Source organism: Chelon labrosus (assembly GCF_963514085.1).
Source record: "Chelon labrosus genome assembly, chromosome: 4".
Classification (NCBI taxonomy): domain Eukaryota; kingdom Metazoa; phylum Chordata; class Actinopteri; order Mugiliformes; family Mugilidae; genus Chelon; species Chelon labrosus.
In genome coordinates this window covers 21,879,908-21,951,169 of record NC_140340.1, presented here as the reverse complement: position 1 = coordinate 21,951,169, position 71,262 = coordinate 21,879,908, and the positions used below count along the sequence as shown (strand labels likewise).

The 71,262-nt window shown below is 40.9% G+C and overlaps 5 protein-coding genes across 5 annotated transcripts; 4 read left to right on the top strand and 1 right to left on the bottom strand.

The window, feature by feature from the left end:
* The first annotated feature begins 502 nt into the window (after window positions 1-502).
* Window positions 503-7,452, top strand: LOC311486929 (uncharacterized protein). Its single transcript, XM_084542950.1, has 3 exons — window positions 503-2,440; window positions 4,771-4,827; window positions 4,927-7,452. The coding sequence occupies exons 1-3, from the start codon at window positions 1,039-1,041 to the stop codon at window positions 6,312-6,314; spliced, it is 2,847 nt and encodes a 948-aa protein (XP_084399076.1). The 5' UTR covers window positions 503-1,038; the 3' UTR covers window positions 6,315-7,452.
* Window positions 7,453-19,043: 11,591 nt separating this feature from the next.
* Window positions 19,044-25,437, top strand: cyc1 (cytochrome c-1). The gene is made up of 7 exons (XM_084542493.1): window positions 19,044-19,203; window positions 20,959-21,149; window positions 22,054-22,180; window positions 22,704-22,861; window positions 22,954-23,114; window positions 23,999-24,099; window positions 24,520-25,437. Exons 1-7 carry the CDS (start codon window positions 19,123-19,125, stop codon window positions 24,622-24,624), a joined length of 924 nt encoding a protein of 307 aa, XP_084398619.1. The 5' UTR covers window positions 19,044-19,122; the 3' UTR covers window positions 24,625-25,437.
* A 2,831-nt stretch (window positions 25,438-28,268) lies between these two features.
* On the top strand, window positions 28,269-30,981 carry LOC311486595 (homeobox expressed in ES cells 1-A-like). Its single transcript, XM_084542499.1, has 4 exons — window positions 28,269-29,002; window positions 29,724-29,884; window positions 30,017-30,118; window positions 30,584-30,981. The coding sequence occupies exons 1-4, from the start codon at window positions 28,882-28,884 to the stop codon at window positions 30,782-30,784; spliced, it is 585 nt and encodes a 194-aa protein (XP_084398625.1). The 5' UTR covers window positions 28,269-28,881; the 3' UTR covers window positions 30,785-30,981.
* Window positions 30,982-31,784: 803 nt separating this feature from the next.
* Window positions 31,785-49,137, top strand: ergic3 (ERGIC and golgi 3). The gene is made up of 13 exons (XM_084542484.1): window positions 31,785-32,093; window positions 33,781-33,851; window positions 34,785-34,872; window positions 34,997-35,116; window positions 36,145-36,241; window positions 36,328-36,493; window positions 36,800-36,857; window positions 40,000-40,031; window positions 40,310-40,406; window positions 43,164-43,228; window positions 43,500-43,636; window positions 43,964-44,019; window positions 44,138-49,137. The coding sequence occupies exons 1-13, from the start codon at window positions 32,006-32,008 to the stop codon at window positions 44,215-44,217; spliced, it is 1,155 nt and encodes a 384-aa protein (XP_084398610.1). The 5' UTR covers window positions 31,785-32,005; the 3' UTR covers window positions 44,218-49,137.
* On the bottom strand, window positions 41,483-42,832 carry romo1 (reactive oxygen species modulator 1). Its single transcript, XM_084542503.1, has 3 exons — window positions 42,686-42,832; window positions 41,852-41,982; window positions 41,483-41,731 (listed from the first exon to the last, which is right to left on the bottom strand). Exons 2-3 carry the CDS (start codon window positions 41,980-41,982, stop codon window positions 41,623-41,625), a joined length of 240 nt encoding a protein of 79 aa, XP_084398629.1. The 5' UTR covers window positions 42,686-42,832; the 3' UTR covers window positions 41,483-41,622.
* Window positions 49,138-71,262: the final 22,125 nt, after the last annotated feature.

The window sequence follows — 71,262 nt, the reverse complement described above, 5'->3', positions numbered from 1 at the left end:
TTGGCAGTGCCTGACTCAACCTAACTTGTCAATAATTTAAAGTGAAAGGTGGAGTGGAAGTAGAGCTGAGGCAGATAGCTAGCAACATGTGGGGATGTTTATTTCTGCTATAATGTTGGACATTTTAACATGAAGGTTGATGAGAAGTGACTTGATATTGAAAACAGCTCCAAGCATCAGTCTTTTTAACCCTGGACATAGATTCTTCAGCACATTCTTCCGCATATCAGAGTTCTGTTCAGGCCCAAACTAAGCTTGTGCTTTATGGTATTTTACAGCACCAGCAATCGATGTGCCAGGAACACACAAACGCTCTCGTTAAATTAAAACACACAAATACGCATGCATTGTCATGACTGCCATCACCCCTCTGTTGATCTCACCTTGTTGACCTCACAGACAATCATACTTCCCACCCATCACAGTAATCGATGCTTTTTGCTGCTTGATAACATCATTAGATTCAGTGATCAATAACCACCACCATCTTATCAAATTATAGTTCTTTGTTATCAATACCCACGGGTGTGTGTATTCATTTAGAGAGAAGGGAGGATCAATAGGTGGCAGGGACTGCAGCCGAACCTGAAGCCTTATCAATGCCAGGCGCTACGCTGACAGATGATAACACACATTGATCAATAGATCGTACTGATGATAACGTCGCCTCGCTTAGGTGTTACCCCTTGATCAACAGACAGAAGCACAGAGACAGAAATAATAGAGTAAAATTGGTAGTTTTCATCTCTACAATAAATTCTAAACCACAGCCTGCTGGATCCTGGTCACCTCGATTATGTACATGGGTTCATATTAGGCCTATTGTCCAACTGTTGCCATCTAAAATACACTGGAATGATAAAGTTCCACCCCTAACCTGCCTCGCCCAAGGCGGAACAAGAAGTACTGGTTATTTTTAAATGAGGCATCACAGGACATAACACGTTTCGTCTCGTATCATTTGCAGACTTGCTTTAAAGAGAAGCTGCAGAGAAAGGACAACTGACAGGATCACTGTTTCTTCCACACAGAGAAAAAATGGCTTCACAGTCACAAGAGGATCTCTCCTGTCCTATCTGCCACGACATCTTTAAAGATCCTGTTATTCTGTCATGCAGCCACAGCCTCTGTAAAGACTGTCTGAAGACGTGGTCTGGAGAGAAACCATTAAAGGAGTGTCCAGTTTGTAAGAGAAGTATTTTACCGAGTGATCCACCTTGTAACCTGGCGTTAAAGAACCTGTGTGAGGCCTTCTTACTGAACGGAGAACAGAGAGAAAAGGCTCTCTGCAGTCTGCACTCTGAGAAACTCAAACTTTTCTGTCTGGATGATCAGCAGGCAGTGTGTGTTGTCTGTAGAGATTCAAAAGCACACAGCAGCCACAAAGTCAGGCCCGCTGATGAAACTGCACAGGATCACAAAGAGGAGCTCCAGAAACATCTGAAGCCTGTGCAGGACAAACTGAAAATCTTTCAGCAAGTTAAAGAAAACTGTGATGAAACAGCGGAACACATCAAGGTCCAGGCTCAACAAACAGAGAGGCAGATTAAGGAGCAGTTTAAGAAGCTTCACCAGTTTCTACAAGAGGAAGAGGAGGCCAGGATCACTGCTCTGAGGAAGGAAGAGGAACACAAGAGCCAGATGATGAAGGAAAAGATTGATGCTCTGAGCAGAGAGATAGCAGCTCTTTCAGACACAATCAGAGTCACAGAGAAGGAGCTGAGAGCTGAAGACGTCTCATTCCTGCTGAGTTACAAGGCTGCAGTGGAAAGAGTCCAGCAGCGCCCCCTGATGGATGACCCAGAGCTGGTCTCAGGATCTCTCATAGATGTGGCCAAACATCTGGGAAACCTGACCTTCAACATCTGGAGCAAGATAAAGGAGAAGGTCTCCTTCACTCCTGTGATTCTGGATCCAAACACTGCTCATCCAGGTCTAATCCTGTCTGAAGATCTGACCAGTGTGAGATATGCACAGAGGCAGAAGCTTCCTAAAAACCCAGAGAGGTTTGATTCTTTCAGCTCAGCCCTTGGCTCCGAGGGCTTTGACTCTGGGACTCACAGCTGGGATGTTGAGGTAGGAGACAGTGTAGCCTGGGTGCTTGGTGTGGTAGCAGAGTCTCTCCAGAAGAAGGGCGACACAGCCCTACAGTCTGGAATATGGAGATTAATGTTCTATAAAGGTGAATACAGAGCATGGTCAAGGCAAAGTGCGGACACAGTTCTCTCACTGAAGAAGAAATTCCAAAAGATCAGAGTTCATCTGGACTGGAACCGGGGAAAGCTGTCGTTCTCTGATCCTGACACTAACACACACATACACACCATCACACACACTTTCACTGAGAAGCTGTTTCCATACTTTAACACAGACAAAGAACTGCCACTGAAGATATTACCAGTGAAGGAGACAGAGACCAAGGCATATAGGTGGTGGCCTTTTTTTTAATATGACTTCAGTATGCAAGTAATCAGTTTGTCTTCTGGAGTATCAGGATCTGATTAATGGTAATGAAAATCTGGACTAAATGTAATAAATGAAGACATAAGTGTCTTTATCTGTCATCTTGAATTTAAGTTAAATCTAACTTGTGGGAAGATGTGGGCTGTGAATCATGCGTGTACTGTTTCTGTAATTAAACCACATAGAAAGACCTAACAGGGTATTTTAGAACTGTGTATTGAGAATCAAGTGTGATTTAGGACATGATTTATCCTGCATGTAGATGTAATAAGCTCTAATTTTATGTCCAGTTTTCTATTTATATCACTGAACAAGCTTCTATTAACTTCTATTAACTTGCAAATGTGGTTTGAGTTCAGTGTCTACTACTGTCACTGTGCCACCGCTGATTCATTAGTTGTGATTCCAGTCTAAAAAAAATGTTGAGCTGGCAGTTGGTCCTGAGCAACCAGTCACCAAACCCAAGCTGACATATTTAAGTAAAGCCTTGCAGTCGGGCATCGTTCTTAGCTGTTTGGATTATATGTGCAAATAAAAATTCAGTGCATTTTTTTGTATTGTAGTATATTGTGCATTGTAGTTTTAAGTTGGAATTGTCATTTTTGTTGTGTATTTTATTTTGGAATCTTGGGTCAAGATTTACAGTATATGTATAGTGTACTCTATGTGAACTGTTAAGGTCACAACATACCAATGTTCCTTCTATATCAGTCTAAAATACTCAGTAAATACCAGTTGTTATGTCAGACCTCCACCCATTACCTGCATCACCTAAAGGCCAATCAGGAAATACAGGTTATGGTTAACTGAAGCAACAAAGACATTAAGAGACAACACATTTCAATATTATTTGCTACCTTGTCCAAAATGGTGGGAGAGGAGTGACACATCAGACATGCAGCTAACAGGCTCACTGCTAATGTGACTGCTCAGTTTTTCATCATTACACAGAAAACCTCGGCATTTATGTCTCAGCAACTACCTGCTGGAATAAATATATTTACCATGGGCCCATTCATACCTCGCACTTATATTCATCCCAGATGATCTCACCCCAAGCTGTCAGCTTAAAATGCAGTGTGAGCACACTCAGGATGCATTTCAGTGATCTGATTTTAGGCGACATTTGGAGGTGGTGTGGGACACATTTGACCAATTTTTTTTTTTGGTTTTGTGAACACACAATGAGTCCTAGGTCACATTAAACACTTCCTACTCAACAGATAGATCTGTAGAAGAGGGGTCCGTCTAATTCGTAGATTCAGAAAAAAAACCTACAAAACCACAGTTATAAATGATCACCTGAAAAGAAAAAAGGAATGCAAGTGATGTCTGTTTGAGAGGATATCAAAATAATTTGTCATGGTAGGTGTCAACTAATGAAAAACTAAATAAATCTAAGCAAGAATTAACTAATGACATGTAAATACGAGAACACTGGTCGTAGTTCCATCATCAAAAACGTATCAGTAAATTACTGCTTGTATGGAAGTTATAATCTGAGTTTTGTGCAGCTCTCACAATTAAGTAACACCAGGGTGGAGATGAATAAATGAATAACCTTACATGTGTGCTTTCAGTGAGAGAGATGCAGCTTGATGTATCACCTCCTCAAATCTTCATATCATGAAGCACACACAACAAACAGCCTGTTCGTGGCTCTGATACAGGTAGAGATCTATTATCTGTTATAATATTCGACTGAGCTCCAATTAGGGTTGGTGTTTATTTGCATACAGATAGCGAAACAGGGATCTGATCTCGAGTGCTGGCTGGGGACGCATGTGGGGACTCATTTTAATGCCAGGTGGGACCACAGGCACTTAAGGCTAGTCAGTTGTGATCTGATCTCCCAGGTCGGATGTTAATTCAAGGCCTGAATAGAGCGGATTTATTTCCCTAAAGGATTAAACCATTAAACCATAAAACATACATTTCCTTAAACATGCCATCCTAAGGACAGTCATCCTTTGTTTCCATAAAAAAAAACTGAGTGGAGAGATTGTCAAAGGATTTATGGACCATGCTCTCCAGAGGATTAACCATTTAGACGGTGGGCCCTCAAAGACATGTCCTCCTACTCTCAGGTCAAAATGTCAACTACTCACACAAACAATCATGATCAAATTGACCAGGTTTTCTGCTCACCTACTGAGCAACAGAAACAAGTCAGTGCTGAAAACAAAAGTGGGAACAAAGCTCCACCCCTTGCCTGACACACCTCAGACAAACATAGAAATTCAGATTCAGGTTTTTCCACTAACAAGACATACAGACGTTGAGACACGACTGCATTCACCATCAAAGCAAAGCCAGGAAGTCTGCTGGGGGAAACGAGCTACGGTGAAGAACACTGGGAATACAGTGAGTACTGGAGTATATGGAAAAAATCCAGAATACTTTCAAGTAGTCCTGAAGTCGAGGAAGTGAACTGACTAAAGTTTTTTCTTCATCTTCACTCAGAGAAAATGAGTTCACAGTCGAAGGATGATCTCACCTGTCCGGTCTGCCACGACATCTTTAGTAATCCTGTCATCCTGGTTTGCAGCCACAGCTTCTGTAAGGGCTGCCTGCAGAGCTGGTGGTCTACTACTCCAATAAAGAAATGCCCGGTTTGTAATACAACAAATCATCAGGGTGATCCACCACGTAACTTGGCTTTGAAGAACCTGTGTGAGGCCTTCTTGAAGGAAAGAGATCAGGCAAAGTCTGCTAAGGCTGAGCCTCTCTGCAGTCTCCACTCTGAGAAACTAAAGCTGTTCTGTCTTAATCATCTGCAGCCAGTGTGTGTCGTCTGTAGAGATTCAAAAACACACAGCAACCATAACTTCAAACCCTTTGATGAAGCTGCGCAAGTTCACAGAAAGGAGCTCCAGAAAACCTTGAACCCTGTACAGGAAAAACTGAAGATCTTTCAACAAGTTAAAGAAAACTGTGTTGAAACAGCAGAACACATCAAGGTCCAGGCTCAACACACAGAGAGGCAGATTAAGGAGCAGTTTAAGAAGTTTCACCAGTTTCTACAAGAGGAAGAGGAGGCCAGGATCACTGCTCTGAAGAAGGAAGAGGAGCAGAAGAGTCGGATGATGAAGGAGAAGATTGATGCTCTGAGCAGAGAGATAGCAGCTCTTTCAGACACAATCAGAGTCACAGAGAAGGAGCTGAGAGCTGAAGACGTCCCATTCCTGCAGAACTACAAGGCTGCAGTGGAAAGAGTCCAGCAGCGCCCCCTGATGGAGGATCCACAGCTGGTCTCAGGAGCTCTCATAGATGTGGCCAAACATCTGGGAAACCTGTCCTACAACATCTGGAACAAAATGAAGGAGAAGGTCTCCTACAGTCCTGTGATTCTGGATCCAAACACTGCTCACCCAGAACTCATCCTGTCTGACGATCTGACCAGTGTGAGACGTGAAAAGAAGCAAAAACTTCCCCAAAACCCAGAAAGGATTTATTTCTATCCCTCTGTTCTGGGCTCCGAGGGCTTTAACTCAGAGTCTCTCAGCTGGGACGTCGAAGTTGGGAACAGTCCAGTCTGGGCGTTGGGAGTGCTAGCAGAGTCTGTATGGAGCAGGTTAGCCAAGCCATCTAAGTTATTAAAAATCGTCTTCTGTGATGGTGAGTACACAGCAGACTCCGGCCGAGGTCCCCCCACTGTGCTCCCAATAAAGAAGAGATTCGAGAGGATCAGAGTTCGTCTGGACTGTGACAACCGAAAGCTGTCATTCTCTGATCCCGATACTGACACACACATACACACATTCACTCACACTTTCACAGAGAGACTTTTTCCTTACTTCAACACTGTGACCGCATACCCGCTGAAGATATCACCGATTCTCCAGTTCTAATGCAACGTTACAGTCCGGCAGTACAGTCCACATAGTGGCACTGACCATAATTTCCCATTATTTCTGTTTTTGTTGCAAAACTACAATTTCTCTGTGGACATGACATCAGTTTACTGTGTCTCATTCACAGTACTGTAGTGTCTTTCTTTCTACCTGAATATGGTGAATAAGCACATGATGATTTGTTATTGTTGTTTGTGTTTGTTTGTATTGTGGATCTTATTTCCATGGCTGTCATCAAGAATACTATCACTATGATTGAATTTTTAGTCCAAAGAGAACGAGAGGTTCAAGTTTTAAACCATCTTCAGGTTTAGCCATGTCACCTAAACTAGAACCGGTAGTTATGATCCCACTATTGCATGGAAAACTGTGTACATATGTATTTTTAGCAAAGCAGAAAACATTTGAACCAGGAAGTCTAACAAACATTCACAATGAACGGGGTAATAACTGTATTATTTCCTTGTTGTTTCTTTTACTATTGTTGAACTAAAGCCACTGTCTGCATATGAGGTACTATAATGGTGACTAAGTCTATGGCCTGCTGATGAAGATATTGCAATATCTCTATATTTTTTATTATTGAACTGGGTGTCAGTGGTTACTTTTAATATAATATTTGTAGACATGTGAATGAATGCTAATCCGCTATCAGCCGATAGCCGGCGCATACTGTTGCTGCTTCACATTACAAGCCTTTAATGTTACTTTTATTGTAAAACAGTTGTCAGGGTATTAACTTTTTAATTTTCTTTACGGTTCCTGTTTCTCTTTTGAAAGTTTCTTCCTTGGCATTTTGTTTTTTCCCCCCTTTGATTGTTTGATTAGTTTCCCCTGTGTCTTGGCAACCCATCAGCCCTTGTGCAGTGTGTGTGTGTGTGTGTGTGTGTCCTATGTCAAGTTGTCTTTTTGTTTATTGGATTACCCTGCCTCACTCTGCAGTGCTTTTTCTTTTTTTTTCTTTTTTTCTTACCTCAATCATATGTCTCAATAAACTAAAAATTATACTTCCATCCAATTGTTTTTTTTTTGTGCGTCCTGCTTTTGTGTCCTACCTACTCGCTACACACTGTGACAGATGTCACAGTAAATATAATGTGTTTGTTGGTAAACTTGGAGCTAACCACTATTGTAAATCAAAAATTCTACAGTCTAAAAAATAAAAGTTATTGTTGGCTTTTTTTGATAGTAGATCAGTTTCAGGAAGTGGGCGAGCCACAGTGAGCTGTTAGATGAAGAGCTGCAGGTGAAATTTTTATTCCTCCTTTGGTTTAACTGATCAATTTCAAAAATTGGGTTTAATATAGTAAAAATGGTAAATGGCAAATAAATAAAAAACAATCTGCAGCTACTGTCTGAACGTGGCACTTAAGTCCCTTATTCTCTTAGCGGTGTAGAGTAGTAGCGACCGAACCAAGGCAGGTGCATGGTAAAGCTTTGTCTTCCTCTCCGTGGTAGCTCGTACCTGTCAGATTGCATTACAGGCAGCAGGTCGCCTGTGAAAGGCATCAACGGCCTGCAGAGAGCTTCAGGTTCAATCGGTGCGCTGCTCAGGAGATTTAACCTGCACCTGTAATCACTATCGACATCAGCAGCAGCTTCCTTCTTCCTGCTGTGTGCCTCTGTGTGAAAGGCACAGTTTCTGCCAATTACAGTACTTATTCTCCCTGAGTGCTCAATGATGATACAGCACCAACAAATCAAGTTTTTTCTCTTTTTCTGTTATTGTAGCTTTTATGAGTCCCCTTAGAAATGTAGGCTGATGTCTGTGCTGTCTGCTTTTAGGACTTAGGGTTAGGGTTAGAAGGTTAGCCAATGTCTTGAATCATTAAATCATTTTTATGCAAACATGTAGAAATTTCTGAGGGGCGCAAATGCTTTTAGGCAGCACTGTAGATGTTTGTAAGAGCCTAGAAGAAGCTAAATGAAGAGCTAAACTAAAACACTGGAAACACATTTTTGAATAAGTTGCCACAGTGAGAATGTTAAAATATTCCATGAGCCGATCTTACAGGTTTAAATCTGAGTGTGTAACACAACTGAGAGATGGACACTCACAGCCTGGTCGTTTTGGAAAACAGATGTTTCTGATGTGCACCCAACACGTCTAAGATACAAGTGTAGTCGAACAGCATTGCAGGCTGTCTCTGAAAGGAAAAAAACAAACCAAACGCGGGGCAAATGTGTTGATATCAAATTTTAATGTGACGTAAAGCTCATCTCTTGCAAGTATAATTTCACACGCATAGCAACAAGTGTGGTGCTTCAGAAAGGACAAACAGAGCCAGCCTGAAGTTTTAAATCCTATGGGCTACAACAAGGAGCAGCAGCAAGAGTTTGAACATTATAAAAGATGAGTGAGGGAAGAATAAGAAGAAACTGTGAAATCACCGCTCTGTCTCTGTAGCCATGAGCTCAACTGGGCAGAATTTACTTTAGGACAGGGAGATGTGTTAAATACTGTGAGGGTGGTCAGTGCTTCTCTAAGTTTTTTTGTCCCATTCAACTAAAACACAATCGGGCAAGCTTATTACAACACATAGTAACGTTATACTGTGACAAAGAGTGTATAATGCAGTTATAAATGCCTATTAAAAACCAATTTCTTAACCAATTTTAACCAATATTTTTGTGGCTCCTGAACTTTTACCATGGATGGACTGAGTATAGCATGGGGTGCTGAAGTTTGTTTTGTAACCTTGACCCAGTGTTACCGTTCTGAAGCTTCCTGCTTCGTGACGTCTTAACTGGGTAACACTGGGTTCCCTCTTCATTCAAGATTCAACTGTGGTTCACAGATCATTAAATTTATTGTGATGTTTCCTTATGTCTCATTACTTATGTTAAAAAAGCAGCATATGTAAATTTGCCTCATTCATTCGATAAAATTGGGCCTGAGGCCACACCTCCAGTACATATCTGGCTCCAACCGGCTATCTACAGGCACAACAAATGGATTTAGCTACAGTTGCTCCGATTCTACCCTGGGACTCACATTGTCACATATTTGTAATGCATCTGAAGCCTTTTTGCAGTTACAACTGGGTTTAACGTAGCATGACTGTAGACTGTACACGGAGAAGAAATACAGCATTTTTTTTAACCTGGTTACCCTCACATCTTACAGCACGCTGTGGAGTACTATTAAATGCTACTGATGGTGCTGAGCTGCAGCCTGTTTTTATACAGGCTATACATATCTGCAGAGCACAGTTTGTAGCACATGAGCTGTCTGTCAAGTATTCAGGTCAAACATATAGATTTCATTGCTGCAAAGCATTACTTTCTACTGTGTTTTTATTAATGATGTCATCAGCAACTACTCGGTGTTGACTTGATTTTCATCACATAACAGTCGACTTCAGAAAATCATGCAACCCCTACTTCCTAGCTAAAACACCATAATGATGTCACAATAACAAAGTGCTTCCTCTCTATGTAGTTTGTGTCACCCCATCCTGCCTCTTTATCTGCAATTGCCATGTGTGACCTTGCTCTTTATCAGTAAAGAACTATGGCCTACAAGGCAGCATCTGTATGATTGTGCTTGTGAGCAGGCGAGGTAAACAGATCCTGACAGCAATAACGCTCTGTGTGGTGAGAACAACCATCACGGCACAGCAGTGGCTGAGAGTGCAAACGATGACCCTTTCATTTGCTCTGCACTCGGCTTCAGTTTACTCTGTGAGTGCTACATTTAAAACTCACCTGTTTGAGTCAAACATTTTAGTTCAGAGGCCAAATACAGCCTAATTTGATTTTAAGCGGGCTGAGCCAGTAACATAATAGCATAATAACAAATAAGTAACGACAATACCAAAATGTTCCCTTTGTTTTATTTAATTATTTATTATTTCCTTATTGACCCCACATGGAGAAATTTAGTGCACAGAAGTGCATTATGAAAATGTTTACATTTAATGGACTATCCTTTTATAAAACATTTTAAGAACAACCTGAAGTTTCTTAAAAAAATAAATGGAATTTCCGCACTGTTCTGGGTGTTGTGTTCTGTCCGCTACTTTTACTAAAATGGTGGACAAATACTTTCTGTCAGCAGTTACTTTTATTGAAAATTTGCAGTAAAAGTTGTTGCAGACAAGTGATTCCTGCTGCACAGTGTGGTGAGAGAGAGAGAGGGTGTATTTTGTATGGTTGGATTTTTATTTCCTTTAGGCCTTAAATATATTTTCTCTACCCTGAGATTTTAAATCATAGACTTAATTGCCTGTCTGGCGCCCAGTTAAATTGAAATATTATACATGTAATTATAATACAATGTAATTTTCACCCTTTGCAAATTCATTGGGCTGACCAGATTAGACACCCCTGGTCTAATGGGTCCAGCCGTGCAACATGAAAATTTGAAAAAGACTTCACATTCACTCTTCAAGAGACAAAGCGCTGCACTGTGTCTTTTGTTGCTGGGCAGATCTCAGCACACGTCAGCTCAGAGCCTTGACTGTCCGGGCTCCACCTTCCCCCATCTGAATAAAACATGCTACTCAGACAATTACATGTAAAATCAAAGTCAAATAAAAGAATAGATCCGGGCTGAATCCTCAGTGTTGCTCATTTGTAGTATCCGTCCAACAAACCACTGATATGTTGCACTACTTTGCAGAGTGTTTCGTCAGTTTTAGAGCGGAAATGGTGGGAAAACAAAAACTGCAATATGTCAGTGGGTTTGCCTCGCTACAGGGAGAATGAGCAAAAATTAGGAATAGCACAAATGTTGACAGACGATGCAAAGATCCAGAAAGACACTGAGCTGTGAGTTTTTAAGACAATGAGCAAAATGTGCAGCAATACGAAGACAAGAAGGACAAAAACAGAAGCATGAAGGGTTCTCAGAACATTTTGAGATCTTTACAGCACCTGACCTGAAACCCCCAGAGCAAGCACGAAAGCAACGATGGAAAGGAAAACACCCTTTTAACAGGAAGGAGCCCATGGGGAGGACTCCCTCCTCACCTTCCCCACCAGCTCCTTCTTCTTCTCCCCTCCATCTTTGCTCCACCTTTCCTCTCTCCAATGCGCATCTCTGAAAGCCGGGTTTAATTATTCATTGACGTTTTGGGAGGTGGGGGCAACGGTTTGATGCTCAGTCTACTTGTCTCAATTAAAAATCCATCGAGGTCACGAATACACAATGGCCTGCTTATGAGTTTCAAGGATGCTGCCTTGCGAACAGACCACAGTCATCAGCGCTCATTAATAAATGTACTGATCTGGCGTGCTGTGCCACTTCGAAGGACTTTGCAGAGAGTCATGCAAGGTCACTGAGGAAGGGTTTGTGTGTAGGAGTGTGCAGTTGAGCGTCTGTTGTGTTGCCTGGCACACCATTTCTTCACATTGTGTGGTCAACAAAGAGGATTTGATCTTCAAGTATGTAAATGCAAACAGATATAATTTCATTATGTAGTGTAACTTTACATTCAGTCATCTTCTGCAGGACTAAAACTCTCCAGCTGGTGGCCCGGCAGTGTTGGCCAGCTTACTGCCTTTCTCCTCCTGGCCTCCAGCTTTCCTCCTCTCACTTACTCCAACCCCCAACCTCAGAGCTTCTTGTTTCTTGCTCCGTTCGTCCAGGCCAAGAGCTGACAGCAAATGCTATGCTGACCTGGCTGGGAAGCCCCTGCAACCAGTCTCCATGGGAAACAGCCACACTTGCCACCCCTTGTTTCTACACTCCTGGACCAAAGACTGGTACTTCAAGGGCTTTTTCTCATAGGCCTCTCCGCAGCCTTCCTCCCATGGCGCTGTTACCTCAACCAGCATTATCTTCCGGTCTTTGGTTGACCACAGCACAATGTCTGGCCGGAGGACTGTGTGTGGAAGAAGACCAGAATATAGCCAACATGGCAGCCCACATGGACACACTGTCCGACTTAACAAGTTTGATTCAGTAGTGTGGACTCTGGAGCATTCTGGTAGTAGTACCGTGTCCACAACAGTTCCCCCCAATACATCCTTGGGATGGGACAAAAACACATCCAGGTATTTGAACCGAACTTGGTCGGATGTGTACTTTGAATTGAAAGTGCTTTCTCTGTCCTGCTCTATGGACTATGGCTACACGTCTTCAGCTCCTCCCTGTACTGTGTTGTCTTTTATATATTGTACTTTTTTTTTTTTTTTAAGAATGGAAAAAGAAAATGACAGTGTGATGTGTCAGGCTAATGATGAGCCAATGCTGCCTGGCAATCTTGGACTTCAATCCAAATCACTGGGTCTGCGCACAAAAAACCAGCGCAGCTTCAAACAAAGGACACCACTGAGCGTTCACTGGCAGCGACTTCCACGGCCTCGGAGGAATACGGTACATTTAGTGCTCATAATGTGCATCGCATGTATCGGGTTATTTTGAAGTTCCTTTTATGCTTGTGCATCAGGGGCCAGAGGGAGACATTTCAGTCCAGATGAAAAGTCACTCTGACATTTACAACGTTTATCAATTTCTGCAGAAGCAAACAAGAAGCAGTACGTACATAAATATTCTTTGGAGATGCATGATAAAATCTCAAAGTAGCATTTAGAATGTGGTCAATTGATTAAAATATTACTACGCCAGGAAACTCTTCTGATGTATTTTATAAACTTTGCAGTCATTGGTTCGGTTACTGGTGCTCGTGAGGGAAGACGTGTACACCGGTTAAATTACACCTCCCCTTGCCATGTGTGTTCGTTTGCACTCACCAGTGTAATTAATGCATCAGATGTCATGGACTTGGAACGCGGAGACATTTGGCTGTCAGAGAGCCTCTCACTGTGATTTAAGTGTCTGACACGACCAAAGTGACGCGTGCAGATAGACACGCGAGCACAGACCCAAACTGAATGAACAAATGCCTGCAAGTCTCTCGGCGCACAGCCCATAATCTTCATGACAGCTAGCAGGTCCATGATTACACAGCGTGTATCCGTGGCCGCTATTAAAACCATCTGAGACAATTACGTCAGCTGTCGGCTCTGTGATTATTGTTCAACTCCACATTAAAACTAAAAGCTTTCCTTTATGACTCCATCATAATAGATTAGTTTAGTTACGCTCTGGGACAAACACGAAAGAATACAGTTGTGCATTAACACTTAAAGAAAAAGATTTTATAGGCTGATTAAAAAGCCAAATTTGCATCCCTGGACTCACACCATAACACCATAAAATATGCAAGTAGGCAGTGTCAATTACTTCAGCTGTCAGAGTGCAGATGTTAATCCAGTTTCTTCTCGTTTTAATTACTTGGATCTCATCTTTTAGCGCATCTGCACAAAAACAGTCTTTTGAACACTGATTGAATTTAGCCTCTCTGGACCAAAGCTGTACAGAATACATGAGTGCAGCAGCTCCGAACGTCAATTTTGATTTGGGCTCAATTGTTTTTAACAACCCACTGCCGTCTCTTCACACTAGAGAGAGACAGATGCATACAGAGAAACGAATTCATAAATATGAAAATGGAATTGTACATGCCACTATCTGAATGCTAATTGAAAGCTATGTTTAATGAATGTCTCTTGACACTTGAGTGCAACATATAAATATATGAATATATAAACGCATAAAGGAAGCAATTATAGAAAGCGCAGTTCCGCTTTCTGCTAATGCCAGCCGAATCAGTGTTCATTTATGAGACATTTCCAAGGGAAGTGGGTGTTGATCCGTGCACTTCTGCTTTCAGCAGCTCTGCTCATTTCAGCCACTTTCCCCAAAAGCAATACTTTCGCTCTTTCTGTAGAAGCTTGCATGTTTGTGTTTTTCACTTCTCCCCGGAGTATGCACGGATAATCATCTTAAATCTTTGCTGACTTTTTCCTCCACCTCCTGTCAATTTGCAATACCCATTTCACCCTGTCACTTTGTCAGCTAAGCATGGTAGTGTGCTGAAAACCCTGCTCTACCTCAGTGACACACAGGGCATATTTACTGGCAATTTGCACCCATTCTTTCAGCTGTGTTTGTTTGTGTTAGTTCTTCTTTATGCTGAAGATAGTTCTTAAAGACGTTGACTGTATGTTTGGGGTTGTAGTCCTGCTGCAGAAAAAAAATGGTCCCAATCATACATTTCCCTCATGGTATTGCATGATGGTTAAGTATCTGCATTGAGGACGCCATTAATCCTGACCAACTCTCTAATTCCATAAACAGAAATGCAGCCTCGAACTTGCAAGAAACCTCCACCATGCTTCACTATTGCCTGCAGACACTCATTATTGTAAGGCTCTCCAGCCCTTTGGAGAACAAACTGCTTCTGCTACGGAAAATATTTAAAATTTTCACTCGTCAGTCCAGAGCACCTTCTGCCATTTCCTGTGTTTTTGTGCATAGTTGTTTCCCTGTCTGAGGTATGACATTTTGGCTGCAACTCATGACTACCACTTCTGGCCAGGCTCCTCCAGACAGTAGATGGGCGTACCTGGTTCCCACTGGTTTCTGACGGTTCTGAGCTGATGGCACTGCTGGATACCTTCCAATATCGAAGGGAAATAAGCTTGATGTGTTTTTTAAGTTTCCTTGGCTGACCACTGTGTTTACGATCCTACAAAATCCTTTTGAACAAGTGTAACTCTGAGAATCAATGCTGGTTTGAAGGCAAAGGGTATAAACACCAAATATTGATTTTATTTAGATTTTTCTTTTGTTCGCTCACTTTGCATTTTGTAAAGACAAAAATAAACAATTATTATTTATAGTTTTTTAAGCATTCTTAGTTTGCTGCATTTTTCACACCTGACTAAAACTTTTTCACTGTACTGTATGTCTCATTTCGTTTCCTCTCTATACTAGTACCTGCCTATGTACTTTATGTCTGTGCTACTAATCAAATCATTTGAAAGGCAGTAATGTCACTGAGCTTGCTACACAATAGCCCCAGACTCCGAACATCATATTAACACATTACTAGAGTCTCCTTCTTATCTACGACCAATACCATCCTGCACATTAACTCACTATGCACATTAACTCACATCCTGCACATTAACTTATTGAACAAGAAACCAAACAAGCGTTGGCGTTGCACTGCTAACATCAACTTAGGCTATATAACTAATAAGCTGACATGTGCTTCTGTCTAAATTAATGTGCTTTGTATGTATTCTATGTGACTCCGACCTGCCAGGGACTGCAGATGAAAATCAGCCTATAATCTGCCACTTTTACACAATGGACATGAGCACTTGTGTTCATTAAAGTGCCTTATCTTTTTTGAATAAAATATTCAACAAACATAAAAGGTTTTTGTGGTATGCATTGAGACGTCTTCCTGTGTTGAAAGGCCACATTCACTGAAGCTCTTGGACGTTGCAGTTGTTTTTTTCTGATTCATTGTTGCTCTAAAAGTAAGGTGCAATTCACCTCACAGTCAGGAGCAAATGACCGATGCCCCTCTGAATTCGTTCAAATGCAATAAAAAATGAAAGTGTCATATTTTACCCTCAACCTGAAACACATCCTTTGACTTGAAAAACGGCTCTTGTCAGACAAGTAAAAATAAAAGATACAGCCGTGATGGATCCTCCCGATCCGATAGCAGTGTTTAACGACAGCATCGCGTTCTCATCAGTCAGATCCCATAATGCATCAGGGTCAGCTGCCGTGCGTAGTAAGTAACCCACCTGAAAGCTGAGTCATTCAACATAAACGCAATAGAAGATGAATTCAAGTTTATTATACTTACTAAAAAATGACAAATGAACATGTATAGTTAGTTATAACATCTTTAATGTGATATTTTTGAAGAAGTTATACAGCGCTGTTATTAATATAAAAACCTTCCATCATACACCGATCAGCCACAAGATTAAAACCACGTAGGCTACTGGATAACACAGATGATCCCATTACGATGAAATGTTCCTCTGGGAAACCTACGCCCTGGCTTTTAAGTGGATCTTACTTTAATGCATATCATACACCATCACAGACCATGTTCCCAAGACACAATTAATAAATGGTTTATAAACATGTATTCTTACTGTAATTCATAATTAATTCAGGTAGTTATGAAACATTTAGTGGCTGTTAGTCCAAATGGAAATGTCCTAAACCTTCACATATATCTTACACATTCTATCATAATTATATACAATTTAAATATATCACATGTGCAGAAAACACCAAAAACCACTGGGTTTAAGTCAACCCAGTTCGAGTCCGATATGCCACTGACACAATAATTAGCTTCATCCAGTAGACATTGGTGAAAATTCACTTAAGACATGACGCTCAAGAAGCTGAAGCAGAACCAACTTTAAAATAACACCCCACTGGTACTGGGTAAAGCCTTTCACGTACTGACCCCATGTTCGGTCAATTAAATGCTATTGAATTTGAAAAGGCTTGAAAGGTCTGAATAATGAACAGCAGCTATTCAGGGCAGTAGAGTTCTACCCACTGAACAAACCCCCACCAGGATTTATATACTATACTTTTAGTATAGTGTACTAAATTACCAGTCGGTTATTTTTGCAGGATTTAGGCAAGCAAACACAGTCTGGCTCCTACATGACTCCGGATGAGTTTGGTTTGAATTTTCACTCTAAACTGAAGCTGTGGCATTTGTCATTGAACTGTACACCACCGAGGAGGCCTCCCGTCAAGCCTACATGACAGGCGATGACAGTGACTGCTGAGGCTGATGAATACTTTATTACCTACCTGCTGTTAAACAGCAGACATCCATCTGCAGTTACACACAGAACCAACTTCAATTCATTCAAATCTTTGGGTTGTTTTTATGTATCTGACTATTTCAAGCCGGATGTTTGTTTTTTTTATTATTTAGATTGTGTCTGCCTTCGCTGATGGATATTGACTGATTGAAAAGTTTTGGGCTCTGATTTCCTCCCATTGTTACCAACCAGAGGTACCAACAGTAATACACACAACACCATTTTTCCTTTCTTGCGTTGTCCCTTGTGTATCCTTCCTCTACAAAATCTTAGGGATGATAGTATCCTAAATTCCAAGCTTTGCCCTTGATGAATGTTTTATTTTACATCTGGACTCCTCCTCAGATGCAGAATGACTGTTTGATAATGGCTCAAGAAAATTCTCTGTGTTTGTCTTTTATCTACAATGGTGGCATGTTCAAGACTTCAGGATATTACTGTATGTATGAACATGAATGAATATATAAAAGTATATAAACATGTATATTTTTATCTGTTACTTCTCCTTCGTATGAACATCACTGAGTGAGGTCTAATGCCCCAGCAGGTTTGATGACCCTGTTATTTAATTTTTATTTTATTTTTTTTAAACTTTGCTTCCACCTTCTGGAAGCTACAGGCAGCTACAACACTTTCAGGTTCAGGTTCAGTCTGTATTATCTTCTGCAATAAAGAGAAAGTGATGCTGAGAAAACGATTAACTTCATCACAGGTTTTTAAATCCCTTAAAACAATGGCCAGGTAGTCTTGTGCACATTACAATAAAATTTGCTTGTTGAAATCATTCATCCTGTTCTTACTAACCATTAAAAGATTCTTTCCAATAAAGCTGCAGGGTAAATAATGTTACTCTGTGTTATTTATAATAGAGTTTTATAGTATTAAAACCAGTTTATTAAATGAAGAGGGTATGTTAAAAAACAACATTCAGTTAATTCACTCAATAACACTGTTTGAGACGCTTGCAGAAAAACGTCTACTTACTTTTGGAGGATTCCCATTTTATTCGGTTAATATTGACACAAGGAAAAAAATGAACGAGTTGTATTACAGTTACAATTAATTAGTTGTTAGAAATTAAAACTGTTAAATAACAGTAATCCACGTTAACATCATACCATTCCAGTCTATTTGGACTAGTTAAAACAAGACACACATACATGTCTAAGAACATGTGACAATATTTTACAATTTAATGACATTTAATATGATCAGATATTGGGAATTAAACTGATGAACTGGAAAACAACAGACAGCCCTATGATGGCACCTGTTATTGTTCAGTGGTTCAATAAAGTTTTCTTCAAAAGTTATTTGCGTTCAAGGTGTGATCCATTTACCAAAGAAGTGCTTTTGGCATTCAGTGGCTATAAATTGCAAGCGGTTTCTAAAAATGTGTTTACCTTAAGGTGTTACTGTTGATCTGCAGTCTGACACCAACATTGAAATCCAGGTCAAATGTGATTAAGCAGTCGAAATCTAGACTTTCACCTTTACATTATTACAAACAGATCGGTTGTGAAAAATAACTGGAGTTGCTAAAAATCACATATGTATTAATATTTTATTTAAAAGCAGGTTACCAAACAATAAAAAAAAAAAAGAAAAAAAAAGGTTGTGTAAATTCAGGTTGTGTAAGGATTGATTCAAGTTAGCCAGGATTACTGTGTACTTCCGGTGATTTGGTGAGGTTTCAAAATAAAAGAAGGAGCCCGTCAGATAAAGCAGTAAAAGTTGAAATAATTTTAGCCTCCTTGTGAAGTTGTGCAAGTTTAAGTTAACTTGAATAAGAAATTCTTGTGAGAGGGGTGTCTTCCCAGCCATTCGGAAGGCTCTCTGGAGATTAATTAAGTACTGATCTTAATTTTAAGTGGACGCTTCCAACTATACATGCAGATAATGCCAAAGCAAAACAGCAAGCTAGATGTGTGTTGTTAAATTTATGAACTGAGTGTCAATGGTTTTATTTTGGCAGTTAGAGTCGGAGGGCAGAGTTCCTATAAAAACAACCTAAAGCGACTTCACGCAGGCTATTTTTTTATTTTGGAGGTTCAGGCCGGAAAAGCGCTGTGTCGGTCCCCACTGACTCTGGTCCAGGCTGCTCTTTCCAGCTCAGAGAATCGCAGAGAAGATGGCGGCGTTACGAGTCGTGGTGCTATCGGGGAGTGGGAGAGCCCTCCTTAGCACGGCGAAAACTATCAAGACCCCCACGGTAGGTCGATAGATGAGTGTTGTATTTACCGCCCAGGGGAGACAGTGTCTACACGAACAATTTGATAGAAAGGCGCTGCTTTGGTGTGTCCTGCAAGAGAGCTAACGTTAGCTAAGTGTCTGGCAGCGGGGTGAGACAAGGTCACTCGTGTTCCCACACATTTTAGGATGTCACCAACTCTTGTAATTTAAGTCCTCGTGTTATTTGACCATTCTTAACCTGTAGACATCGACACGGCGCCAGCAACTCTTCAAATAAACGATACAGACGTTTAACACCGCTGTTTGAAGGGAGCTAGTCGGTTAGCTAACTCATGATGTCGTGTCAGCCACCCGGCAAACGTGCAACCCGGTATAAAAACATTTTCTGCCTTAGATAACGATACAGGGAAACATATCTGCATGTCGGAATGTTTTGTCACCGTGTTTGTGTGTATTCCGGTCTGTGTTGTGTAATTTTCGGTCTGAGGGCTACTGATATGTAATTTAGCTAATATTGCTAACTAGTTAGCATTTCAAGGACTGAAAGGACTTCCGGTGAAGAAAAGCCGTCTTTAGCCGCATATTGCTGTAACTTCAAGCTTCAGGTCTGTGTCATCTTAGATATTGGATCATGTCAGATCATATTTCCCTGCTGTGTGTTTAAAACGGTTAATGGCTTTAATAAAACAGAAGTTATAGTAATAGTAAGTCATTTGGTCACTAAGTTTGTTTATTGTAACCTTTGCTAAGTGTAGCAGCGTTTCATTCTATACACTTGTTGTTGTTTATTGGTGCAGCATGCTGTAATGTGATGCCTACCGTCTGGTTACAAAAGCACTAGTGAAGGACGGTTTCATAAGGACCATTAGATGGCACACATCAAGGGCATTGCAATGAAGTAAATGATGTAGATACACTACATCTGTGTTCTGAGTTAAACCTTTGGCTTGACAGCTGCATGTGGAAGAGTCACTGCATCGGGCACTTGCGTCACAATTAATCTCCAATTATTATCGTCTATGATCCTCTAAAGTTAAATAAATCAAACAATTCCAGTTTTATCCTCCTAAGTTAAGATAGGACTTGATTTATCTCTGTGGGGAAATTCAGTTGTTCCTACATTTGTGGCAAAACCTGTGGTTTTATTACCAAACACGAAAGTTGTAGATGTCATATTTGAGTCTGCAAAATTGGATGTTTTTTTTTTTTTTTTTTAATGTTATAAATGAAACACTATAACCATTAAAGCTGCAATCCTGCTTGCTATAATTAGTTTTCCTTATAAACTGTATGTCCTATTAATTTAAGCTGCAGTTTAAAACAACATTATGGTCCTGTCTTAGACATTTTGTGCGTACGGGCACAGACTTTCAAATAAAATGAGGCCCAGTTTAATAAGAACAAGAACAATATTTGGTTTGCACATTTGTTACTTTTAGTAAATAGTTTTGTTAAAGAAATTTCAGAAAATGGTATATTAAAGAAATAAAATGATTCCAGAGCCCTGAATTATTTTTGGATGTTTTACTGTTATTAGGTTTTAAATTGAAGGCCATATAAATTTAACAAGCATCCATTGCGAATGACATCCTGGTATTTTTGCTTGAAAAATAAAGGTGTTCTCATGTCAGCTGACCAATACATTAAACAAGTGACTGATTAATATCTAAATAACACAGGATATTAATGAATGTGTCCTATTGTATGTTCACCTGTTGTGTCATCTTAAATGAGTGACTGACTTGTGTCTTGTTGTGCCCTTGTTCCTTTGCAGGCCAACATGTCCTTCGCCAGCTTGCCGCGGAGCAAGAAGGTTGCCCTGTCGACGCTAGGTGTGGTCACAGCTGGCGGGGCGGGGCTCGCTCTGATGCTGCACCAGTCTGTTAAAGCCTCTGACTTGGAGCTCCACCCTCCTCAGTACCCTTGGAGCCATGCTGGACCTCTGTCCTCCCTGGACCATGCTAGGTATGTTGGATGGATGCACACACATCCAACTGTTAACCATAATCACTGTGAGGAAGCATACTGAATGTAAAACTTATAACAAAAGTCTGCTAGTTCAAAAGACTTGAAAGCTTTCCACATTCACGAATAATAAGGAGACTTTTTTAAATAAAGTTGTCAAATGTGGTCCGCAAGGTCCAGCTTTGAATGGCCGCTGAACGGAACTGCTTTATTAGGTACCACGAAGAAGTGTCCCAATGTTGTCTAATGTGATATTGTGTCTGTTGACAAGTGCCTGAATTAGTACTTATGTTCTAATGGTCTAAATATATGTTTAAAGTCTTCTTGTGCCCTACAATAACACTCCAGGGTTGAATTTTTGAATTTCCCAGTATTTCAATGAGTGCCCTATAAAGGGTTAATTGAAACAGACTTTATACAGTAATGATTAGAAAGGCATTTTTATTAATTACCTTAAGATTTTGACCTGTTAGTGCTACATAACAAGAAACTCCACATAGTACTTTAAGTGATGTATACATTTTATCTGTGTTATCTTTCCATTTGTATCCTTAAATTTCACTCACAATTGAGACTGCAACAAATAACTGTTTAACTGTTTAATCAATTGATAAAGTCAGAAAAAAATGTCTACATGTTTCTGAGGACTGGGGTGTTGTCATTGAATGTCCTGTTTTGTTATATTTTGATTACAAAACAGGATAATGATCAGTTAAATGTCTCTTAAGACGAAGAGCGATAAAATATTACAGCTTAAGAATCATAAAATGACCATTTCTGCTGGAAACGTGACTGAACCAATGAATCGATATCGGAACAGTTTTTCTGCTGATCAAGTAACCAGTTCAATATTTCCGCATTTTTCAATGTCTCTTCTTTCTTTTTCCCCCCTCTGTCCCTGCAGTGTTCGCCGTGGTTACCAGGTGTACAAGCAGGTGTGTTCAGCCTGCCACAGTATGGAGTACCTGGCCTTCAGAAACTTGGTGGGAGTATCGCACACAGAGGAAGAGGTCAAGGTTCTTGCTGAGGAGGTGAGGTTGTATGTGTGGACATGTTAGCAGTTATGATAGTGACTGAATGGAGCAATTTCAAAGTGATCACACAACATCTTAATATTTTACAGCAGGTATAGTTTTAAAATCTGTCATTGTTTTTCTTATTTTAAGAATGTAATCCTACGTTCCGCCAGTAGATGGTGACACTGGTCTGTATCTGCGGATACATTTCTAGGTTTTTAAAGACTTATAGAGAATCTAATTTGGCAGTAATGTTAACTTTGAGTTTTTTTTTAAGTCATAACTTAATTATGACAATCTAGTTACCATATTTACTTCCTCTCCCTGGAAGCTATCCAAAACAGGGGCTTCCTGTTGTTCTGATAGTCCACCACAAATTCATTAATTGATGTGATTGTCTTTGCACCCACATGTGCTGAATCCTACTTTTAGTCCTTAGTGATAACTGTCATAAAGTATACTTATTGTATACAAGCTGCAAAAAGTCGACTGGCTCCAAACGGCTTTTCTTATTATTTGTCTTGTGTGTTGGGTTCAGATTGAAGTAGTGGACGGTCCCGATGAGAGTGGTGAGATGTTCACCCGGCCCGGAAAGCTGTCAGACTACTTCCCAAAGCCCTACCCCAACTCTGAGGCAGCTCGTTCCGCCAACAATGGAGCCCTGCCCCCAGACCTCAGCTACATTGTCAATGCCAGGTAACTTCACAGTTTAACCTGAAAGCCATGAAAACGCCCAATTATCTGCTTATCCTCAGTGTTCACCTGTGGTGTTTCCCTGCCCTCCTCAGACACGGTGGAGAGGACTACGTGTTCAGCCTGCTGACGGGTTACTGCGAGCCTCCAGCAGGAGTGACAGTGAGAGAAGGGCTCTATTACAACCCCTACTTCCCTGGTCAGGCCATCGGCATGGCCCCGCCCATCTACAACGAGATTCTGGAGTTTGAGGATGGTAAGTAAACTGTGTACTGCTTTTGTTGAACAGAACTTGTCAAGGTAGCTCATTAAGTTACATCCTTTTTTTTGTTTGAGTATAGTCAGCTCATTCATAAATGGAGAGTGCAAACAGCAAAGCAAAACCTCTTTCTCATAATGTCACACATGACATGCAGTAACAACTTTTTTTGTCTGGATTGTGTCGTCACCCGCATATATTCACTTGCCAGTTTATTAGGTACACTAGTTAAAACATCGTAATATAACAGTCTGCTCTAAATCTTCCTTCATGACATTAGAATGAATTCTCCAGTGCAGCTAATGAACTGGTTACTGAGTGTAAAAACAGACATTTTTCTGTGTGACTTCCTGTACAAAATGAATTTGCAGTTTTGGTTGAAACTGAAACTACAATAAAAAGAAAGCAATTTCTTCAACAGTGCAGTTGAAAGCAATCATTTTTGAGAACTTGTTTTTATTTTATAACTATTAACTCAGAGCCAAGAACATGCACATCAGAATCACTGTGATTCATTGTTTCATTGTTTATTGAGGAATCGATTGTGTAAAAAAAAAAAAAAACTTCTTACCACTTGTAAACAGATTATACAGGTCTGTGTTTTAAATAGTGTGACACAGATTGACAAGCATGTCCTTTATTCAAGACTAGACAGGAGTGTGACTACAGCAAGGCTTTAACAACTTTTGTTTTAACTTTTCCTTTTCATTTTTGAGTCTCATGCTTTGAGTATAACATTACTAGATTGTTATTGCAGTTTACAATTAGTCAAATGGTGGTACATGATTGAAGCATGTTCTCCCTATCTGCTGTATCCAGGAGAGAGAATTTCTCTTTACTGAAGTTAAAATTGTGGTGCTGATGTTTTTCTGTCACCATAGGAACCCCTGCCACCATGAGTCAGGTTGCTAAGGACGTGTGTACTTTCTTGAGGTGGGCGGCCGAGCCGGAGCACGACCACCGCAAACGCATGGGACTGAAGGTACACTGCACACTGTAGAGCTGGGTGTCTATACACATTATGTTCTCAATACCTTACTGATGTGATCAAATCCTTACTTTCAGTTTGAAAACCACCTCCACCTGCATCAGATACAGGAGGAAAAAACACAAGCAGCTTTGGCATTTTCAGTAGTTATAGAGTGGTCTATGGTTAAGATACTGTGATTTAACTTACACATTTTAGACAAATCTTGTAATCACACATTAAACAAATAAAAGGGACCTTGGGATATTGACAGGATAATGAAAATGCACACAGGAAACATGGGGCAAAAGAATGTTATGACATGCAGCCTCTCTTCTTATTTGAAGTTTCTTGTGTTGGTGAAGAGTGTAGAACGTAGACGTAATTAAACAATAGTCCACTTTAATTAATCGTTCTGTTTTCATTCTCTTACAGCTGCTGATGGGCTCAGCCATCCTCATCCCTCTGCTTTACTACATGAAGAGACACAGGTGGTCTGTGATGAAGAGCAGGAAGATGGCCTACAGACCTCCCAAGTAAACGGAAACAAGCACACCCCAAGATGGGCCTAAAAACGAGAAGGCTGCGTTCAATGACCCCACAATGCTCACATCATAATGATCTTAACGAACCGCAATAACTGACAAACACACACATGCCTTTCTAAGAGGGGGTGGAGAACAGAGTACATAAACTATGTTTATTCCTACAGAAAATGCCTTTATTTTTAGTTGGTGGCATGCCAGAACCAGTTATGTGACGAATATTCCTCTGTCTGGAATGTCACGGAGCAATTTTGTGTCAGAGATTCGTGGAGTTCTTGAACGCACCCTCCGCAAAGCTTGTTTGATCTGCAGCGAGTCAGTGAAAGCAGTTCACGCCATCTTGTATCAGACTCTTTGTCACAACTGACTAATTAGTTGATTGACTATCCAACTCTGTAAGATACTCACTAAGAATGGAAGTGCTTAGAAATGGTTGCCCTCCAAGTTCACAACATCTTGGTTCTATGTAAATCCATCCTCCCCGTCCTCTCCACAAAGCAACCTCTGTTTTACTGTACAAAATAAATTATCTTAAAGTAAATCTTTCTGTGTGGCAGTTTTTGTTTCCAGCAGCAGTTAACATGACACACACCCCAACCAATTTTAATACTGCCTCTGTCATTCTGATCATTTCTGACTCGTTGTTGATGCCGCATCTATGCTCTGTCATGTACATATTTAATAAACTGCTGAATGAACAAACTTGTCATGAGGTTATAATTTTATTAGATCACCCCAGCGGTGTTCTGAGTCCTGCCTGTTCCACCATAGTAATTCTTTTAATTCACAATAAATGTAACCAACTGGATTTGTGTGCAGTCTTTTTAATAAATCAATCAAAAAAGGAAATGTAGTCAGAAAAGTGCCATAAATGCCTATTCAAATAGGATACAAAAAATTGGATTTTGTTTAAAGGTACAATAAGCACTAAAATTTAACATGATATATACTATATATTTACTGTATATGTAATATATACTGTCTGAATGTACATTTAAAAGTATACCCCGTAGACAATGATGACATTGGATTATTTAATCATGCATGTAATCAAAGGTTTATACTGTTGGAATGATCCTTCCATTGCTTTGAGTAGCACTACTTGCATATAAATTGAATTGGTCACTTTAAACATTTATAATTTTGTATTAATTAAGTTCATGATGCATACCACTCAGTTCTCCAGGATCACTGCCACAGTGGTGGTGGATGCATGATGGATTCTCTGATTGCACTTATCTGATTTTAGGCTTTCCCAGTGGATGCTTGAAGAGATCCCACTGCATTGCTGCAAAACGTTTTTTTTTTTACTGGACGAATGTGGATTTTCTTCAGGGTGGCACTCTAAAGCTTCACTGGTATTATCTTCAGTGGCCGTGTGTTTACTGTGTTAAAGTATGGGAACAGTGTCTCTGTGAAGGTGTGTATGTGTGTGTTAGTGTCAACATCAGAGACGACAGCTTCCCTCGGTTCCAGTCCAGATAAACTATGATCCTCTGGAGCTCCTTCGTCAGTGAAAGAATTGTGGATGGGTCTGATAAGGAGCGTGCTGTGTATTTACCATCAAAGTATCCTATTCTCCATAAACTAGACGGGGGATTTCTTTTTTTCTGAACAGACTCTGCAGGAAGACACACGAACCACTCTGTACTTTCTCCAACTTCAACATCCCAGCTGTGAGTCCCTGACTTAAACCCCTCTGAGGGGATCCGGAAGCAATCAAACCTCTTTGGGTTGTTGGGAAGCTTCTGCCTCAGTCCATATCTCACACTGGTCAGGTTTTCAGACAGGAAGAGTTCTGCATTTGCAGTGTTTGAATCCAGAATCACAGGAGAGTAGGTGACCAAACTCTTCATCTTGTTCCAGATGTTGAAGGACAGGTTGCCCAGATGTTTGGCCACATCTATGAGACCTCCTGAGACCAGCTGTGGATCATCCATCAGGGGGCGCTGCTGGAGTCTTTCCACAGGAATGAGACGTTTTCAGCTCTCAGCTCCTTCTCTGTGACTCTGATCATGTCTTTGTATTTGAATGTGAAATTCCCTCACACTGTAATAATTTTGAATGTATTTAGTTCCAGTAAACAGAATAACAATCCCTAAGAAATACTGATGTGTAATGCTGATATTCCATTCATTGGTTCTTTTGCTTCTGCATAACAAAGTGACACAAGCCCCCATTGCTGGAATGGGTCCAGGATTTGTGACGTGCGGCATCTTTCAACACTAGCGCTGTCTCCTGCCAGGAAAATGGCACGGCTTACCTTGAAATGACAGTCATGATAATTCACTACCTTCTAGTATTTGTCAAGAATGTCAGTCTGCTGGTGGCATTTGAGGAAAAAAAAAGAGCTTCACCAAAGTCTTTCTCTGAAATTATGGTGTGTTTCTTGTAAAGGTTAAAACTGGTCAAACCATGACAACAAATCTATGAGGACCCATAATAACCATGAGATGTTGGGTTACATCTTTTTATTAACTTAATTCCTAGTCACTCTATGCCTTGTGTTTCATTTTTTAAGTGTAGTATAAAAATGAATCTGTGGTGATCCCTGTCAGAGGTGGCCTTTTATTTAAGATAAATGGCAAGAATAACAACAATAATAACACTGCTACTAATACAGCCCTTAAAACAATACTGTGGTTATGAAGTGATGTGTGATGTGATGTGCTGATGCACACAAGTGAAAATATGCTATAGTTTTTAGATGATCCTAGCAAATGATGAACCTAGTTATATGATGCTCGTTTGTACATTTCTTTAGCACACCTTTTTTTGTCTTTGTAAAGGTGGTAGAGCTCTCCTCTGGGCCTTTCTGTGTCTCTCATCCATCCATCAGACACTGGTTTTCTGGACCCAATGTATCTTCACTGTACTTTTCCTCCAGTCCTCAGGAGCAAAGAGCCTCTTGCAGACTCAGTTATGTGGCTACTGAGGTGCCGCAGACTAACACTTTCTAAATAAAGCGAGTGGTGTCTGCTGAGCTCCTCATATGCACATGAGATCCACGCATTTATGTCTAAAACCCACTGTTAAAAAACACTCATGTGATAATGGACAGACAGGACTTTGCTGGTATCATTCAGAATTCACTGGTCCATCAATGATGGCCAGTCATCCTGGACCTGATGCAGTGAAACAGCCTTTCATTTAAACAAGACTATTCCACTTTGGTCTCATCTGTCAACAAATATAGCAGCTTCCAATCTTCTTTAGCGAAGTTTTGCAGAAGTTTTCCTTCAGCCGTATCACCACCAATCACAGCGAGGTGGAGATTAGGTGGCCTCTTCCTCTCCGCATGCAGTCATCGCATCCTCGCATCCATCCCACCTTTCATTGAGGGATAAATAAACAAGTGTGCTGTTGGTTTAAAGCTGCTGCAGGCCTTCATTAGGAGCTAATCTGGTCCTGAAAAGGTTTTCCTCCCTGCTGCTTCAAACTGCATTCAGACACCACGAGCTTCATCTGCATCACAACACATACAGATTAGGCTAATGGCATTAGCGGATCTCCCCAGATCATTATTATTGCCATCATTATCATTATTATTATTATTAGTTTAAACTCAGTTGCAGGCCTGTAACAGAAGGACGAACGTATTTTTAGTGTTGAAACCAAACTGATTTTCTACTTTGGTAATTCAGAAGAAAAGGAGATGATTTCGCTTTGTATTTCTGTCATGGTGATGGGTTTTTTAAAAAAGGCTTTTCTTCCTGATCTCACACACCCGTACTGTATATAGCCGGAGGGAAAACACACACGGGGGAACATGCATACTCAAATCTGTTAAGTTAAGCAGTTTTTTGTTTCTTTTTTTTTTGGAATTTTGCAGAGTTTTGCAGAACATTTAAATATGCTGTCTTTAGGTAACTCACACAATTAGCAGAGATTAGCTGCTGTATGGAACCTCAGGGAATCCCATTCACATGGAAAAACTCTTCTCAGTTCTAATTGGTGGCTAGTGTAAATCCTCCACTCCCATTTAAACCAGCAGGCAGCAGTTTGTCATCCTGCTGGTTCACATGCACCTCAGAATAAACCACTCATTCACCTTCGCAGTTTAGGCTTAGGACCAATGTGAAGGACTTGCATGTCAGTAAGATTTTAACCAGAAGCAAACTGACCCGTGGAACTATTTTTCTTGAGACTGAAATCAGAAGAACCTTTGCCTTGGTTTCTTTCCGTACTTCTGTTCATCATCACGCTGAGGGCATTCTGCTCTCGGCTGTTTACCGATCAGCTAACCATCATTATGGCGTCCACTCTGGCTCCTGTCACAACAGAAAGCAGGCCACCGTTTTCCATCGATCGGATCCTGGGTTTGGAGCTGGAAAGACCTGGAAACTGCCTGAAACTCCACCGACCGTGGGCAGGTGAGGAGAAAAGGTTTTTACTGAAGAGTTCACACTGAGTTCACTCCTACTGCATGTGATACACAAATCATTCTTTTTAACATAAAAGTACCATTCTGTTTAATGTTTCTGACTGAAGTGTGCTGTATTTGACAGTCAAGGAAAATAGAAAATAAATGTGTTTCAGACAGAAGATCCTCACTTTATACGTTCCCTTTCTACTAAATTTCAAAGACCAGCACAATACAGGCCTGTTAATTCACTAGAAGAAGGTTGTCATGTATTTATTATAAGGACACTAGGGTCAAATGCCCACTTGCTTTTGGTTGTTGTGTAATTGTATAGCAGAGGTGAGGCTTTTGCAATTGGAGGCCCACAACTCCACTCTGTACGTTAGGCTGACCCAAATCCTCCTTTAAATTAATCTTTATTCTTTGATTTTTATTTTAGTAGGAGAGCAGACATTTTACTGTATGTGTTTCTTACTCTTCTTTGTCTTTGCTTTGATTTTAAATCAGTGTCACTGTTTCGGTTGATGTTACACATGCTGCAGTAAATAATGAAGTTTAGAAGCATTTCGATTGTTTTGTTCTCCACTTTGATGATAAACATTAAATTAAATATTTAATTTAAAATTAGTTTGCATCATATAATCTTAAATGTCATCCAACATCGCATATACAGTGTAAATGGTCTTCAGTGAGTGATTGTTCTCCTTTTCCATTTCGTCCCACTGAAACAGAGATCGGAGCTGAGAAGGAGAACAGAGGAAACAGTCTTTACTCGAAGCAACAACAGTGTTATCGACAACAACTGCATCATCCTCAGCAGCTGAACTCTCCCAGACCCACATCAAGCTGGTACATAGGACGCAGACCACGCACGGCCTTCACCAACAGCCAGGTGATCAGCTGATCATGCACAAAATGATTCACTTTCATTCAACGAGTCTGTTCAGTTACAAAAAGTTGATGATTTTTAAAAAAAAGAACAGATTGCTTTCAGGTTGTTATAATCTTTGCGTGTGTCCTGCAGGTGAACGTACTAGAGACAGTGTTTCAGGTAAACTGTTACCCAGGCATCCAGCTGAGGGAGCAGCTTGCAGGGAGACTCGACTTGGATGAGGACAGAATACAGGTGCAGAGAGAAAGTTTTGTTGTTTCCACTTCCTTTAACGTCAGTTTGTCTGTCAATGGTACCTTTGTTTTAAAGTTAAGTGTTGATTTTGAAGGCTGCAAGTTGAAAAGAGAAAAAGAAAATTGTGTTGTGGAGAAAGATTTCATAATCTGCTCCTCATCTCTGCTTGAGGCTACTTTAGTTAGCATTTACTAGTGTTACACACATGCTCGGTTTGTAAAAGTGAGAAAAAGATGAATAAGTCTGACAGTTATTGTGACAGTGTTAAAGGAGATAAATGCTAAATCTATGGAACACAACTCTAAAAGGGAATTTGTCTATTCTGATAGTAAGATTTTGTCTCACTTGAAGACTTAAAGTAATCAATACGCAATCAGTTATGTATGAGATTATTAATATTTTAAATATATTGTCTCTTTTTTTTTTATCTTGTACTTAACGAACATCTCTTCCTCTCTCCCTCAGATCTGGTTTCAGAACCGGCGGGCCAAGCATCGTCGTTCTCTCAGAGAAACCCGACTGCAGCTGGTCCAGACGGCCGTGGCTGACCTTGGATGCGAGGTCACAGGTCAACTGAAGGTTAAGCAGGACGGTCGAGGTGACCGGGGGCTCGTTCAGCGGCTCGCGTCTCATCTTCAGCTTCAGATGGAGGAAGAGGAACAATGATGTTGGTGAAGGACTTGAGAACTATTTTAGCATTCATCCTGTTGTCATCCTCATCCAGACATCGTCCATCATCACCTCTGCTTTGTCTTCCCCCACATCACATTACTGGCACATCCAATGATATTCAGACCACAAACAAAAACTCCTGTCTGTGAGAAAGTAGTTTGTTTTATGTTTAATTTCACAGTGTCTCAGTATGTGAATAGGTTTTTTTTTTTTCTGAGCTGTACAAATTTTGTTTAAAACTAATTAAAATATTAAAGCATGTCTGTGTTTATTCTTGTTGCACAATATTCTTTCAGATGAAATCAGTTGTAATACTGCAGATAAATGAAGTTCATCTGAGCCCAAATCATCTATTTGAATATTCTTTCATCAACTTGTTAATTTTAGCTTATATTTATTGAGGAACATAATAAATTATAAATAAACATGGATAGTCAAGAAATTAAATAGACAAATAAATAAATGCATGTACAAATAAGTGAACATTTACATGTGAAATTGAAAAATAACTATGGAGACATTCAGATGTTTAAATAAATCTTCCTGAGACTGTTCTAATGGATTACAGGAAACCATGTGACTTGTTTTAACAATAAAACAATAATAAAACAGTAACAATACCAAAAAAAAAAGTCAGTTTCCAAAATGAAAATAAATAAATAAATAAATAAATAAAATGATGGATCGAATCTGCTTTTATGGATATTGATTAAATTATCGATCACAGAAGAAAGGAAGTAAGAAAAATATGCAATAAATGAGTCCATGCTTGTTCTGTTTCTTTTTAAAATAAATTAAAAATACACATAAAAATATAAACAAAACAACAACAAAATCCATTTCCACCTCTAAAATAAATGAATTAAATAAAATAAAGTTGTCATTATAAAGTTTTTTATGGAAATCCTGGCATGTTAAATTGTATTTTTAAACGTCATTTTTAATGTTATTCTTTTGTGTACTTTATTTGTTGTAACACTTTAAGTATTAAGTTCACAGTCTGAGACCGTTTGATCAGTTTCTGTATTTTCTCATAGATTTTTCTGTCGAGTTGTGAATTTCCTGAAAAATAAATAAATAAATACGCGGCTGGCGCTGATTGGTCGAGCCGTGCCCCGTGTGTCCCGGAAGTGGAAGCGCAGGACTGATGTGTGTCTGGAGTGCAGCAATCTGTCGGCAACATTAGTGTGTAGCGGTGGTTTAGTGGCTTAGAAAATGGACACGTTAAATAAGCTGAAGCAGTTTGACGCTTATCCCAAGACTCTGGAGGATTTCCGAGTGAAGACGTGGGGAGGAGCGACCGGTAAGAGGCTGTAATTCATCAGGGAGCAGCAGCCATTCAGACACACAGGGTGTTAGCTGCTGCGGCTAACAACAAAGCTAACAGCTTAATTTCTCCTTTAAATGATCAAATAGGGTCAAAAGATCAAGTTGCAGCCATGAGAAATCCTCTGGTAACTCTAACACCAACAGAATAAACATCTGTAACATTTACAATTCAGTGCAGCAGCAGTACAGCTAGCTCTGTGATAAATGTGCACATCTAAACACAAACTGAAACTGTATTTGCAAAAAAAAAAAAAAAAAACTTGTGGTATCACCTAATTGTAAGGTATTTGAACTGCTTTATTTTTGGGATGCTTTTAATCAGTTTGCTTCAAACAATAAACACTTTACATTTGTTCACTGATTACATTACAGACCATGTTGGCCTTTTTTAGATTTAGAAGGTGTATTTAAAATAAACTTTTAGAGCAGCACAGACTCATGCTAACAGGGAAATAGAATAGATATGTAAAATCAAATGAATATTATATTATAAAGGTTTAATTACAAAAGAAAATAAAAAGTTACTATTCACTCACCTGAAAATGAATGAGTCCTGCTCAGAATCCTCCTTCATGACTGATCTAATGTTCAGTTGATGTTGAAACGGCATCAGAAAGGTGGTAATTCACCTGGATGATCATTTGAGAGGTTGTAGTGTGTGGTGTTGTTAACCTGAACTGAATTAAACACAAAATCATTTTTGTTATTCAACGCAGCCACTGGCTAAAATGGTCAAAATAATAGGAACATGTGTCGGTACAACACAATATAATTCAATAGCACTACAGCCCACAGCCTTCACAGTGATTACACAGTTGAATCAACAGCTCTCTCGGTGATATTAAACAAATGCCGAATGAAGCTAAGATTGAGTGCAGAGCTGTTTTCTTTATTAATGTAAAACACTTGTTCTGGTCATCTTGAAAACTTGCCACAAGACTTTCTTTCAAATGATTTGCCGCATTTATTCAAATGTCCATTTCGTATATTTGCATTGTAGACAGCTGGTCAGACTAAAACAACACATGCGAAGTGGCTGCATTGATATTTAGGGATGACATTTTTTTTCTGTTACCCCTGCCTCTCGTCCGATGACAGCTGGGATAGGCTCCAGCAGACCCCCGTGACCCTTAACAGGACTAAACGGGTATAGAAGATGAATGAATGAATGAATTTTTTTTCTGTGCGTTCGAAAGTTGGCAGAGCAGTCGTGTTAACAATGAACTGAAAAGTCTGAAAAGAAAACAAACAGCAGCAAGTGCTTCACGTAACGCTTTAAGACAAGAAATACAAGAAGTACAAGACTGTGTAGAATGATTGACAGTTGTCTTTTCCGAAAGCCAGCTTCTGAATTATTTGAGATTACTGACTTTGTGGCTTATTTCCAAATATGTTATCATCAGTTTCTTATATTACTATATCAACAGAAAGTAAAAGTTCATAAAATAAAGACATTTTTTTTTTATTCCTGTGTTTCTCAAACACAAGCTAGGAGGACAATAGGGTTTAGTGCATCTAAGAAAACCCATTCAGTTTTCTCTGATATCATAAAACTTGACTAAAAAAGTGATGGGGGTAGTAAGAGAGGATTTCTCCTTGAAACAGGATTTAAAAAAACTCCAGTGATTCCTAACGTGCACCCTTCCCCTGTGTCTCTGCAGTGACTATCATCAGCGGTGTCATCATGTTAATCCTGTTTGTCTCTGAGCTGCAGTACTATCTCACGAAAGAGGTGAGTTGATCCTCGCGATCTTGTTATCGGATATCCTCCTCAGACGGGAGGAATCCTCAGCATGAAATAAAATTTGGAATAACGGGTTTTGCCTCCAAAACTAGTTCCTACAATCAGTTAATATTTTGATCATTCCAGTCATTTTTCTTGCAGACGTGTGCTCGTTCCAGATGATGAGGATTTACTGCTAGTTGTTATCATGTATGATAGCAAATGGCTATTTTGCCTGTTGTCAGATATATCAAGCAGTTTAAAAGTGACGGTTTGAGCTCTGGAAAGTCACAGTTGGCTCCTCAATGACTAAACAAAACAAAGAATCATTTATATTTAGTAATAATAATTTTCTATCCAACATTCATGGAATTGTTTCCAAGACTAAGAATATATTCATTATTTCTGCATTTGATTGAAAGCCCTCATTTGTAAATTGCAGAATAATGACGATAACGTCTGTCTGGTGTTTCTTGTCTGACTGGTATGATGAGTCTAGTCACACAGATGGTGAAGAAGTCTGCCGAAGGTTTGCAGTCTGCAAACACAGCCGGGAAATAAATAGTCTTTTGTCGTTTGATGAAAGATTACCGACACACTTACTCTTACCTTTAAAGTCAGAGCAAAGAAAATACAACAGAAAAGATCAGACGGTTTTATAATGCAGCAAGTGACAATTGCAGTTCTGTTTCCCAGACATTTGAACATTTTGTTAACAAGAAAAGCACGTCTGAAAAATGCCAGTAGGAGTGTAGTCGAGTGTATTTTGTTTTAAATTCTACTTACATGCAAAAATTACACATGGAATAACTTTCTGTTTCCAAATAAATGTCGAAAGGAGATGCTTTGTTCTCTCACACCTTAAATATCTCCAGTTAAACATTTCATGTGATGAATGTCAGACTAGTTTTGACAGAATGAAAATGCGTCCTCGTCCCGCAGGTCCACCCTGAGCTGTACGTCGACACGTCGCGAGGAGACAAACTGAAAATCAACATTGACGTCATTTTCCCTCACATGCCCTGCGCCTGTAAGTGCTGTTACCTTTCTGCTTTAGCAAAGCACTTCGGGCTCATTTAGCTAACATGCTAATGACGCCAGATGTTTTTGAGCAAGACACAAACGTGCCCTTTTTTTTCCCCCTCCCTTTGCAGATCTCAGTATAGATGCGATGGACGTGGCCGGCGAGCAGCAGCTGGACGTTGAACACAACCTGTTCAAACAGCGGCTGGATAAAGATCTGAAACCCGTCACCCTCGAGGCAGAAAAGCACGGTAAACTCTGACTCTGTGCTGACCCTAACCACCTGACGCAGCTAGACGGCTTCTGACTGACATTCAAACCATGAATGGAGCCATGTTGAAACAAAGCACACAAAGAGCTGCAGGTTTCCCTCAGTAGCAGTTTGTTCCTCTTTCTCAGAGCTTAAACAGTGGAGTTAGCAGAATGCTGCTCTACAAGGTATTCAAACAGGAAGGTGTGTCTGCATAAGACAGCACCTGGATTAACGCTGTGATACATGGCAAAACGTCAGAGAGCTTAAACTTTTTCTGGAAAGCCCTTTGTTTTTCTTGGAGGAGCTTCTGCATCAGAAATAGTTGGGACATTTTTAAACCTATACTATGCTATAAGAGTGACTTGTTCCACTTGGTTTTGTTTTGTTTCACACAGCGATTAACATTCTCTTACTGGAAGTAATGTGAGAGCATTTACAGTTCTTTGGTAGTGTACAAGAAAGTAAACAGTATGCATACAGTATCAAGGAGTGTTACTTCTACAGTTACATTGATTCCATGTGCTGATGCACATTTAATAGTTTGGTTTAATCAGAGTTAGATCACATTCACACCACAAACAAACTGCTGGACTGGACTGTGTCGATGTGTTGATCAAACCTTTATTGCTAAACTTCTTCAAGCCTCTCCTGATGTTCTGGGTTCAACTCCGGTACAAACATATGGACTGATGTGGCTTCACAGCGTAGCACTGTTGTACTCTACAGATACACTTCTCAAGGCAACACTAACAGAGGGTTACAGGTGCTCATTTTCATCCTGGCTGAGAAAAGGCCTGTATTTGACATGGGCCTGTTTATCAGAACCATTGAGAATTTTTAACCAAAGCATGTAACAGAGATTCTACCAAGTCATGATAGAAACATTATCAACCTGTGAGAATGGGCATCTGATGTCTCCTTTAATGTGCGGCTACTTTGATTAGGAACGACTCGGCGTGATAATCAGACAGAAAGAACACAGGATGTTTGTTGGTCGGCAGTCAAAACGAGGATGTTGTGTTTCAGAACTTGGTAAAGCTGACGACGGTGAAGTGTTTGATCCCAGTACGCTGGACCCCAACAGATGTGAGAGCTGCTACGGAGCTGAGACCGAAGACCTCAAGTGAGACGCCAACACGCACACAATCTCTGCTTTTTCTGTCTGTGTGATTCTCTGTAATGCTGGATTTCCTTGCCTTGTGTGTGCAGATGCTGTAACACCTGTGATGACGTGCGGGAAGCGTACCGGCGGCGAGGCTGGGCGTTCAAGAACGCCGACACCATCGAGCAGTGTAAGAGGGAGGGCTTCACACAGAAGATGCAGGAGCAGAAGAACGAAGGCTGTCAGGTTTACGGCTTCCTGGAAGTCAACAAGGTGCTATGATTCTCATGGTTCTTCCAGCAGGGCGCTTAGAGGGACTTTTTTTAAATATGTGAAAGTGACGTCAGTGTTTGAGTACATCTTTTGCGAGGAAGATTGTTCATTTGCTGGATATGTTGTCCATCAAGGCATGCAACATCAAATGACTTAATTCCTGCAGTATTACAGTTTTAATTTCTCAAACTATTGTGACTTTATTGTCAAAATCATAAATGTTCATTGTCTTGAAATCAGCTGTCTATATATTGAATGTTGTCACTTTCTTTTTTTATTGACCCTTCTCTCCTCTTTGTGCTTCAGGTGGCAGGAAATTTCCACTTCGCTCCAGGAAAGAGTTTCCAGCAGTCCCATGTCCACGGTAAGACAAGCTGTCCATTCATCCTGCTCATAAACGGACCAAACCATTCAAGGTTTTTAACACCCTTTGTTTAAACAAAACACAGACTTTGCAGACCCTAAATAAAACACATTTCCATCTTTGCTGAATTTTAGTTTTCAGAGGTAAAAATGACCTCTTATATATCTGAAACAGTTTCTGCAATGATCTGAGATCAGCCACAGCTGTTCACTCTATTTAATCGCTATACAACGTGAGACTTTCTTTAAAGACTCGAATCTCAACAAGAGATTTCACATTTCCTTGTCAAATATAAATAAAGGGTGTTTAGAGACTTCTGACTGGTTTGTATGATCATTTTGTCTCTCTTCATCCCTGCATCCATCAAACCTTTACATAGCACCTCACATCTAGATCTGCATGTTGAGTCTCTTTTATAGCGGTCAGTATTATTTTAACATCATCCGGCCCTCTCAGAGCGTGAGTTGGTTTAGCTTCCAGATTTAGCAGAATAAAAATAATTGGAGAGATCAGACAGTTCAATTTGGTTTAAAAGCTCTGACAAAACATAAACAGTTTGTACCTTTCAGTGACTGAAAAGAGAAATGGACTTCGTGTGCCCGATGACGTTCATGTCATCTTTGATGCGGTGCAGTGGGGTTTGACTGATGCAATATGCTTTAATTTTCCAAATGCTGGCAGGGTCTCTGTTCAGACCGGCTTAAGTCAAGGAAAAGCCTCACGCAGGCCATGATGAGACTGCATCGATTTACAGTCAAACTAAACTGATTGTTTTTCAGGAGCTGACAAATAAAATCTGTTCCAGCTCTGCCTTGTCGAATTGTTTTCAGTTTTTACCAGCGCACAAACAAGTGCCTCGTGATGTATTAGTCTAACCCTAAAAAGCACAACCTCCTCACACTCTTTTGCTTGTCCTTTGAATTTGTCTACATTTTGATTCCTTCCGTTCCTTTCTTCCTTTGCTTGCTTCTTCTGATTTTTCTGCCCTGCCATCAGTGTGACTGGACTGTTCTCGTTTTGTCTTGATGTAGATGTTTCCATCGCCTGTACATTCAAATAGAGCAGGAAATTAACAGTAGCCAGCCACCAGATGCTTTAGATGTTTTCTCTAACAGCCAATTTAACAAGACCGTAAAACTGGTGGGCTGCTAATATTTGGACAGCAAGTACTCCGACTTGTTTGGTAAAATAGTGAAATTAGCAGTTTCTTCCAGTTTCCTACCCAGAATACGACAGCTTTCTCTCATCTTTGGTGCCAGAATATTAATACATACATTTCACCGACTGAAAGTACTTGCATTGATTTAGTTGATGTGAGATTTAAAAGCTCAGCAGCAGAAACAAGAGACAAGAATCACTGGAGGACTTCAGATGAGGCTGAAACAAATCCTCTCAAGCCCAGTTTAGCCCAGTGACCTAAAAGTGTTAAAAACCTCATCATGTGTTTGGGGCTGCACGATTACTCTGACAGAAGTCATACTGACTATTTTCTAAACCACAAGAGGATCAAACGTTTTGGCACAGAAGTAAAATAATCTAATCCTTGCCTGTGAGATCGTCTGACTTCATGTTAAATCAAGTGTAGTGGAGTTAAGTCAAGATTTTAATTCATTTTCATTCATTTTCAGCCCAGAGAGGTGTTTTAACATTTAATTTTCCTCATTTAATCATTTTCATTCTTTAATATATTAGATTTATGAAATTAAGGAGCATGAAAAACATTAAATAACAAAACATAATTTGTCAGAGTTGTGCAGCCCCTCACACACACTAACGTATAACATGGTTCATTGTCTACCTGCATCATTATAGTGACTCTTCTCTCTTCTTTCTGCAGTGCACGCTGTGGAAAGTAAGTCCTTCTTTCTTTGCAGATTTTCTCAAACAACAGCTTTCATTTATTGTATTCTCCTGTTTCTTGATGTATGAGGACAAAACTGTGTGTATAGACATACCTACTGTATCATGGTATAGCAATAATTAATTAGTGAGTAATGAAATGTCTTTTCTTGCCACTAAAACTAAAGAAAATGTTATATTTCAGTTGGAATGCTATTGATTTCACACAGTGGCATTCCTGCTGCGTAGACGACCCAGTTCAGACCTGGTGTCATTACGCATCTCGAGTAGTTTGATCGCAAGTGACCAGTTTAAAGTACAGGTGTGAACACACCCTGGATGCATTGAAGACTCACTCAGATCACATTTGATGGTGGTTCATTCTTTCAGTTGTGTAGTTGTGTTTCCACAAAAACTTGCATCCTCTTGCATAAGCATGAGGTTTGCCTGATTCATCCAAGAAAAAAAAACACACAACAGCTACTTTGAATGATTGGCAAAAAAGCTTAAGCTAAAGCACCGTAAGTGATGCTGCTTCCTTAGTAGTGAGAGTTATATTACATATTATGACCTTGTAGCTGTTAATTAATTAAATAATAAATAAATCTAAACAAGAATTATCAAATCAAATGAATACACAGGACAGGTGAGTGAGAGCCATTACAGCTTGTTCCACATTTGGTATCATGTCCCCACGATACCTCGGACACGAACAGCGCTGTTTGTGGTCCTGAAACAGCGGTAGCTAGAGACCCACTGTTTTGATACAGCAGCGGTTTGCTCAAAAGTTTTCTGTGCATTTTAATGCCAGGTGTGATCACACGTACCTAAAGCTGGCCAGGTGTGATCTGATCACTCAGGATGCATGTTAACACCGGGTCTGAACAGGGCTTTATAAAACCATTTTTGCTGCAGAGGGAGCTGGATAAAGTCTGAAACTACATAACGTTATCACCAAGGGGTCCTGAACAGTTCAAGTTTTAAAATGAAAAATATCTGTCCATCTTGAGTCCAGAGACTCAAATATGTCGGTAAAGTTTATAAATACAGTCTCATTTAAGGAAGGCCAGGGGCTCAACATCTTGCAGATGGAACGTGACCGGGCCGCGACCATCTCTGATATAACTTAACGTTTGTGTAACTGTGATCTTTCCATCTATAAACTAATCAGACTGAACAGCTGAATCGAGAGGCAGTAATCCACCACGAACTGATCAGTAACTCGCAATTCTTTTCCTGTACTCGATGTATACTGATATATTTTTCAATAAATATGTTAAAGTGATGTTTTGTTTCTTTGCAGTACACGACCTGCAGAGCTTTGGCTTAGACAACGTAAGTAGCATAAATGTTTCCTTGATCTATGTGTTTTTAGCTCCTTAATATACAAATATATACTATAGTTTTTTCCATGCTGATTTAATCATTTTAAATAATTTGAGGTTGTTACTATTAAATAAATAAGCTATCTTGTCTTTTAGGGAGTCAGATCAGTGCATTGGGTCAGTGATGATTGCAGGGAGAACGATGTGAATGAAAGTATTGTGGTTATTGCTCACAACTATGAGGTGCTTCTTAAGTATTTTAACTCATAATTCTTCTGTCTTCTACAGATCAACATGACCCATCTGATAAAACACTTGTCATTTGGTAAAGATTACCCCGGCATCGTTAACCCTCTGGACGGGACAGACGTCACAGCACCACAAGGTCAGTTCTGTAATGGCTACAGCAGTGCAACACTAACATTTACTTTCAGAGTATTCACTCCAGTTCAGAAGTTTTGCGCTCTGAGACCGAACAGGCTGTCAGACAGCAATTGCACTTTCATCTGTGCCGCAGATCTATGTAACAAAATACATCATTACGTCTCCATGGATATTTATGTGCTGGCAGCGGGTGCATTCATCACTTGAATGATATTTTTATGACTTCTCTGAGGAACAGCAGTCTTTACAGTGTTATTTTCCATCTGTTATCAGGAAGGGACTTTTATAGCTTTTATCACGTAATTCAGTCTAACATTATCCTGGACTCTGCTATCTTAGGAGTCCACTAACTAACACTGAAGTAGTTACTTGCACAACAGCAGCAGTGGATGAAGCAGTTACTGTTTCAGCTTCTGGCTACATTTCCCAGTCCACATATAAATGAATCTGCTTGTCACGCATCGCTTCATTAACATACAGTCAGTAGTAGATGTTACAGGCTCTGGTTGCCGTGGTAAGCCTTTTATATATTTCCCACTCGAAATGTTTGACTGAAACAAGCAGAGTATAATAATATTGCTATGAAGCTCTAGTTTTTCTTGTCCGTCAGGGTTCACCTAACGCTCCAAGTCCACTATCAGCATGGTGGTGGTAGGAACCAAAATCTGGACAGTGTTTCCTTGTGGAAATCTGTGTATGTAACCCTGTCAGTTGCTCCCTTTGGTGGTTGCCTCCAATACGTTGCCCCAAAATTGAGATTTGTTTAACTTGGTAGCTGTGCACTTTGCGTCGCCAAATGTTTTGTCTACTTTGCTAAAACTTGATGAATTTCATTCATGTTCGATTGTTTCGTCACATCACAACTAGTCTCTTCCTGTGTGTGCGCACCTCTTAAGCATTTAGTTTATATAAAACAACAGATTTGAACATCCAGGAATAAAAGCCCACTTCTGGTTTGACATCCCATGTTTCATCCATGTGGATTGAAGTTTAGTTTTTGTCTTCAGCTATTGTGGTTCAGTTACCTGCGAGCAGGACATTGGCGGCGTCAGAAAGTATAACACGGCCACTCTGAAGACCTTTTGACAAATCTGAACTTTTATTGACAAAACTAGACTGCAGGTTGAGAGCGCGACAGCAGTGAGCGGACAGAGAGCTGTTGTTGTAGTTATCTGAAAAGTCCCATGGCTGTATAGCTGTGTGAAGGACGTCGTTCCTCAACAGCGGATGCCCATACCGATGGCCATGAAGGTGCCGAATGTCCCTCCGCTCTGCATCATGGTTTTTCCTACTCCTCCCATCAGCTCCCTGCCACGCATGCCAATCCTGACAGACAGAAGAGACCGTTTTTAACTTTGATGTACACTAGAGTGTGCGATATAATATTTCACATCAGAAATACAGATTCATTTAAAAGCACGATAGCTTGAATGCACACAAAGTTACCTGAGACAGGAGAAAGTGCCAAACATGGCACCGGCAGCCATTCCTACTGCAAACCCCATCATGAAGCCCATCTTGACCCGATCAAAGCAGCTCGGCTGCGTCTGGCCATATGGACCTACAGCTACAGGCATCTGTAAAGGACAATTTTTAAAGACAGGGCAGATTGTCAGTAGTCTGTTATGGTTCTGCTTTCAGACTGACAAATACAGCCCACCCTCAAGTAACACTGGAACTATAGATTAATATGTATGAACTGATTTAAGATCAGTCTACTAAAGTAAATTATTAATAATGTGATCTAAAAATGCCAGAAAATGCTGAAACTGTGTTCATGCTGCTGCTTTCACCTACAGTTAGCTTTAATGCTTCCAAAGGTGTGTTACTGCTTAATATTACCTGCACTAAAGCCTAGTATTTATTTAACACAGACCTTCTGGATACGTGCCACGTTTCCAGTGACAGTACTCGCCACATGCATGTAAGATTAGTGAGTGTTTGTAAGGAGGGATGAGGTTAATCACTGTCAAATCGGAAGCTAGGCTAACGTTAGCGGTTGACCATTTACGTGAACGTTCGCCATTTTTAAACTGTGCAACTTACAACCAAATAACGACGTAGTGTTTTTTTGTTTCTGTAAACTTTAAACATCAAACCTGATCAAATAGAATCTGTCAATTTCATTTTTACCACATCGGGTCGTTTGTTGTGCTAGCTTAGCATGCTAACCACCTGGCTAACGTCACCTGTGGCCTTGACAGATAAACACGACACGCTTCCGCCGACTGCTTGTGTGTTTTTACAGATTCAATATAACTCAGTCACGAACTAACTTACCTTGAATAATTTATTTAAAGTGGGGGTGCTTTTCCTTCGTAAATATAGTTTTCGAGTATTATTGAGAGGCGTTTAAATGTCTTTCGAGCAGACCTCCATAACCGGATACAGGAAGAAGGGAGAAGACAGAGGAGGTCGATAAAGACGACAAATAGCGTCGAGGAGAACGTGAACAGCGCCACCCAGTGGTTCAATTCATTACTGGAAATCACTATTTGCCAATTTATTTTTTATTTAGCATCTAATTTAATCAATTTATTTAAAAAAAAAAATACCTTTTTTATTTGCAAAATGAGTGGTGGCAAACGTGTTTCCAGTTTATTTCCAGGGTGATGTAGATGTTATCCACCTTAAACTCACATGTTTGAGTAAAGAAAATGATCCACCTTAACCACATGGCCATAGACACTATGCTGCTTTTATGGTTCTGACGTTGCTGGTTTTAAATGTGTGTGTGTTTTTTTTTTTTTTCTTACAGCATCAATGATGTACCAGTATTTTGTGAAAATTGTTCCCACCATCTACGTGAAAACTGACGGAGAGGTGAGTCAAACGTTCTGCTCAAATTTATTTCTCAAATTCACCTTTGAGCTGAAAGTGAGAGTAAAATAAAGGATTAGATTTAATCATTACTTTGAGAAAACGGTGCTGTCATCTTTGTTTTATTAGTATACTTTAATTATGGATGATTTTGAGTGTGTACCTTAAAGAAAAATGGTTCTCTTCTCAAGTGTGTTTGCCTTCAAAGTTGCTGCCATGACACCAGAAACAGCCTGGATCAGTGTTTTCTTGTCATTTTGTTTTTTTTTTCCAGGTGGTAAAAACGAACCAGTTCTCAGTAACGAGGCACGAGAAAGTGGCTAACGGGCTAATAGGAGACCAGGGGCTGCCGGGCGTCTTTGTTTTATATGAGCTGTCACCCATGATGGTTAAATTCACAGAGAAACACAGGTAGGTTGTAACAGTGAAACACACAGTATAATTTACACCAGTTTATCAGTGTATCCATGGAAATCCACTACAGACTCGTAAATATGAAATCTGTCTCATTCGGCATTCTTTTGCTTGGTATATAAATAAAGCTGTTTCTCTCAAATTGAATGTTTTATCTGCACTGCTGCACCATTGTTCCAAATGGGACTAAGTGATGAGCCGTAAAACGTTTAAGACATTTAAAGGAACTACACTGATTCAAGGAGTTCATTTAAGTTGCATCTTAAAGAAAAATGACATCTGTTTGCGTGAGAGAATAACTGAATAACTTTTCTCTTTGCTCAGGTCATTCACACACTTCCTAACAGGAGTTTGTGCCATTATTGGAGGTGTATTCACAGGTCAGTCCCTCTCTGTGTTACCTGAGATTATACACCACAACATAATATGGATGCTGAATGAAGTAGATCAAGTCTGACACTCTGTCCATGTCTCTGTCCTCTCCTCTGACTCTCGCAGTGGCCGGTCTGATCGACTCGCTCATCTACCACTCAGCTCGTGCCATCCAGAAGAAGATAGAGCTGGGCAAGGCGTCTTAACAGCGCCCCCCGCTGGCCTCCATGGTGCAACACAGAACCAGGACACTGACACAGAGGCCAGGACAGAGAGAAGATGGACAGACATGCGCAGGGAGACATTTGAAAGCAGGAGTTTGTTTTCTCTTCACCTCTCTGTTGTCTGTCAGACTGAGAGAAAGAAAATCCAGAGAGAGAGAGAGAGAGAGAGAGAGAGAGAGGCTATAAATCAGAAAGATTTCAAATTGACTGGAGGATGCCTCATTGATTCAGCCCCAGACGACTGAAGCCTCTTGATTTCCGGTGATCCTGTTTCCATCCTGCTCCCGCGTTGGGCTGCGCTCAGATCAACAACCGTGAATGTCTGTTAGAGGATCTGTGGTCAAGACGCTCGTCTGGAGGAGTGGGAAAGAGAGGGTATGGACGCTTTGAGGAATGTGTCACCCAAATCATTGTTTTCTTATCTGTTACTCACCTCATGTAACCTGGACTCATGGACAAATTTAGGTTGTAGATTAAAGGGTAAATCTGGTTTATTTCCATCAACAAATCTCACAAGAAGTAAACCAACTATAAACTGATCATACCTGCAGGATGTCTTCTGTGCCGTTTTAAGAAGTTACCATTGTCTGCGTACAAAGATGGACAAACCATCCGAGACATCACCCATAAGATTCTTGGGAGCGTTTTGATGCTCAATCTGGGTGGTGCATCTTGGCAGCACCGGTTAATTCAAAAATGGTCAAAGAGGTGGAGGGTGAATGGAGCTGAGCAGACGGGTAGCAACTTACTAGGACACAGCGGCCACACTGTTAGTTATGTATAACTTAATGCCCTGATAAAATTTAAATTACCAAGTTGAATAAAAATTCACAGTTTAAAACATGTTTATTTCTGCTGTAAAGTTGAACATAACTCGGGGTTTGATTGGCTTTTAAGTCCGCCTCTAGTGGACATTAGAGGAGCTGCAGTTTTAAAGCTGTGCGGTTTGCTGCTTAGAAATTAGAGGATCAAAGCGTACTGTTCAGACAACACATTGTTGGTTTATATGGGATTTGTTGATCTTTAAAAAAAAAATAAACATAGCCAGAATCATAAGTTTTCGCCATATATACCTTTTACATTGAGTGTTTGAATATTGCTAACATTTAATTAAATTCCAGTTTTCATACAACTTTGGATGATCTATTCAAACTAATACCCATCATTGTACTTAAAGACTGATTTGAGATATTTTGATATTTTGTAATCTGACCCACTTTTTGTCCAGGCCTTAAGTTGTGAGTAGTTGATAAAAAAAAAATAAAAAACTGGGTGATGTGTTCCTACAAAGAGAAACCAGATTCAAGCAGCTAAAACAACGACACTACACAGGCAGATCTTTGTCCTCGCTTGGTTTAAAGCCACTATGTTTAGATTTTTTTTTTTTAATCAAATTATTCTGCTGGCATAATTTTGTAGAAAAAGTTTCAGATTTATTCAGTCTGTGTTTGCTATCAACCCCTTCATCTCCACGTCCCAGGCTTTCTTTCAGGGCTCTAGGGTGTAACGCCGGTGTGGGAGTCATCTTTTTTTTGTTTGTTTTCATTTCGTGTCACTGTTTTCTGTCGATGCCAATTCAGGTTGGGTTTAGGAAATGATCATGGTTTGACACATACACTCACACTGTTAGTCACCACAGTACCCAAATCATTTTTGGCTGGGTGGCAAGTGCATTGAGTAAATGATCGCCCCCTGCACGTACTGCACCACACACTCAGATAAGCAACACGAAACATGACTCTGATGTGGTATCTTTAAGGTTGTTTGGCCGACGTCAGTCTGATTTGTCTGGGAAAAAAAACTCCCTGCTGCACAGGTCAGTCTATGACTGATGGAGCTGCTTATCTCAGCTTTACCCAACTCCTACGAATCCTCAAAAGGTTTTCAAATTTTCCTAATATTACAACATCCTGCTCTGGTTTATCACTGCCAAGCACAACCATATCATGTAATTAATCAGTCAGTCTGCAGAGCTGGACCACATCCTGGTGGGTCTCATCATGTACAAGAATAATGTATTTTTAAATTGACTTACTAAAGCATGGTACTGTGCCAATTTTTAATGTTGCCATTCAGTAGTCTTTATTCATAACTCCACATATGAAGCTCGAGAGGACATTTTTGACAGCGTGGTTCTGATGCCATGGAGCGTCACATTTGCTGCACATTTGCTCTAACTTTATTGGTCCAAAAATAATTTATTTATTTCAACCAGAGAGAAACTACCAGATCAAGTATTTACACGGTTATTAGGAGATCAGATTTTCATGTTGAAGAGATTATCAAATAGTTTTCACCGCTCCTCTACATCTGATTGAACACTCCTTCTAATCGGACTAGTCTGTTCTGACTGAGGTAGTTACACGAGGCATTTTTATTCTTATTGAACTACTATTATCATTATTAGTGGAAGAGTCCGTGTAAACGCAGCATATGAGTCAGACATCAGTGCCAATAATACCACTTTAAAGTTTTCGTCTTCAAGAAACCCCGCATGAGTCCTTGTGTCAGCTTGATTTTGGGACATGGAGGACTAAAAACTTTCACCTGGGTTTCATCCTCACTAATGTGTGTATTACCAATACATCACTGGATTCTGTCAGAGCCAGGGGGTTTAAAATCCTGCACATAGTGGCTTGAACAACTGATTTTAGGACTGAATAAATAAGAGAATGACTGGGTATAATCTCAAGATGAGTTCGTGGCAGTGTGAATGGAGCCAGGTATTTAAAAAAAAAAAAAAAAAAAAAAAGCCACATGTGTTCACACTCAACCAGGAAATTCCCTATAGCTGCCTGTAGTGTAGTCAGACACATTTGTCAGATTTCTCCTTCTTTTCTTCAACCTGCAGATTTTAGACCTTTAATGTTTTTTTTCCTAAAGCAACAGCTCACTTTTGATCTTTTAAACTGATCCCCACCAGAAAATGAATCAAATAGACGATGTGATTTTACCACTTTTCGTTGTTGTAAATAGTGTACAGACTCATCCATCACTGCCTCAGAGAAGGGACGGAAACAACTAAATGCTAATTTCCTTTTAAGATAATCTGTAAAGGGCTGCTGCTATTCTTTCTTTTATTCTGTGGGACAACAGAACACAACCTGCCCTGATAAACTGCTGTCAAACAACAGTTGTTTTTTTTGTTGTTTGTTTTTCCGGCTCGTGGGCGGATGTTAAAGAGCCACCATACAACCAGTAGCTTCAGATGAACTTCAGTCAGTAAATGACAGGGCCGACGGGGAAGCAGCTCCAAACCGCTATTCTGACTTTGTTCCTAGCTCACATGTTGAGTCCAGATGTTTGTGTCTCTGCGTTTATTTTTAATCCTTAGACAGACAGAAGCAGACTCAGAGGTGAAGAAAGCCATTTCTCAAATAACCCACACTGATGTTTCAGCTCATGAACTGTGAGTCAGGCTCAGTTTACGTCATATTCAACCATTGTTTCAAAAGCGTTCCATCCGTTTTTACATTGAGCCTTCAGTTTATACACTGAGGTTTTAGCTCATATAAGGTGTCTGAGATAATGAGTCATCCCTCGGTCGTCTTTGCTTCATTCTTGCTGGTTGAATCATGAACTTTCTCTTGCTGTGTTCAAGGAGAACTGGAAATCCAAACTCTCAGAGTCTATCTGGACTTCAAGCGCTCAGATGCACTCTGCACAATCTGGACACAGACTGCACAAAGTTTCCTCTTGCCGAAGTCCTTCGTGGAAGATTTTGTCCGAATAATGAGGTATATTTAAATTGAATGTCACAAGTCATTACTAAGCATCTCAAGGCTATTTTAGACCTTGCAGAACTGGACCAAACCTTTATCATGGACTTACTTCACCCTCTGTTCTGACTCTTCTGTTGGTCTATTTGACAGTATACTGATGTGAAGCAGGTGTAATCTGCCTGATGCTCACATCAGTGTGGCAGGCTACAACAAATACTCCAGTATTAAGGCTGTAACGAGACACCTCAATGATCCCAAATATCTCTTCTCTCTGTTCTATAGCTTCTGAGGTCTGATCAATGCCATTTGATCTTAAACTTGATGGTTGGGTTGTTGCACCTTTTAACATCTAAATCAGGGGCAGGGGTTGTGTGTAAGTGCACAAGTGTGTGTGGGGGGTATGTTCTGATGCTGTGTGTGTGTGTGTGTGTGTGTGTAAGGGTGAAAGAGAGAAATGTATTTATATTTTGATTGTCCTCAGACAGTTTTTAAAATGACAAAATAAATGTTGAATACAGCTTCAGTTACGTGCCGCCTTGTTCATTCGGTTTCAGTAAATATATTTATGAATGTAGTTCAAGGAGCCTGTTTAAGTCAAAGTCACGTCACCATCAAGGGCGACTTGACAAATTATTGGGGATCCCAGCTTTCCACAACAATAAGTCTGGATTAATAAGGGGAGATTAATGAGTTTGTCCCATTTGACACGGGCTAGTTGCAGCCAGTGGTCCATTTGGAATTGGTTTATAGCAAATTTTAAACATATAATGGAACATGGCCCACACGTGGAGCATGCACTTGACTGTATTGTACTAATTAGTTTTAACAGTGGGCGGCGCTAGCGTCTTGAATGCTGCAGTTTCTCCACAAAGCAAAAATAATCAAAGAAGACTTTTGCCACAAAAAAAATGGCAGAACCAAAGAAACGCAAGCAAGTGTGCCTGTTTGATATGAAATGAATCTGCTCCTGTGATAGAAGAGTACAGTATACAACGACCTACACTGGTGACCAACGACAGCAGAGCATTCAGCAAATGGCAGCTAGTCTGACGCTCTACAACTGTCTCTCTTCATGCTAGCAAAGCGCAGGAAAGTGCCACAGTGGCCAGTTAAAAGTCCACTCATTGTCTGACATGGGAAAACCTTTCTCAGATGGTGACTTTAGAAAAGAGTGCCTCAATAAGTCGTAGAAATGAATGTGCCTGGAAAAAAAGCAGCATCCAACAACGTTAGCATGTCTGTGCAGAGGATTGAGAATCAGAACAATCGACAACAAAGAGTTGAAAAGTATATTCCACAGTACTCAGGTGTTAATAACTCAAGCTTGAAACATACCCCTTTGCCCTGTACCACTTTTCACCTGAGTGGCCCTGCTCCTTTGTAAATGTTTTCCTCAGTGAACGCCCCCTTATCCATACCACTATCCATATGCTCCACAGCTGCTGGAGTGCGTGCATGAATGTAGGAAGTGGACTCTAGTGAAAAAAGAATTGTTTTTCTGGTGCTAGGTTTCCTAAAATGGCGTCTTGCTATGTTAGATGCCAAAGTTAAAAATCAACCCTCATATAAACCATCGCATATTCAATCACATAACTTATTGTAGTTAGATTTTTCTTAAATAGTTCAGGGTATCTTCTTCTCCAACTATGCAGGCCAGCCCTGTGATACACTGGTGACCCTACGTCTTGCCTCATGTCAGCTGGGATAGTCTTCAGACCCTCTGTGACCCTCTAAGGATAAGCGGTAATAAATAATGGAACTATGTAAGCCCTGAGCATGACCTCACTCAGTCTAATAAGACTTAACCAGGGCTTTGCATCTGAGTATCTTTGGAGGATCTAATCGTCATCGTTGACATGGTAACAGGCCGGCCTACATCCTACAGAGACACGTACTCCTCAGCCAACCACATTGTTTCCAGTTTAGTTGTCTAGTCTTTTTTAGAATAAACCTCAACTGTTGATTTTGGCAAACCAACTCTCCCTCAGATAGCTTCCTCTACGATTTATAATCTTCTTCACTTGTGGATGTGTGAGCTATTTAGAAACATTCAGTAGCCACGTGTCCAATTACTTCTGAAACCCTGCAATTTGGGCACACAGTTCTCTCCCACACAGTTCTTTCAAAGCAGACGTAACCTCGCTCAAGTTAAAGCTGGCACTGGGCACTTTGATTTAAAAGTCGTTAGTTTATTCCAAATTTAATGAGAAGAAGTACAGAGCCTGACGATCAATAACAATCACAACTGGCCAGCTTTAAAGGGGAACTACTGTTTTTTACAACATGGACCTTATTTCTGGCATAAAATACGGTCGTTTACTCACCCATATAACTTGTGTAAGTTGCAGTTGTTCAGGAGATAATTAGATGAGCGGACACAGTCGATCCATATAGTGGGAGTGACTGGGGCACCGAAACGCAGCCTCTAAATAACGCATTATCTGCCACGAAACTCGTTCATTTCACCAATATTTTGTTATCGTACGCTAGTGCTATTCCCTGTTGAATCCGGAGTTAGCTGTTATCATCATCCGGGGTCTGTAGATTGACCTAAAGACCCCGGATGATGTCTTCTGACCTGGATGATGTCATCTCTGAGCGCCGCGTGCACCCGCAACGGTCGGCTTGTTTACCTGTAATTTGCTTCTGCTAGTTTTTTGCAACATGCCTGAATATTTTTCCGACTCTGAGGTTGTGGACGAACCATAGCAGTAGCAAATTACAGGTAAACAAGCCGACCGTCGTGGGATGATGACAGCTAACTCCGGACTCAACGGGGAATGGCACTAGCGTACGACAACAAAATATTGGTGAAATGAATGAGTTTCGTGGCAGATAATGCGTTATTTAGAGGCTGTGTTTCGGTGCCCCAGTCACTCCCACTATATGGATCGACTTTGTCCACTCATCTAATTATCTCCCGAACGACTGCAACTTACACAAGTTATATGGGTGTCTTGATGAGGGGAGGGTAATTACAGGTAACCAGGAAGATAATTACTAATAAAATAATAATAATTGTGCTGCCCCTTTAAGAGGAAGGGGGATTGATTAGGCTGACGCACAGTTGGTCCGTACAGGTATGCGGTACTTCCTCTCTAGAGACTCAACGAAGCTGTTACTTCCAAGCACGGTCCATTTCTCTTCTCGCTGTACCTTGAAAGGATATAAGTCTGTGAGTAAATATATGAATATATATGAATTACCTGTCTGACTTACCTGTTACGATGTCCCGTTTTAGTTTATAGTTTGTGTGTAAAAGTTAATAGCGCTACCGATGCTAATGCGCTAGCCCGTGAATCGGAATTACTATATTATGTTAGCATCGAGCTAATCGCTAGTTATTTACCACCTTTGTTGTATGGAGTAAATAATAATTTGATTTATATTTGTATGTCGTATTTCTGAATGTATTAGATACAGACAATAACGAAGTATGATATACCATTTGCTTTTTTCTATGTTTTGTATTGCAGTTTCACAGTTCTTCTTTAAGTAAAGCATCAAAACCTTCATTGAAGACTGCGGTGTTTTTCTTGAGAAACTGTTTAGCTGTCTGCCAAGCCAGAAGTCAGCTTTATTCTGGCGAGGGCAGAATAGTGAAAAGACTTTCGCCTGACGGGTTACCTACAGAGAGTGGATCTTCGTGGAAACACGGTCTCTTCCTGACATTAAAGCTACAAGATGGAGGACAATGAAGGCACATTTGAGACGAGGTCAATGTGTTCCAATACTTCACGTAGCAGTCAGCGTTCAACAGCCAGCACAATTGCAGCCAGGGCACGCGCTAAAGCAGAGGCTGCACGTGCAAAAGCATCATTTGCACAAAAAGAAGCAGAAGTGATGAAAGCACAAGCATATGTTGAAGAGCAACAACAAAAGGCTGCAGCTGAGGCAGCCAGAAGGAAAGCAGAGCTACAAGCTAGCCTGCACACACTAAAGCTGGAGAGTGAGGCCGCAGCAGCCATCGCTGAAGCTAGCGTTTTGGAAGCAGCTGAATATGCTGAACGTCAGTGCATTGAGAATCCCAGACCTGAGCCTCATCAAGACTCAAAGCCACCAGAACCTACAGCAACACCAACGCGCCAGCCAACAATGGACAACGGTGAGAGAGCTGAAACCATGGGGGAAGGTAAAGACGAGCCAAGTGAGGTCAGCAACTGTGAACTCAGCTACTATGACTTACCTCCTGCTCAGCAAACATTCAGACAGGAGGATGATTCAACTCCATATCACCATCACGCTTTCACTCAAGGTGTATCTAGGATGGGCTCTTTGAAACAAGAGCATCCTCACAGTTCCAGCCATCGGATGCAATCATACAACGCAAGACAAGCCAGCAGTAGTTACCAACCTCCTCAATCGCAGACTGGTGCTACTCCCAGAACCAACGAACCCAGTTCATCATCTGCAACTGATTTGGCCAAGTGTTTAATACGTCGAGAGGTGATAAGCTCGGGCCTGTTGAGGTTTGATGACCTTCCTGAAAATTACTGGGCCTGGAAGGCATCCTTTCACAGTTCCACAGTGGACTTAAACCTGACAGCGAGGGAGGAGCTCGATCTGCTGTGTAAATGGCTTGGGCCAAAATCATGTGAACATGCAAAGAGAATACGAGCAGTTCACATCCGTGATGCAGCAGCAGGTGTGACTATGATATGGCGAAGATTGGAAGACTGCTATGGATCACCTGAAGCGATAGAAAATGCGCTCCTCCAGAAGGTGGATGACTTCCCAAGAATCTCCAATCGAGAATATCAACGACTGACAGAGTTGGGAGACCTTCTCTTGCTGCTTGAAGCTGCCAGGGCGGATGGATTTCTACCTGGCCTCAACTACTTGGACACGTCTCGAGGCATCACTCCAATCGTCCAGAAGCTGCCATACTCCCTGCATGACAAGTGGGTCTCTGTAGCATCTCAATACAAAGACAGATACCGTATACCATACCCACCTTTCTCCTTCTTTGCCAAGTTTGTTTGTGATCAAGCCAGAACACTCAACGATCCAAGCTTTGCTCAACTCACAGGTGGTTCGAGTGGGGGAAAAGTGGAGCAGTCCTATAAACACAACATAAGAACATCTGTTTCTGTCAAAAAGACGGAGGTCTCAGCGGACTCTGACAGCAACCACAATAGTCCTGCAAATAAAATTATTGCTGATCCAGATGAACAATGTCCACTCCACAACAAACCTCACCCCCTTAGGAAGTGTCGCAGCTTCAGGAGCAAATCTTGGGATGAGAGGAAAGCATATCTAAAAGAGAAGAATATTTGCTATAGGTGCTGTGCCTCAACTAGTCACCTAGCTAAAGACTGTGTAAAAAACATTCAGTGCAGAGAATGCAGGAGCGACAGCCACCTAACAGCATTACACCCAGGGCCGGCTCCATGGATGACTTGGAGCTCCGTAACCAAGAGAGATCAAGGCGGGGAGCAGGATGAAAGATTCCTTCAAACTGTCACATCGAAATGCACTGACATCTGTGGATCGACAGTTAAGTCAAGATCATGCTCCAAAATATGTCTCGTCAAAGTGTATCCAGCATGTCAGAGGGAGAGGGCGGTCAAGGCATATGTGGTTCTTGATGAACAGAGCAATAAGTCCCTGGCAAAATCAGAGTTTTTTGAACTCTTTGGTATTACAGAGGGCACGGCAGCATACACCCTGAAGACCTGCTCGGGAGTCATTGGAACCACAGGGCGGAGAGCTAACAACTTCATCATGGAGTCGCTAGATGGTAAAACACACATACCACTCCCCACTCTAATCGAATGTGATATGCTTCCAGACGACAAGTCAGAGATCCCCACGCCTGAGATTGCCAGACATTATAAACACCTCAAGCGTGTTGTGGACATGATCCCAGCTCTCGACCCCTCCGCATCTATCCTCATCCTGCTCGGCCGAGACACGCCAAGGGCACACAAGGTTCGAGAACACTGCAATGGGCCCCACGATTCCCCCTACGCTCAGCGTCTCGATTTGGGCTGGGTGATCGTAGGAGAGGTATGTGTTGGAAGGGCCCACAAATCGGACTGCGCCAACGTCTACCGAACTAATGTACTGAGTAATGGACGTACATCTTTTTTTGACCCTTGTACCAACAGTATCCACGTCAAAGAGAAGCTGGATATTTCAGTACATCGCCATCACTTTCCAAAGGCTAACGAGCCGAAAGACTTATTCGATGAAAAAGATAGCCTTGGCAAAGGAGTTTTCCAGCAGACACCAGACGATGATAAGCTCGCCATGTCTGTGGAAGACAAAGCCTTTTTGGAAATAATGGACAGGGAGGTCTTCATGGATGACTCCAACAGTTGGGTGGCGCCCCTACCTTTCAGGGAACCAAGGCGTAGACTCCCTAACAACAGAACGCAAGCAGTTAAGCGTCTCGCGACGTTACGCCACATGCTTGAGAAAAAGACAGACAGGAAAGAACACAATCCTGCAGATCATGGCACGCGACCAATACAAGCTGCCCTCCTGGAAGAGACAAATTGGTTTCCAGGACCATCCTTTCTCAAGAAAGACCATAGAGCTACCCGTATTCACTCAGACTCCTTTGAACTCGTTGAACCAGACACGGATGCAGACGTGCGTCCATTGGTTGCAACATTTGCTACTAAAGCTTCTGCAACGCTACTTGGTTCACACAGATTTGCACGCTTTTCTAGCTGGGAAAGGCTGACAAGTGGACTAGCCAAGCTCATTCAGAAGATCAGATCCTGTGTTACAGCTCCGGAGGGAGATACGCAAATAGCAGATGAGCTTATGCAAGCAAGAAAGGTAGTTGTTCAAAACATGCAGCAGGAAGCCTTCAAGAGGATTGCAGGAGCCTGGCCAAAGGAGATATCGTCTCAAAACACAGTTCTCTCCAGCATCTCGACCCCATCTTGGATACAGATGATGTGCTAAGGATTGGCGGCCACCTGACATCAACTGCAATCTCATGGGAGGAGAAACATCCTATACTCATCCCTAAAAAATAGCCACATTGCGACCCTGTTGGTGCAGTATTATCACAAGCAAGTTGCACATCAGGGCAGGCACATCACTGAAGGAGCCGTCAGGTGTGCCGGACTGTGGATTCTGGGAGGGAAGAGACTTGTAGTCAACATCTTTCCAGGTCAGGACAATAGGGTCTGTAAAGTTGACATCAGGATTGTTAAAGGTCATTTCCCCAAGGTATATTCAAGACCCGCCACAGATCTAATATTGCTACTTAAAGGTACATAGTGGTATAGTATTATACCAGACGGGGAGTGTGCTGCCCCTTTAAGAGGAAGGGGGATTGATTAGGCTGACGCACAGTTGGTCCGTACAGGTATGCGGTACTTCCTCTCTAGAGACTCAACGAAGCTGTTACTTCCAAGCACGGTCCATTTCTCTTCTCGCTGTACCTTGAAAGGATATAAGTCTGTGAGTAAATATATGAATATATATGAATTACCTGTCTGACTTACCTGTTACGATGTCCCGTTTTAGTTTATAGTTTGTGTGTAAAAGTTAATAGCGCTACCGATGCTAATGCGCTAGCCCGTGAATCGGAATTACTATATTATGTTAGCATCGAGCTAATCGCTAGTTATTTACCACCTTTGTTGTATGGAGTAAATAATAATTTGATTTATATTTGTATGTCGTATTTCTGAATGTATTAGATACAGACAATAACGAAGTATGATATACCATTTGCTTTTTTCTATGTTTTGTATTGCAGTTTCACAGTTCTTCTTTAAGTAAAGCATCAAAACCTTCATTGAAGACTGCGGTGTTTTTCTTGAGAAACTGTTTAGCTGTCTGCCAAGCCAGAAGTCAGCTTTATTCTGGCGAGGGCAGAATAATAATAATAATAATATTTTTTATTTTTCAATCTTATTGAATGGTTTATGTGTCAAATAATTGCTGCAGAAAAAAATCAAACAAAAGTAAATGACTGTTTCCAGTTCCAGCCACTAGATGGCGATCGTGTTCTCCAGACCATCTAGTAAGTTATTGCCGTTGTCCTCAAAAACACACGCAAACACACGCACACATGCACGCACACATATGCACAAAAGAACAGAGCATCTGAATAAAATTACAGCCGACTTGAGTAACTTCCTGTGGTTGTACTGTATGTGTGTGTGTCAGAGCTACGCAACACTGAGCAGTTCAGCATTGCAGTCCACAGAGAACAGCTAGATACTGGAAATATAATTATGTCTGGGGCGTAGTGCTCTGTGTCTGTGTGTGTGTATGAAACATTAAATCCATCACACGCGCGCCTTAAGTCCTCGTAAGAGCACACAGACGTCACTGGATTCATTGAGAAGTATCTCAGTGTGCGAGTCGTGACCTCACGTCGGGTCACTTCACGTGGTTGTGGGAGATTTCTATGCGTGAGAGACCCTGGTATTTGATTTGATACAAATTAGTCTCTTTGCTGAGTTTGTCTGTAAGTCATGCCCCAAAAAAAAGATTTCAGAGAAATTTGTTGGAAGGTTCAGCCAAGGGCAAATGACAAACGTGCTTTGGTGCAGGTCCAAGAACTTTTAAGAGGGAGTTCCTAATATTGGGAAATAGACCGTTTTCTCATGAACTGTTCTGTATCTAATCTCTGTGTATTGGGAACTGTCCAGATTAAATATTTATCTGTCGTAACAAAAACGGATAGAGCAGCCTCTGTGCTTCACAAAGTTTGACTTTTTGTAATATTTGGGTCACCTTGATCTGGACAGTTGAATGCACAAATGCATGGATAGCAAGAGAGAAGAAATTAGAGATGAAAGTAGAGGACAGGTGCTCAGTGCCTTAACCCCCTGCAGCCTAGGCCTATAGCAGCATAACCAAGAGATGGTTAAGGGTGTCCTGAGCCAGCCCTAACTATAGGCTTTGTCATAAAGGAAAGTTTTAAGCCAAACCTTAAAAGCAGAGAGGGTGTCTGCCTCCCGAACCCAAACTGGCAGCTGGTTCAACAGGAGAAGGGCCTGGTAGCTGAAGGCTCAAACCTCCCATTCTACTTTTTGTAGAGAAAAACTAAGCCTGCACTTTAAAAGTGAAGCAATCTATTGTTGTGACATGGTACTGTGAGTTCTTTAAGACAGGATGGAGTTAGGCCTTATAGGGCTTGTAGTGATACTGTATTTTACATGGAGCCACTGAAGGGAAGCCATAATTGGAGTAATGTGACCTCTCTTGCTGAAGCATTTTGAATCGATTGGAGCCTTTTTAAAGAACTATTTGGACAGCCAGGCAGCAATGAATCACAGTAATCCAGCCTTGAAGACACAAATGCATGAACTAGTTGTTCAGCATCACTCTGAGACAGGATGTTCCTAATTTTGACAAAGCAAAAATGACGTGGAACATCTTAAGAGCACAGTCAGTCGGTGAAGCTGACAGTAAACTGACCTTAGTTCAGGGGTTTGACTTTGTTCTGCGTTAGATTCGGTTCATGGTTACAGTGGTGTTTGGATTCTTGTTGTGACAGGATATGATGAATGGGTTTTAGCTAGGATTTGAGGTCTATGGTCTGAATTTTGAATTAAACTGGGCTCACACTTGCAGGTCTGAAACGGTTGGGGAAACTTCCCAGATACTCATCTCTCTCTCATCTCAAACGTTCACTCACTGCATGGTTTTAACACAGCAGCACAAGGAACACTATGACATTGTTTCAGAGAAGAACAACTTGCTGAAACTTTGAAATACATTGTGGCGAAAGGAAAGAAAAGAAAAAAACAGAATAGTTTCGAGTCTGGTTTTGATTCTGTGACTGATAACTAGGACAAGCCTGCACATTGATTACTTGTGAGACAGTCATGAAAGCAAGTAACTCCGGCCGACAGCACGGCCCTGAAGCAGAATGAGTCTATTTCTGGATCCTGCAAAACATGTTGATGCAAGTGCAATTTCACACAGAACATGTTACAATTGACTATAAGATCATCAGTAACTCATCTGTTGGTTCTCTGGCCTCTAGTAGACTTCATCTACAAAGTTGTGGAGCTTTCAGGGACATGTGATTAAGATTAAGACAACACTCCAGTACAGCGACGTGTTTTGGCCTTCACTGCAGTCATCAGCGCCCTGCAAAGAACATTTAAATTAATGTATGAAGTTTAAAACTAAAATAATTCGACCGATCATGTGAGCCAATGGTGCAAGAGCAAAGTGGGCTTGGTCATATGGTCATGTGACCTGTGACAACACATGACTGTTGACATGATTGCATGACTGAGTCTGCTCTACCTGCAAATTAATTTATAAGATGAGAACAAGGATTTTTAGAAATACCAAATAAATTCCAGATGTAAATAAAGTTAACTTTGGGTCTAGACTCCCATTGGGCCCCAGGACGACTCTTCTTACCTCTTTAGTTTTCTAAACCTCCCACAAATCAGATTCCCGCTAAAAGGGGTAAAGGTACTCTTTGGTTGAGCTGCTTAAAAAGACAAGTCCACCTGCAGAGGAGAGGGGAGCACGTTGAGAAGTATTTAGACATGCTGTATGAATGCTACACATACAGCCAGCAGCTGTTTAGCTTAGCTCAGCATAACGGACACCATGAGGAGAGAGAGAGAGAGAGAGATGGTCTAGCTTTCTATTAAAATCTTCCTGGATTTTCTTTGGAGCAAGCTGGAAGTAAGTCAGTAAGAATCAGAAAACATTCATCACTTCTAGAGGTAGACCTGCTGATCAGAGCAGACGGATGGAGCTTAATTCCAGACATGGGAATTAAGTTCTGGATGTTGTTTCTTATCTTTTGAGTTTGTCATGATCCTGTTTGGTTCCTTTGTGTTACCTGTTTTTTTTTTTTTTTTTGTCTTGTCTTGCTTTACCTCTCTGATTGCTAGATTGGTTTCTCCTTGTGTGCTCCTCCCTCATTTGTTTAACCTGTGTCTCCTCACCCCTCTTCCCATGTGTGCTTATATAGTCCGGCCTTTCTCTTTGTCAGCTCATCTCTTCTGTTACCTCAGTAATTTCCCCTGTGGTATTTTCCTCTGTGCTGTTTCCTCTGTGGATTTCCCTCGTGGAGTTACCCCTGTTGTTGTTTCCTAATGTTTTAGTTCAGTGAGTTTTTGTCTAGATTTTGGTTTTTCGTCTTCACTCCTCTTTTTTCATTTATTTTTTTGGAGCTGTGTTTTTGGACTCCACCTGCTTCACAACCGATGTGCTTTTTTTGTTGCTGATTTCATTAAAGTTTTCCTTAAAGTTATTTTGTTTCCTGCTACCGCCCATCCCTTTGTGCCTTGCGTTTGGGTAGTATAACTTAATCAGGTTAAAATGGGTAAAATTATATGCTGCAAATACTAACTTTATGTTTATTTGTTATTCATTTAGACCAGTAAGGCCAGGTAGAGTGTGTTCAGTTCACCATGGCTGATTCAGTAAATCTAGAGAACTTGCAAATCCCCATGACTCTCTTCGGTTGACTACACATTACAAATTGCATGTCTAAATATTGAAATGAATACTGTACATGTTATGACAGTGTGGGGGGCTTGTTTTCCTCCCCCTCCATTTCTTGGTAGTGAGAGGTTTCCACTTGATGTCAGTCAGTCTACTACAGAGGTCTGCAACCCTTTGATTAGATTGTTGACTTCTGTTCAGCGCAGGTTTGTCTTTTCTGTTCTTTCATTTCATTTATTTGACGTCATGTCTCTCCACTGAGGACACAGACTCACTAAAAAAGACTTGATTTCTAATTTACTTGCTGTGAATCATAAACAAAAAATTAAACTGTTTACAGCAAATCTTTTTAATCAGACACCAACACGCCCAGTATCTCGCACACCATCCCACTGTTCAACACACGCCCTCGTCTGGCTCTCATAGCCTAACATTATCAGAAATCATTTTCTTCCGGTCCACACATACAGATGCAAGGTCAGACAGAGTTTTGTGTGTGTGTGTGTGTGTGTGTTGCAGTAAGTGGAGGAGACTGGAACTGATTAAAAAAGATAATTTTGTTCTTAGCCCTGCGACAACCTGGAGACCTGTCCAGGGTCCCGCCTCTTGCCCGATGACAGCTGACAGCCTATCCCAGCTGTCATCCTATCTTCACAATACAAGCGGATACAGAAGATGAATGAATGAATGAATGAACAGATGAATTTTGGTCTTCTGTGGGATTCAACATCACTGGTTACGTTTACATGGACAATATTTCTTTAACCAGGCCAAAATAATTCAGATCATAGATTCCAACTTAACTGTTTGCATGCATGTGAAATAAAGTGATCTGATATAAAACAGAAGATGATGTGACACTGAATGAAAATGAAGATGCCCAAGATGGAGCCACGAGTTGACCGAGTTAGGGTCATTTCTCGTTGTTCGTTTTCCGATTTCAAAACGAAAAACGGAAAACGACTCGTTGTCCGATTTTGGATTTCCCATCTGAGAACGGAAATCGAATGACGGCGACGTACACGGACCCACGTCCTGACTTCATTCATCTTCTCAAACACTTGTTTGAACAACTGGTTATTTTGCTACGTCCATGTTTATGTCCATCCTGGAAATTCTCACCTAAAACAAAAATGATCTGTCTGATCAGATTAGTCTGTTCTGACTGAGGTTGTAACATGAGGCATTTTTATTCTGATCATGAGTCTAATACTAGAGTCCTAGCCTGGATGCCAGATGAATGTTGGTCTGGAGTCTCTCCATTGGGCACTGATTCTGCTCTGGCAGGGATAATCAAATCATGTGGGGATGGGCAGAAGAGTAACAGCTGAACGCTGTTGAGTCGAGGCTATTGGTCAAAACACGCCCCATAATGAAATCCAAATGGCTTGTTGCCGTGTTACCAGACTCACATTCTCATTCATTCAGAATTGAGTCTGGCTACGCTAGGCTACTGGTATCAGTGTCAACGCAGCAACTGATGAGCAAAACCTGTTGGCTTGGATGGCACAACATTTTTACCAGCAGTGTCTTAGGCTGTATTTTTTATATTTTAGTAACTGGTACAACATTGTTACAATGCAACCTTCCATGCAGGGTTTCATCTTCTTTAATCCTTGGATCATAGCAACTACCCCCTACGAGGCCCAAACACCAAACCGTTCATTACTCCTGAATGTTTTTCTGCTTTCAAGAATGAAGATAAACAGAAAAAAATTCCTCGGATGGGCCTGACATCTAAACATAATGTAAAAAATCCTCTGATATCCTGTGAATGTTCTCATTACGGACACTAAATTACAATCCCTCCCACTCTTTGGGGAATAAAAACGAAGAGCTGTTTTCATTTTTTTGATTTATTTGGTAAGACCGGACTCATTTCCCATCCTGGAATCATCCCTCCTGCGTCCAACAGTCTGACGTATTTACTGGCACTAGCGTATAAACAAGTGAGATAAGACTAAATGTTGCTGGGGAATGAATCTCCCATTTCAGCTCGGACTAACCCAAGAGTTCCCAGGAGTTGTTCTTGACCATCCATCTTTGTTAATCCGCTCTCAGGGAGTTCGTGTGCGATCTTTGATTATGGGTTATTGTGCAGACAAAACTCCTGGAAGAGCTGTGGTGTCCTCAACACACTATAACTTCACAATTTTCTCTAACTGAATAGTTTCCAGACTTCAAAGCATAATTGGATTAAACCACAACTTCGGTCACATTTTTACAGATTCTCCATTATTTCTAACTGGAATAATAACATCCCCAAATCTCAGCTGTTAATTTGAGAAGCGCAGTGTTGATTATTATGACCACTGACTGATTACTGATGCAAATAATGGACACAACTACAAAACTCACTGTGTGTAATACACACTTCCAGTATCCAAATATCCGGGGACACCAAGTACATACTTTCCCTTTGTCGGCGCTGTATTCACACACTCATCCACCTACTTCCTGTCTCTGGATTATGATGCCATCAGTGCGAGCCACTGCTCTGTCAGCTGGAATCTCAAATCTACGGATGTTAGCTTTGGGATTTAAACACACTCACACACACACACACACAGACACCGGGCCGATGGTAGAGAAAGGAAAAGGCATAGTCAGTGGTTCTGCTGACCAGATGTGTTGGTTTATGAATCAGATGTGTAACGGAGCAGTGAGCAGAGCTGGGTTAGATACTCAGGAAAAAAAAAAACATCTTATAGCATTATATCCAAATGATCTATCCTGCCAATACAACCCGTTTGTCCACATCTTCTCTCCTATCTAAACTACACCTCTACCCTTTTTCACTAGGAAGTAAATTAACCCAGAGCACAGCACTGATTTGATGATTCACAGGTCCAGCAGAGTCGTCTAGACATTGAGTTTAAAATTGAGACATGGATGTTTCTTTGGATGTTTGGGAGACACCTAACCACTGTCTCTGTGACATTTAAATGATAATGTTTCAGTGTAAAGTAGGTCCTAACTACAGATTTAAATATAGTCATTTAAATGATGTTGAGCAACAGTTACAGACACTGAAAAAAAAAATGAATTAATTAAAAGGCCATAGGAGGTTTTAATGCTATACAATATGTAAATGGTCACAGTTCAAGCCATAAAAATGAATTTAGGTAATAACAGACTTTAAACACCACGCTGTACAATTTTATCCCCAGCAGACTTGGTCATTTGTAATGGCTAAATCTGCTGAAGCAAATAACAGTGTGAGCTCTGTCTCATCACAACAACAAACCAATCATTCACATTTTTCTACTATTCTTAGTTTATTATTCCAGTCAGATTCCGCTTAAAGGCACAAAAGCGCCTCTGAAATCAGCTGAGACTCTTTTGTTTCTCTTTTGCTTGCAGCTGAGTGTGTAGATGAGCCTCAGTTTGCCGCAACACAGGCACCATTTACCAAAGAGATTAATATCTAGATAGGCATCCTGATATCATGCAACCACAGTATATCATTCTTTGATTTGCAGAACTGGAACCTCACCCTGCACATGGAGAACAAATGCTTCGCTGTTGTTGGAGGACGAAATCCACAGTCCTGGTTCTGTGAGAAAATACACACTAATTCGTCTGGGTTTAATGTAAGGTTTCAGCAGACTTGAGGTATATAAATCAAGAGGGTAGCAATCCTCCAGAAGTTAGAGTTTCATTACAAAATTCCCTCTGTTACAACCCCTCCACCACAGCCTGGCATGGAGACACTGACCGTGGAAAGAGGGGGGAATTCTAAACTAAGAAAAAAATAAAAACTTGGAAACTGGAAGACACTCAAAAGACTCATATTAGCTTCGGCTAAACTTTGAAATACAGTGTATTTTTATAAGAAGCGAGGACCTGTGGATTTTGCTTCTTTTTGGAGAAATAATTACAGCTAGCAAAAAAAAAAAAGAGTTCATTTTCCATATGCAAGTTTGAAACTATCCCCAGATGGACGATTCAGTTCAGCAGCCTCAGAAAACTGCATATGTCTTCCAGCGACACATGAAGTTACATACAGAATGGAAAAAAAGAAAAACAAGATCTCCAAGATTAGCCAAGTCAAGAAGAAAGCCAAAGCACAAGCCAGTCTCTGTGGAAAGTTCAGAGAAAACAGCTCTTAAAACTCCATAGCTGTATTTCATTTCACCGTACTTCTGCGGTGACCATTTAAAACACATCACTTCTTCTACTGTTCAGCGTTAGATCCTGAGAAATGAAGCTCAACACCTGCCAGGACGCTAGGTCATATCCCCTAGACATGCTGTAGCTCAAAGGCCATCATTACCATAATTTAATGGCACCATTACTGATGTAAAACCACAGTTTTACTCAAATTAAAAGTAGACTAACTGAATGTCGTTAAATAATCAAATGGAAACTCGGCTGTCGTTAGTCTATTTGCTTTGTTTCCTTGAATGTGTGTGTGCTTGCATGGGGGAATGGGTAGATGTATCACTGTGACTGTTAAGCACTTTGAGAACCAATAGATAAAAAGCCCTATAAGCAAACAAGACCCTTTACCATTTAATAACTTTGCATAGCGTCATAGCGAGATTAGAACAAACTGCTGAACTGACACAACACACCTGCCAGGTAGCTAGAAGGGTAGGCCTTTATGGACGTTTCCTACTGAGATGTCATTGCAAATCGTTTATTTTAACTTAAAGGCTGAGGAGGTTGCGGTCACTGTGGTTGGATCCCTAGCAGCATGGGGCTCTATAAAGCCGCTTGCATCCAACTTCCAAGCTGTGTGTGTCTCCAGCGGTACACCCACACACAATGACACACAGATTCCTTGTTTTACTAGTGAGATATCTACGAGTCAGCTGAGCTGTAGCCAAAACCACAATGGAACAAATGTTTTCTTTGTCTACGTTATTCAAACTAAATTGAATATGCAAATGGTCTTGTATTCACCCCACACAACAAAATATTAAAGCTTTACAAGTGTGTATGCTTGATGGACAGTAGGTGTAACAGAGCAGAGCAAAAGGAGAACATTTTCTTTCTTTTTTTTATCTGGAAATGACGACTTGGCTCGGGTGTTGGTTGGGGTCAGGTTCGGCCAAGGTGTAGACGGCTAGGAAGCAGGCTGAGTTAGATGGCAGTGAGCAGGTGGAGTGATGCTAAGCCTGCCTGAAGATCTGGGAGTGGAGCTGATGAGTGCACGGTTACAGAAAGTCAAGTGAGAATAAACCTCATTCTTAATCGGCTGGAGTCAGTGAAAGGTCACCAGAAACACAAGGAATAAGCAAGAGAACATGCCATAGTTGTGAGCGTATGACAGTAGGACCTTTTCTCCAATTTGTATACTGTCTTTTTTGCCTGATCTCTGCAATAATCAGCCTCTCAACAGTGTGGACAGAGTGTACTGATGTGATTACTGATGATGAACTTCCTGTGCCGATACCCTCTTACCAACTAGACGGAGTCCGTTTTAGAAGTTTGGACACTTCCCTCATTTGACTCATCGTGTTGTCTAAAGCCGGTTCACTTCCTCCACAGCAAGATGGAAAATAACAAACATGAACGCAAAGCGCACCAAAAAGTGCTCACCATCTTTTCTTTCTGATTTATTTTTTATTTTTTCAGGCATTAGTCTGCTCCCGATCCACAGTGACTCACGCTGAGGTTGTTCTGTGTTCTCTAAGCTCATGGAAGCGGTGAATGTCACCAGACCACAGTGGTGGTTTAATATTTTTAAAGCCTTTAGACTGATTTCCTTCCCATTTCCATTTGGTATAGTTTATAGGTATTTATTTAAATAAACACTTAAATAAACTTTAGACTGCTTTAGTCCGTCTAAAACCTACTTACCCTTAAACCTTATCCTCTCCATGACTCATTCCATCAGGGCTCATTACACATGGGTGGTCAGTCCTCAGGTGTCGGATCACCACATAACGGTGACAAAAATAAAAATCAGCCAAATGTTTATTGTGACTGACTCATCCATGAATTAATGTTGATTTTCATAACCGTATAAAATTAACTGAAGTAAGTGGTTGCAGAACATGGTCAAAACGTCTCTCTATATGAGCTCACAACTGGTGGAGAGGTACTAATTTATGGGAAACATTTCTTCCAACAAACTTAATTGTTTACATGGGAACTAAATAACATTATCTGATTAGATAAAAGGGACCTATCTATCACAACCAAACTTTTTTTGACCAAGTGATTCTGAGCATTGAACTGACAACATTGAACTGATTCAATAGAAGAAGAAGACCTTCCAGCCCACTTTGATTCCAGCTCTGCCCTGTGTTGTTCTGCTTGATTTAGGGGAGCTGTAGTGGTTAGAGAAGGGTCATAGGTACACATCTCCCAATGTCCATGGCTGAGGTGCATTGAGCAAGCACCCAACTCACAAACTGGTCCCCTGGTGCTACCCAAGCAACAGTCTACTCCTCCCAGAGTGCACATCACTATGTGAATGAATGGATGGTTGAAATGCAGAGAAAGAATTTCCCCATGAGGGATCAATGAAGGAATAATTCTAATCTATTCTATACCAGGTGACCAGAGCCCAACAATAAACCTGAGAGGTGACGAGGTGGTCACAGGGATTCCAAAACAAACGCATTTTTAGCATTTTTTTATTTATTTTTTTATTCATGAAAAAATATTTAATATAATGAGGTAAAATCACTTCCATTTGCTCACATGTTATAAACGTACACACTGATTCGGTTTCAGGTCTCAGAAGCTGAAAAGATTGAGAAGCGTAGATGTTTAGTTCTCGTTCTTCGCTTCCTGTGAAGTTCTTTGATGCACAGCTGCTTGCTCTTCAGAGTTGTATAAAGGAAGGTGACTTTATGTTTGGTTACAAGCGTAACAAGCGTTTATACAAGGCTTGTTTTATTTCAACACAGACCTGAATCTGCGGGGTCTGACTACGTTCTCACGCAGAAAATATTCTGGATGTTGCCCTTATTTTGACAAAGATAACATTCCTACTGAGCTGTTTATGTGACCAATGAATAAGAATATTCCACTAATATTCCTGTTAACATACAGCAGGAAGTTTTTCCCTAGTGGCGCTGGTGACTCCCTCTTTTATTCACCTTCTGGAAAAGGTTGAGATTGCGATATTTGTGCGCATCGTAATGTTTAAAATGTTTCTTCTTCTAACCAGACAGATGTAGAGTTTTGTCAATACAATACCAAAAGGTAGCCAGCTTGGAGGCCCCTTCCCATTTTTTTTTTTGTGTCAAAAATAGTAGTTAAAAACTCTCACATCCCACATGCACAAACCCTAATAATGTCAGCCTATGCCGTATGTGTAAATGGAAAAATGCCAAATTTGAAATATCCAAAAGGAACATGACTGTTTAAATATGACTTGTGTCAAATTTTCTACTTTCTCTAGTATTCTGAGAAAAAGTAATATTATCTTGCATGTAAAGTCCCTGGCTGTCTGAGCCATTCAAGCGGTCTTTTAGGATCAGTTTGACAACAATGGTGGTCTGACCCGTCACTGGAAACGATTTGTACAAAAGAGAAAGAAACAGCTTGAGGCAGCCTAGTCTGAGCTTCATTTCATAATATCACCATGAGCTGTTTTATATTTATAGATGAGGAATTGAGAGTCACGCCTGATTCGTGATTTCCTCCTGCTCATTTCACATTTGCTTGTGGACAAACTGAAGGCAACAGACGACTCTTCAGTGAGTCAGTCTAACATCTTTTGTTCCAAAGGAGGAAGTTCAGGCTTTTCCCGAAACAAAACAAACCAAAAAAAAAGGCAAAAAAAACGTCAGGACGTCATGAAAAGTTGTTCATCCGATATTAATATCACAGACTGGGTCTGTACAACTGTCTGTCTGATGTTGGTCAGACTGTTGACCAAGTGTTTTTGTTAAATCTGTGCCCAGTTACACAATAGCGTGTTTCCAGAATAGTACCACCCTTAAAGGGGAACTCCGGCGCAAAATGAACCTGGGGTTAATAACACATGTGTACCGAGTTCGACCGTTCTCTGGTATTTGTTTTCATGCATTTGTTTTGTTAGTCAAATGTGACCAGTTTTCTTGCAAACCGCTATTTAGCGTATAACGCTAGCCTTCGGGGCACACTTACACATAAAAAGAAATCGCTATTTCTATACCACTAACAAGGCTCACAATATCACCACACTTACACGGTAGCATAACTAGGGTCTCTACATGTAAACCGAAGCATTGAGAACTTTGCAAGTATACAGGCAGTTTATTTAAAAAGGAACACAGTACCGTTCGCGTCTGGCTCGCATATCCAGGCGGGCGCCATCTTGGGGAAACTGAACTCTCTTCGTTCAGTGCTTCTCTATGCTCTCAGTGCTTTCTTCCGGCAACAGACAGTTCAGTCTGAAAAAATATCCCTGCATCAACTGGCTAGTCCTACAACCAATCAGAGCCGTTTAGTTTTAAACTAATTCAACTCCACGGTGCTCAGATGACTTTTATGACTACGTTGTGTTTATTCTTCTGTCCATCACCACATAAAGCCATGCCCAAACAATTCGATTAACATTAACAATTGTGTGTAGGGAAAGTCGGGCTAACATCCAGGCTACCCAACAAGAGCCGAATTAAGCAATGACTCCACCCCTAAAGTTTGACTGAGAAGGGGCAAAATGATCAACCTAAAATAACCCACTCACATCTCTTGAGTGTAATGTCTAATGTATAAAAACAGTGGAAAAGAAATAAAAGAAAAAAGCTGTGACACAATGTCACCCTGAGCTTGAGGTTGTGTTTCTTTTACCAGTGAATATGTCTCAATGCTTCTGTTTTCAAAACGCGCGTGTGTGAAAAAGAGAGCTTTGAAGGAGGCCCTTTAAATCCCTCCAGCTGAAAAGCATTTCTTTCCCTCTCTCCACACATTATTCCACGTGTCATGCGGTCGCCACGTCAGCTGTGCTGGCCCGACTCACTGCGCTGTGTTTCTTTAAAGAGCTCTGTATAAGGCATGTCTCCAGAAGCAGGGAGCAGGCAGAGTCCGTATTTCATCATCAAACCTTAAATTCAGACGCAGATGTGTGCTGAATATTTCTGTGAAGCAGCACTGAAACTCTGCGCACGGCCTCAAAGGGTTCCTTCTTCGCCTTTGGTGCACCGAGAGTTACAGTCTCGGTGCCTTCCTGCAGTAAATATCGAAGCATCAAATAAATATGGTGTTCAACAACTTAAACAATGCGCCCAATGAAAGTTGAACTCAAATAAACTGAGACGTCAAGAAGAGGGGCTCAGCATTTTTTAAAAGAGACGCCTCAGTTCTGTGTGTGGTTGCGTTTAGGCAGCAAAATGGACAAATGATCGTATGAATGATCAACAATACCAATAATACCATAATGTACAATAATTTGACCATTTTCTTTCTCTTGCTATTTGTAACTGTGGTCAGTCTAGACTTAATATAACCACTAATTGTATTTAGTCAGCTTATAATGATGGTGGTAGACAAACACCTTCAGCCTGCCTTAACAGCGCCTTCCAAAATTGGACCATGGAGAAGAATGTTTTTTTATGACGTATTATATTTTCCCTTTCTTATTTTTTAATTGAAAAATTGAAAAATCTTGATCCCATGTCTTTGCTTATGCATCATTTCCTCAAGCAACCAAAGATGAAGAGCGTAAGAGCCGCAGCGACAGAGTAGCCCACAGCAGGTCGGAGTATGGCGCAGTTAAGTTATTGGTGTTCAGTGAGGTCACCACCTCTGGAGAGAAAGCTCCAGATAAAAAAAGAAACTTCATTCAGTGGAAGGCTTGCAGTCCAAAAAAGAAGAGTGTGGACAAACATGGATTCTTGCTGGTTTGATTTTCCTCATTGGTGAAGGACGCAAAGCCTACGTCTTTGCTTAAGCAAATGGCCGGTGCCCTTGTAAGCATTTATACTTGTGTGCTGGTGCGTCAAAATTGTTCTGTAAATAAACTGCCGAAACGCCAGTCAGTGGTTACTACCGTATACAATGTGGACTGGATCTGAAAGGATCATGTTGAGCTAAAGTTAATAAAATTTGAATAATCAGACTCTAGACTGGTAACACGCCATTGGGGTGTTTACAACTGGTAAAAGAAAATGCGTGGAATGACATAGTCCTCCGACCAATCGGAGTCATTTTAATTTAAACAAAGTCACCTCAACAGCGCTCAGATTACATGTATGACTACATTGCTGTTACTCATCTGTCCATCACCACATAAAGCCACGTCCTAGTGATTGGCTCTGCAGATTTTTTCCAGAGCATTATCGACTCCCTACGACTCCTGATCAACTTTCTGCCACCGAACTTTTGCACTGGGCCTGGCTTCAAAGCTAGGACAACTGTTAGTTTTGCTGAAATGAGTAGATGGCGTGTCGGAGGATGGATTTTCTGAGCTTGTCCAGCCACCGAGAGACGTGGACGAGGAAATGCATTTCAGACCAATTGCAGTTGTGCTTTAAATAATGTCGTAGACACACCAAGCAGATATTTTGCAGTAGGTTTAGAGCTGATCTTCATTATATTGCTTTCAAAACCACTAGCTATTTCCATAGTAAGTAGTTGTATCTAGAGACCAGCAAGAATCAGCGTGAAGTGCACTTCAAGTGGATGACCGTTGCAAATTGTGCAGGGCTTGTGACGAACCCTGACAAATCTTTTTTTTTTTTTTTTTTCTAACTTTGGTCACCGGGGTGTTGAGGCAGCAAACTGCAGCCAACACATTCCTGCCTGAAATAGAGCGAGTGTAGGATTTCACCGACCTGACCCACTCAGCTGCATTACACAGATCGTATCCTCAGTGATGACATAGTAGCACATTTATTCTCGGAGAGGACTGCGCGCTCCAAACGAGGTATGCCGCCGCCCAAAAGCATATGGGCGGAGCCAACTGCTGCAGCCCGGCTGGCCAATCGGTGGAGTTGGCGCCACCTCTGCTGAAACACGTGGTCAGGAGTGTAAGAGTTCAGCTTAGAGGAGTTCCCTTAGGTGAGACAACTTTGAACATAAATCTCTTTACATTTTAAAGCACTGCTTGCTTTTGGCTTAGCGACTGCAACAAGTCACTCTTTACCTTTTTTGTTCCAAGGTGATCTTGATGCACAAGCGAGTCGACATTAAACCCGACAAATATAGAGCGGCTGCGGCCAAACACAGTTCGGGCTCAGTGCCACTCTGTGAACACTTTGTCACCTCACCCGAGGAGAGAAAGAAATACTCTCGCCAACCAGCTGTCCAAAAACAGTGCTGCTGCTTTTGATTCCCAGAATCAGATCACCCAGTGAACCCGAGAAAGACAGGAGGAGGAGGAGGAGGAGGAGGTGGGTCATCAGGTTCTTGGGTTCAGTTGTGGAGAGATGGAACAGCAGGGGAATGTGTGAGTGTGTGTGTGGCTGCAAAGGGCTGCCAAATATGGCGAGGGGAGACGAGTATCCAAACATGTCCACTGACTTCAAACTGATGCGTGTGTGCTCGCTACTTATGTTAGCTGATGCTGGCCTGGACTCCTGCTTTTATCCAAAGATTAAAAGAAAAATTCGACTGCACTGAAATCACATGCATTTCATCGATAGATTAGAAGACCATTTCGGACAATAAAGTGGTCAAGTGATGTGATTTCTGAACATTACACAAAAATGGATGAATCTCACAGTCCTGACAAGAATTTAAAGTATTCTTTATTATTATTAAGTAGTTAATTTTAAAATTTTGTGATAAATCAACAGACGCAAATGGATTATTTCATTCTTCTTCTATACTGGCCATTCATAGATCCATTGTTCCAATGTTAGAGTAAGTAAGACAGTCTAGATTAGTCTTTTTAATACAGAATATCCTTGTGTGTGCTTCCTCTCATGGTGTCTTCTTTGCTGGGGCGATGTGGAGTGATAGAACAAGGCAAACAGGGAACTAAAAAGTCTGTCCATTGGAAGATCCAAGACTAGCCTCA

Bases quoted from the DNA above. Each gene is read 5' to 3' on its own strand.
- LOC311486929 (XM_084542950.1), top strand. From the start codon at position 1,039: ATGGCTTCACAGTCACAAGAGGATCTCTCCTGTCCTATCTGCCACGAC. The intron at 2,441-4,770 runs TTTTTTAATATG...TCACCATCAAAG, and splicing joins GGCATATAGGTGGTGGCCTT to CAAAGCCAGGAAGTCTGCTG. The intron at 4,828-4,926 runs GTGAGTACTGGA...ATCTTCACTCAG, and splicing joins TGAAGAACACTGGGAATACA to AGAAAATGAGTTCACAGTCG.
- cyc1 (XM_084542493.1), top strand. From the start codon at position 19,123: ATGGCGGCGTTACGAGTCGTGGTGCTATCGGGGAGTGGGAGAGCCCTC. The intron at 21,150-22,053 runs GTATGTTGGATG...CTGTCCCTGCAG, and splicing joins TCCTCCCTGGACCATGCTAG to TGTTCGCCGTGGTTACCAGG. The intron at 23,115-23,998 runs GTAAGTAAACTG...CTGTCACCATAG, and splicing joins GATTCTGGAGTTTGAGGATG to GAACCCCTGCCACCATGAGT.
- LOC311486595 (XM_084542499.1), top strand. From the start codon at position 28,882: ATGGCGTCCACTCTGGCTCCTGTCACAACAGAAAGCAGGCCACCGTTT. The intron at 29,885-30,016 runs GTGATCAGCTGA...TGTGTCCTGCAG, and splicing joins CGGCCTTCACCAACAGCCAG to GTGAACGTACTAGAGACAGT. The intron at 30,119-30,583 runs GTGCAGAGAGAA...TCTCTCCCTCAG, and splicing joins TGGATGAGGACAGAATACAG to ATCTGGTTTCAGAACCGGCG.
- ergic3 (XM_084542484.1), top strand. From the start codon at position 32,006: ATGGACACGTTAAATAAGCTGAAGCAGTTTGACGCTTATCCCAAGACT. The intron at 36,858-39,999 runs GTAAGACAAGCT...GTTTCTTTGCAG, and splicing joins CCAGCAGTCCCATGTCCACG to TACACGACCTGCAGAGCTTT. The intron at 40,407-43,163 runs GTCAGTTCTGTA...TTTTTCTTACAG, and splicing joins AGACGTCACAGCACCACAAG to CATCAATGATGTACCAGTAT.
- romo1 (XM_084542503.1), bottom strand. From the start codon at position 41,982: ATGCCTGTAGCTGTAGGTCCATATGGCCAGACGCAGCCGAGCTGCTTT. The intron at 41,732-41,851 runs GTAACTTTGTGT...TCTGTCTGTCAG, and splicing joins GGCACTTTCTCCTGTCTCAG to GATTGGCATGCGTGGCAGGG.